This window comes from Rana temporaria, chromosome 5 (assembly GCF_905171775.1).
Source record: "Rana temporaria chromosome 5, aRanTem1.1, whole genome shotgun sequence".
NCBI lineage: Eukaryota > Metazoa > Chordata > Amphibia > Anura > Ranidae > Rana > Rana temporaria.
The window spans coordinates 34,740,355-34,812,443 of NC_053493.1; the positions used below are offsets into that span (position 1 = coordinate 34,740,355).

At 44.1% G+C, this 72,089-nt stretch overlaps 2 protein-coding genes across 7 annotated transcripts; both read left to right on the plus strand.

Moving 5' to 3' along the window:
- Positions 1-18,313: 18,313 nt before the first annotated feature.
- Positions 18,314-28,621, plus strand: LOC120939929 (transcription termination factor 1, mitochondrial-like). 2 transcript variants are annotated; one of them, XM_040352378.1, is made up of 2 exons: positions 18,314-18,413; positions 27,352-28,621. In XM_040352378.1, the coding sequence occupies exon 2, from the start codon at positions 27,372-27,374 to the stop codon at positions 28,482-28,484; it is 1,113 nt and encodes a 370-aa protein (XP_040208312.1). In that variant the 5' UTR covers positions 18,314-18,413; positions 27,352-27,371; the 3' UTR covers positions 28,485-28,621. The 2 variants fall into 2 exon arrangements, with proteins under 2 accessions (XP_040208312.1, XP_040208313.1); XM_040352379.1 differs by having other exon boundaries at positions 18,354-18,431.
- Positions 28,622-42,971: 14,350 nt separating this feature from the next.
- On the plus strand, positions 42,972-60,159 carry LOC120939930 (transcription termination factor 1a, mitochondrial-like). 5 transcript variants are annotated; one of them, XM_040352381.1, is made up of 3 exons: positions 42,972-43,072; positions 49,527-50,719; positions 60,072-60,159. In XM_040352381.1, exon 2 carries the CDS (start codon positions 49,549-49,551, stop codon positions 50,701-50,703), a length of 1,155 nt encoding a protein of 384 aa, XP_040208315.1. In that variant the 5' UTR covers positions 42,972-43,072; positions 49,527-49,548; the 3' UTR covers positions 50,704-50,719; positions 60,072-60,159. The 5 variants fall into 5 exon arrangements, with proteins under 5 accessions (XP_040208315.1, XP_040208318.1, XP_040208319.1 ...); XM_040352384.1 differs by having other exon boundaries at positions 60,098-60,137; XM_040352385.1 differs by having other exon boundaries at positions 60,101-60,124.
- The last annotated feature ends 11,930 nt before the right edge of the window (positions 60,160-72,089 follow it).

Below are 72,089 nucleotides of genomic sequence, written 5' to 3' on the forward strand. Positions count from 1 at the left end.
TCTTTACTGACAACCAATGTAAAATGACTCTTCTTCAATCACTTCCAAAGTAGAGTGGTCCTTGTCCACTAACCACCAATGTAGGGTGACCCTTCTTCACTGAACACCAGTGTAGGGTGACCCTTCCTTATTGACCATCAATGTGTGGTAGACATTCTCCACAGACCAATAATATTAAGGGAAGCCTTTTTTGCTTTTTTTTTTTCTATTGTTTCAAATTTAGGTGTCACATTCTCTAAGTATGTCACATTCTTTATTTATTTATTATTAGTATTATTATTATTATTATTATTATTATTATTATTATTATATCTCCAATTTATCAAACCAATAAAAAATTTTTTAACAGGGGTTCCCTGAGACTTGGAAATAATGTAAGGGTTCCTCCGTGATAAAAAGTTTGAGAATGGCTGGTTTAATGTATTTATATTTAATAACAAGTACAATTGATGAACTTATTAACATAATTGAAAAACAGAAAAAAATGTGTGGCCTCTTTTGCCTTACAGTTCTCTAGTAATTTCTTCCATGATTTATGAATGGAGGTAAACCAAGTCTAGCCACAGATGTGCTATATAATTAGGTAATGTAATTTGTAAGAGATGACCTCGCTCAATTGTTCCTAATTGGACTTCTCATTTCCTGTACAAGTTAGGGTTATACTAATTAGAAATGTTTCAAGAAAGCAAAAGGAATGTGATATACAGTATATGATAATACCAGGGGCGGCATTGTCTGGTTATCATTTGCAGCACAGGGGTTCTGGTTTGATTAGTACCAAGGACACATTTGCATGGGGTATGCATGTTCTCCCGGAGTTTATTTGGCTTCCCCTGGGTGCACCAATTCGCAAATTTGCAGATAGCATAAGGGGTCATGCCTTCCAAAATTAGTATTTTACATTTTGGTAGAATCTGGAGAGAAAAGCCACCTGACAGTTTTTTTTAGATCTCTTTTGAAATCTATTGTTAAGATATCTGTGCCGAGTCCCTGGGTCTGCACCCCTGCTGTGACCATGATCAAAGGATCCCACCATAACAATTGGATTTTTTTTAAATGTATTTTATATTATAGAAAATGTAACAAGAGGAGCTGGGATATGGATAATGTAACAGGAGGAGCTGGGAACACCCAAAACTCTAAGGTACACAGGAAAGGAGTCAAGAATGATGTCACAGAGATCTCAATGCTACAGCATTCAAGTTATAAGAAGCCAACGGCTGACCTAACCCACCAAGTTCAACCTATAACTAAACTAACCCTTTGAGTGAATGGGCCACTTAATTTGTTCTCTCAAAGGTTGGCCATTACAGCTGTCAGTTGGGAGTGTGGTAAGGAAATTGGGTTGTAAATTAATTTGGGGACAAGGTGAATAGTTCAATGATCTCTGGAAATTGCTTAAGAAAACTTGTCAGCGCTATATAATGCGTTACACATTAATAGAAAAATGAACGGGCAAAGGGAAACTAAATTGATAGATGGCGCCTTCATTCTGTACACCTGCACAGGCAGCAAGGAATGTAAATGTTCCCTGGTACTAACACAATGCCCAAAGTCAGGGCCTTTTCTGCCCCTGTATATAAACCCCCCTCAGGTTTGTGCTTGCAGAAAAGTTACCTCTGGTAGACCCCAAAGTCCAGCAAACCCCTTATTCCATCCTGATCTATCCCCCCTCCTAAAATCCAAAATTCCCCATATTACTGACCTCTTCCTCCTCCTAGAGCCCACCATACCCTCTGTCCTCTTCCTCTTTCTAGAGTCCAGCATACCCCCTGTTCATGATCTCCCCCTACTATAGTCCAGCATACTCCTTGTCCCTGACTCCTCCCCCTCCATGAGTCCAGCTAGCCCACATGTTCCTCCCCCTACTATAGTCCAGCATACTACTTGTTCCTAACCTCTCCCCCTACCAGAGTCCAGCATACCACCTGTTCCTGACCTCTTCTGCCTCCTAGAGTCCAGCATACCCCCAGTTCCTGACCTCTTGCCCCTCCTAGAACTTAACATACCCCCTGCTCCTGAGTTCATCCCCTTCCTAGAGTCAAGGATACCCCCTGTTCCGGACCTCACCCCCTCCTAGAGTTCAGTATACCTCCTGTTCTGGACCTCACCCCCTCCTAGAGTCCAGCATACCTCCTGTTCTGGACCTCATCCCCTTCCAGAGTCCAACATATATTCTGTTCCTGACTTCCTCTCCCAACTAGAGTTCAGCATACCCCCTGGTCCTGATTTCTCCCCCCTCATAGAGTCCAGAATACCCCTGTTCCTGAACTCTCCCCCTCCCAGAGTGCAGCATACCCCTGTTGCTAAACTCTCCCCCATCTAGAGTCCAGCATACTCCCTGTTTCTAACCTCTCCCCCTCCTAAAGTCTAGCATTCCCCTTGCTCCTGTCATCTCCCCTTTCTCTAGTGTAAAAAAACATCAAAAAGGGAGATCTATATGCGTTACCAACACCCCTATATAGAATAGGAAAGAAAGAAATCCCAAGGGTGGGGCTTTAACGGTAACAGCTTATTGAATCGAAAGCGTAGTGATAGTAATAAAAGTTTATTATACAATGAATACAAAAAATATAAATATTAAAAATCAAGGTTCATGGATAGGTGTCTGACCTGTCCACAGGGGTTCATTCAGGCCCCATGAACCTTGATTTTTAATATTTATATTTTTTGTATTCATTGTATAATAAACTTTTATTACTATCACTACGCTTTCGATTCAATGAGCTGTTACTGTTAAAGCCCCACCCTGGGGGATTTCTTTCTTCCCCTTTCTCTAGTGTAGTATAGCCCATGCTGAGCTCCATCTCACCCGCTATTCCTGACCTCTCCTCCTACTATACTTTACCTCGCTCTCTGTACCTCTGCTAGACTTCATTTAACCCTTGTTCTTGCCTCCCTCCCCACTAGACTTCACCCCCCCATCTTTGATGGTTTCCTCTTCCCTTGCTCGATTCCATAACTTTGCCTGTTCCTGATCTATCCCCGTACTAGTTTTCTCAACCTTCCCTGTTCCCAGCCTCTACCCCTGCTAGATTCCTCAACTTTCCCTGTTCCCGACCTCTCCCCCTGCTAGATTCCATCTTTTCCCCTGTTCCTAACCTCTTCCCTGCAACACTCCATTACATCTCTGTTCCTTTCTTCTTTTCCTGAAGAGTCCATTACACCACTGTTGTTTATTTCCCCCTCTGCTGGTCCCCGTCATCCCTACTGTTTTGTTCTCTCCTTCTAATAAACTTTGTTATTCTTACCTTCTTGCCTCTACACAATGCTAAACTCTAGCTCCCCCATTGTTTCTGCATGCTAAGAAATTTTTATCCGCTTGAAATCCGTCGGCTGGATTTTTTCCCGACGATAAATGTCCGCTCGGACGTACACACGACCGGATCTATCCGCTGGAACTGATCTGTGGATAAATCCCAGCGGATCGATCCGGTCGTGTGTACAAGGCCTAATGTTCCTAAAGTATCCCACTGTTAGGGCTCTTTCACACAGAGCGGACTGTTTCTGGGTCCGCTCCGTGTGTCCGCAGGGATCCCCGCTCAGCTGTCGGCGGATAGGGCGGTCCCCGCACACAGTGCCGTCTGTCCGTCTGCATCCGGTCCGTTCTGCTGAACGGAAGAAAAATAGGGTTTCTTCGTTCGGAAAAGCGGATCCCGACTGACGCGGACGCTAGCGGATGCTCCATCCGCTAACGGACGCGTTCCCATGGGGATTCATTACAAGTCCGTTAACGGACTTGTAATGAGCGGACGAACGGTCCGCTCGTGTGAAAGGACCCTTAGACTCAATCTCTCTTCCTGTTCCGAAAATCTCTCCTACTGATCCCTATAGCTGGTTCCATAATCTCCTACCGTCTAACTTATTCCTGGTCTTATGCTGCGTACACACGATCGTAAATTCCGACAAGAAAAGTTTGATGTGAGCTTTTGGTCGGAAATTCCGACTGTGTGTAGGCCCCATCTGACTTTTTCTGTCGGAATTTCCGACAGCAAAAATTTGAGAGCTGGTTCTCAATTTTTCCGATCATTGAACATTTTTCTTGGCTCGTTGTAGTGTTGTACGTCACCGCGTTATTTTTTTAACAGTAAAGTTTTTTTTTTTAACAGTAAAGTACGTCACTGCGTTATTGACGGTCAGAATTTTGTGTGACCGTGTGTATGCACCACAAGTCTGAGCCAAAATTTCGTCTGAAAAAAATCCACGGATTTCTTGTCGGAATTTCCAATCGTGTGTACGCAGCATAAGGTACTGTTTGCTTCACTCTCCCTCCCATTCCTGATCTCTCCCTTACTGGTACTCCTCTACCGTGCAGGTCCCAATAAATCCTCAGGTTTTTGATCATGTCCACTGTTTGTTCCCATATCTCCCCTATTCCCGACCCCTCCTCTGTTGGTCTCCTATGTTTCTGACTTCTCTGTCTGCTAGACTTTATTATTCCCCTTTTTCATAACCTTGACCTTGTCATCCCCATCTCCTCTTTTGCTCCTAACCTTTGCTTTGCAGTTCCCCATAAATTCTCAGTTGTTTTATAACTCTTTCAGTGTATGTTCTCACCTCTCTCTTTTTCCTGACTCCTCTTCTTTTTGTCCCCTGTACCCCCTGTTTTTAAACTTTGCCCCTGCTAAACTCCATTTCCTTCCCCTGTTCTCAATCTAGCTTCCCCAGTGGTCTCCATCTCTGATCTGTTACCTTTTTACTTGCTGGTCCACATGTCTCTCCTCTTTCCGAAGACTCTGTTCTCATTGTGCGACTCCAAAATTCACGCGATTTCAAGTGTGACTTTGGAGTGTGACTTTCATGCAACTTTTACACTTTATGGGACTCAAGTTGCAAGAAAGTCGTGTTAAAGCGGAGGTTCACCCTAAAACAATTATATAACATTACATCCAGCATACTAACGTACATACCGTTTTATTCTTATTTTCCCCCCGGCTTCCGGGTTCTGATTCCCGCAGGACTGGGCGTTCCTATTGAGAGGTTAGATGATTGACGTCAGGTGAAAAACTTCACCTGGCGCATAAGGTGCGTCACCAGTTTTCTGTAAATAGCTGACCTGCGAGTCGGCTCTATACGGCGCCTGCGCCCGCCGTGTAGAGCCGACTCGCAGGTCGGCTATTTACGGAAAAATGGTGACGCGCCTTATGCGCCAGGTGAAGTTTTTCACCAAACGTCAATCATCTAACCTCTCGATAGAAACGCCCAGTCACGCGGGAATCAGAACCCGGGAAGCCGGGGGGGAAATAAGAATAAAACGGTATGTACGGAGAAAAAAAAAATACCAGCATACTGTACATGTCGTTAGTATGCTGGATGTAGTGTTATATAATTGTTTTAGGGTGACCACTTGATTACCGAGCCTGTTTTTCAGATTCGGTGTTTACGAGACTAAAACAGTTTTTTTTGCTAGAAAATTACTTAAAACCCCCAAACATTATATATATTTTTTTTTCTAACACCCTAGAGAATAAAATGTCAGTCATTGCAATACTTTTTGTCACACCGTATTTGCGCAACGGTCTTACAAGCGCACTTTTAAAAAAAAAAAAACACTTTTTTGAATTAAAAAATAAGACAACAATAAATTTTGCCCAATTGTTTTATATATTGTGAAAGATAATGTTACGCCGAGTAAAATGATACCCAACATGTCATGCTTAAAAATTGCGCCCGCTCGTGGCATGGCGTCAAACTTTTACCCTTAAAAATCTTGATAGGCGACGTTTAAAAAATTCTACAGGTTGCATTTTTTGAGTGACAGAGTAGGTCTAGGGCTAGAATTATTGCTCTCGCTCTAACGATCGCGGCGATACCTCACTTGTGTGGTTTAAACACCGTTTTCATATGCGGGCGCTACTCGCGTATGCGTTCGCTTCTGTGCGCGAGCTCGTCGGGACGGGGCGTTTTAAAAAATTTTTTTTTTTCTTATTTATTTTTATTTAGTTTATAATTTTTTTTACACTGAAATAATAAAAAAAAAAAAAAATATCACTTTTATTCCTATTACAAGGAATGTAAACATCCCTTGTAATAGAAAAAAGCATGACAGGTCCTCTTAAATATGAGATCTGGGGTCAAAAAGACAAGGTGCACTGGTGAGAACGAACCCTAAACCCTACCCATGCTGATGCCCATCTCCTACTCGACCCCAATCTCAAACTACCCAATTTTATAAAGGTCCTCTTACCTTTGCTGGAATGACGTTTCTTTCTTCGGTAGAGAGGGGTTGAGCACCGTATTGTCTGGCAAATCTTAAACTCTACGCATCTCTTTTTAGACATAGTATGTATGATAATAATGTAGTAGATGATATAATAGGATTAAGAGGCCGCGCTGTAAATTCAGCTCCCTGCTGCATTCGCCAGGCGCTGGGATGCCTGGATCTAATGCTCTTTAGAAAGTTGGAGGAGATTAATAATTTATTTGTAGGGAGTTAAATATCAGAGTTTGTAATTCAAGAGCCTTTCTTCTAATAAACAATTATTCCAAGACCTTCCAATACTGGCTTTACAAATGACTTACCCGTGGTTCTCAGCATATGCCTTGCTATACTCTGTAATGGTCTTGAGAAAATCAATTTTAGAGCATCGTTGAAAATTCACAAGTGCAACAAAAATCCATACAGTTTAACAAAAAGTCCTCATTTAGAAATGTCTTTTAAATTCAGAATAAAAACACATTTTTCAGTTGATTATACAGTAAAACACACTATAAGCCACACAAACCAACTGCAATTGTGATCCTACTTAAAGCGGTATTAAATCCAAAACCTAAAATGTCATATATTCAGGGCTTTTTTCCAGCGGGAACGCGGGGTAACGCAGTGCAGACACCTCCTACACTGAATGTATGTAATGGCAAGGGGTGCTGGGGTGCGCTGGAGGATCTATTATTGCTGGCTGCTGAGGGATTGATTGTTGCTGGGGGATCTATTGTTGTTGGTGGGTCTCTTGTTGCTTGGGAGGTCTATTTTTGCTGTTGGGGCATGTAATGTCCCTGGGGGGCCTCATGTTGCTGAGAGGTCAATTGTTGCTGGGAAGGGTCAATTGTTGCTGGCTGCTTGAGGGTCTATTGATGCTGGCTGCTGGGGGATCTAATGTTGTTGGTGGGTCTCTTGTTGCTGGGGAGGTCTATTATTGCTGGTGGGGCATATATTGTTCCTGGGGGGGGGGGTCTCATATTGCTGAGAGGCATAGGTGTGCGCAGCCCATTGCATTAGGGTGTGCACCCCGAAGCTCAAACACACAATAACGCCACATGCTGTCACAGGGAGGAGGCTCTGATGGTGGGAGACAGTTGATTGGGAGCATATTATGTAACATCCTAAGTATAGGTGTAATGTGTTCCTGCAGTTGAACCTAGTCTTTAACCACTTGCTTACTGGGCACATAAACCCCCTTCGTGCCCAGGCGAAATTTCAGCTTCCGGCACTGCGTCACTTTAACTGACAATTGTGCGGTCGTGCGACGTGGCTCCCAAACAAAATTGACGTCCTTTTTTCCCCACAAATAGAGCTTTATTTTGGTGGTATTTGATCACCTCTGCGGTTTTTATTTTTTGCGCTATAAACAAAAAAAGAGCGACAATTTAAAAAAAATATATATATATATTTTTTACTTGTTGCTATAATAAATATCCCATTTTTTTTTAAACTATTTTTTTTCTCAGTTAAGGCCGATATGTTTTTTTCGACGTATTTTTGTAAAAAAAAAAAATCGCAATAAGCGACTGGTTTGCGCAAAAGTTATAGCGCCTACAAAATGGGGGATAGATTTATGATTTTTTTTTTTTTTTTTTTACTTGTAATGGCGGCGATTTGCGTTTTTTTTTGGTCAGGGCTGCGATATTGCGGCGGACGTATCGGACACTTTTGACACAATTTTGGGACCATTCACATTTATACAGCGATCAGTGCTATAAAAATGCACTAATTACTGTATACATGTGACTGGCAGTGAAGGGGTTAACACTAGGGGGTGAGGAAGGGGTTAAATGTATTCCCTCATTGTGTTCTTACTGTGTGGGGGGAGGGGACTGACTGGGGGAGGTGATCGATGCTGTGTCCCTATGTAAAGGGACACAGATCGGTCTCCTCTCCTCTGACAGCACGTGGAGCTCTGTGTTTACACACAGAGCTCCACGTTTACACACAGAGCTCCACGTCCTGCTGTGTTACCGACGATCGCGAGTGATTGGCGGACATCGCGGCCGCTAGGCACTTGCATCGGCTCCCGAGCAATGCGCCGGGCACATTGTTTCCCCACTGTGCGCCCCCAGCGGCGCGCACAGGGAACAAAAACAGCAGGACGTACAGGGACGTCCACCCGGCACTTGAGAGCCGCGCTGTGGACGTCTTTCGACCATACCGCGGATCTCAAGTGGTTAATATAATGGGGGCATTTACACTGGCCACTGGCACAACAACCACCCACCTGGTGCCACCCCTGGATATTGCTAATGCACATGGGGTGATTAGGGTGTGCCCAAGCACACCCGGCACACCCTGTGCGCACAACTATGCAGAGCATGTTCCTGTTCAGTTAAATAATAAATACATTAAATAAATAAATAAATAATAAATAAAATAAATGCTTAAATAAAAATAAATAAATAAAATGCTTGTTTTTTATCCTTTTTTAGTGCTATATAACTCTTGCTATATAATCTCTATGCAGCCACTTCCTGTCTACATGCACTCATGTGATGGCTGCATGGCATTTCTCAGGTTTCTTAAAGCGGAGGTCCCACAATTTGTTTTAATTAAAAGCCAGCAGCTACAAATACTGCAACTGCTAACTTTTAACCACTAGGGGTCCGCGCTATAGTCGAATGACAGCTACAGCGCGGACCTGAAAAGCCAAGTGGACGTCAATTGACGTCCGCCCCTTTGCGCGTTCCCCGCGCGCGCTCCAGAGCGTGCAGCGGGGAACTTCTGTGCTGGCCGTGTCCCTTGGACACAGCCAATTACAGATCGCCGCGAACGGCCAATCAGAGTGGCCGTTTGCTAGGCGATCTGTGCGGCCAATGAGAGATGATCTCATATGTAAACATATGAGATCATCTCTCATTGCCGTTTTACACAGAGACAGCGTCCTGTCTCTGGAGAGGAGACGGATCTGTGTCCCTTGTACATAGGGACATAGATCGGTCACCCCCTCCAGTCACCCCCCTCCACCTACAGTTAGAACACTATATAGGACACACATTTAACCCCTTCCTCACCCCCTAGTGTTAACCCCTTCAATGCCAGTCACATTTATACTGTAATTAGTGCATATTTATAGCACTGATCGCAGTATAAATGTGAATGGCGCCAAAAATGTGTCAAAAGTGTCCGATGTGTCCGCTATAACGTCGCAGTCCCAATAAAAATCGCAGATCGCCGCCATTTCTATTAAAAAAAAATAATAATAAAAAATAATAATTCTGTCCCCTATTTTGTAGGCGCTATAACTTTTGCGCAAACCAGTCGCTTATTGCGATTTTTTTTTTTTTTACCAAAAATATGTAGAAGAATACGTATCGACCTAAACTGAGAAAAAAATGTTTTTTATTTTTTTTTTAATTGGGATATTTATTATAGCAACAAGTAAAAAATATTGTATTTTTTTCAAAATTGTCGCTCTTTTTTGTTTATAGCGCAAAAAATTAAAACCGCACAGGCGATCAAATACCACCAAAAGAAAGCTCTACTTGTGGGGAAAAAAGGACGTCAATTTTGTTTGGGAGCCACATCGCACGACCGCGCAATTGTTAGTTAAAGCGACGCAGTGCCGAAAGCTGAAATTTCACCTGGGCAGGAGGGGGGTATATGTGCCCAGTAAGCAAGTGGTTAATAAATGGACACTTACCTGTCCAGCACGCCCGCGATGTCGGCAGCCGAAGCCGAGCAATCACTCGTCTCTCTGCTGCCCCGCCACCATCCTCGGTGAGGGAATCAGGAAGTGAAGCGTTGCGGCATCACTGCCCGGTTCCCTTCTGTGTAAGGTAGAAACCATCCAGTATTTAGGGCTTTAGTACCATTTACAGGATTCTAAGGACAGTTAGTGACAATTAAAAGGTTTTCATTTTTCTTGTCTCTCAAACTATAGCACCCAAACCCTCTGCGGCAGGATCTTGGTGCTAACGACACTTCTATCATGTTGGGTAGGAGAACCACTTCTCTACTGCGCTGTAGTCAAAAGACAGCTACAGCGCGGCTCTGTTGTTGAGGAAAGGCGTCCATAGATGTCCTCCCAGAACCACGCCCCTCGCGTGCGCCCTCTGCGGCTTCCTTCGGACATTACTGATCACAGATCATGGTAAAGGGCCATTAACAGCAGTCCTTTACCACGTGATCAGCTGTGTCCAATTACAGCGTGAGGAGAGGAAAGGCGGTAACTGGCAATCCTGACAGGGGACATGCACAAAGATAGTCAGTACACTAATCATCAGTGCAGCCCCATCAGTGCCGCTTATCAGTGTTGCCTATCAGTGCCTCCTCATCAGTTCCACCTATCAGCAGGGCCGCCATCAGGGGGGTACAGGCATTACACCTGTAAGGGGCCCAGAGGTCCCTAGGGGCCTGGATGGCAACCCCCCTTTTTTTTTTTAGTGGTCCGGAGGTCCCCAGGGGCCCGGAGGCCACCCGGACCCAAGATGGCCCCCTTTTTTTATTTATTTTTTATAACAAAATATATTTTTTTTAATATATTTGTATTTTATTTTTTATAAGGGACAATTTTTTTTTTTTTTTTAGAGGTCCGGAGGTCCCCAGGGGCCCGGAAACCCCCAGGGCCCCGGATGGCCCCTTTTTTTATTTATTTTTTATAAAAAAAAAAAAAACTATATATTTTTATTTAATTTTTTAATAAAGGGACATTTTTTTTTTTTTTTTTAGAGGTCCGGAGGTCCCCATATATATATAATGTTATTATTAAAGGGCCCAGTGGTCCCCAGGGCCCCGGATGGCAACCTCCCTTTTTTTTTATAAAAAAATATATTTTTTTCATATATATTTTTTTGTCTTTATATATTTTTATATATATATATATGTATATATATATATATATATATATATATATATATAATTAAAGGGCTCAGAGGTCCCCAGGGCCCCATGTGTGGCAAACCCCCCTTTTTTATTTTTTTATAAATGTTTATTTTTTTTATTTTTTTTATTAAAGGGCCCAGAGGTCCCCAGGGCCCTGGATGGCAACCCCCCCCTTTTTTTTCATAAATGTTCATTTTTATTTTTGTATATATCAATTTCAGGAGGCAGCACCCCCCCCCCCGATTCTCTGCTCCAGGGGGTCCATGCCTGAAGCTGTGTAAGGGGCCCCATAATTCCTGATGGCGGCCCTGCCTATCAGTGCCCATCAGTGCCTCCTCATCAGTGCCCATCAATGCTGCCTATCAGTGCCACTTTTTAGTTTTGTCTATCAGTGCCTCCTCATCAGTGCCGCCTATCAGTGCTGCCTATCAGTGCCGCATATCAGTGCAGCCTCATCAGTGCCCATCAATGCTGCCTATCAGTGCCTCCTCATCAGTGCCCTTCAATTCTGCTATCAGTGCCGTTTATTAGTGTTTCCTATCAGTGTCCATCAGTGCCTCCTCATCAGTGCCCATCAATGCTGCCTATCAGTGCCACTTATCAGTGCAGCCTCATCAGTGCTGCCTATTAGTGACCATCACTGCCACCTCAGTGCCTCCTCATGAGTGTCCATCAGTGAAGCCTATAAGTGCCCATCAGTGCAGCCTCATCAGCGCCCATCAGTAAAAGCTAAAAATTACTTATTTGCAAAATTTTATAACAGAAACGAAGAAAAAAAAAATTCTGACAAGTTTCCATTCTTTTTGTTTGTTTAGCAACAAATAAAAAACCCCAGTGGTGATTAACTACCACCAAAAGAAAACGTTCTATCTGTCACAATTTTTTTTTTTATAAAACTTTCATATGGGTACAGTGTTGCATGACCGCGCAGATGTCATTCAAAGTGTGAGAGGGCTGAAAGCTGAAAATTGGCCTGGACTTCATATGTAGTCTGTTCTCAAATGATTTTGGGCTTTCATGCTTACAGGCACCTTTTAGCACTAATCATATATAGGTAGATTCAGTAAGAGTTAGGCCGGCTTATCAGTAGATAAGTCGACCTAACTCAGAATCTACGCCGACTTATGTTTAAGCGCATGCTCAAACAGAGATACGCTTAAACATATCTAAGATACGACGGCTTGCGCCGTCCTATCTTAGATTGCAATATTTTGGATGGCCGCTAGGTGTCGCTTCCATTGCGGTCGGCGTAGAATATATAAATGAGTTGATACACCGATTCACGAACGTACGCCCGGCCGCCGCAGTCGATTTACGCCGTTTCCGTGAGGCATTAGCAGGCCTAAAGTTATTCCATCTATTAGGTGGAATAACAATGTTAAAGTATGGCCGCCGTTCCCGCCGCGAGATTCAAATTTTTTTCGTCGTTTGCGTAAGTCGTCCGCAAATCGGGATTTACGTCGTTTACGTCCACGTCTAAATCAATAGGCCCCGTGCGGCGTACTTATCCGCAATGCACACTGGGAAATGTAGTCGCCCGGCGCATGCGCAGTAAAAAAAACACGTCAAAAACGTGAGGTCAAGCCTCATTACCATAAAACACGCCCCCTCCAAGACATTTGAATTCGGCGCCCTTACGCCCGCCCGCTTTAGGCTACGCCGCCGTATATTAGCAGGCAAGTACATTAAGAATCATGTACTTGCCTAGCTAACTTACTGCGGCGTAGCCTAAACACGCTAAGCTACGCCGCCGCAAGTTTGCACCCATGTACTTGAATCTACCTAATACTGTTTATACCTAAAAATCACAGAAAAAGATAAAAAAAAATATGTATTGTTGTATTTCAAAGCAAAAACAAAAGAATCATATAAACTAAATGAAACTAAAAATATATATTTATACAGTAAAACCTTGGTTTGCGAGCATTATTCGTTCCAGAAACATGCTTGTAATCCAAAGCACTTGTATATCAAAGCGATTTTTTTTTTACAGAGTATAAAAGAGAAGAGAGGCGCCTCTAAGTGTAGCAATAATTTGCTAAATGTTGTACCTTCATTAAATGTAATCATAGTGCTGCACTTAGAGGCTCCTCCCTTTTTTTTATACTCAGTTGTGACGTGACACTACTCTTATATCAAGACATCGCTTGTATATCAAGACAACATTTATTAAAACATTTTTCTTGTCTTGAAAAACGCTCTCAAACCAAGTTACTCTCAAACCAAGGTTTTACTGTATATATATATATATATTGAAATACTTGACTGCGACATTAGAAATGTGCAATTGTGACGCCTGTACTGAATTATTTTCTGTTATCTGGCTCCATCTTCTGGTAACTTCTTGTAATAGCAATAAAGCTTCTTGAAACCGTCATTCCCAAGACATAAAGGAAACGATGGGCCAGATTCACAGAAAAAGTACGCCAGAGTATCTACTGATACTCCGGCGTACTTTCAAATTTGCCGCGTCGTATCTTTATTTGTAATTCACAAAAAACATATGACGGCTTTTGGCATAGATCCAACAGGCGTACGGCTTCGTACGCCTTCAGGTCCTAGGTGTAATTTTCTGGTGGCCGCTGGGTGGAGTTTGCGTAGTTTTCCCAGCGTTGGGTATGCAAATTAGCTGATTACGGCGATCCACGAAGATACGCGCGTTTGTCGCAATCTCTTACGTCGTCGCTAGTCGTTTTTTCCCGTCGCAAACATAAGCCTGCTTTTTCATGGCTTACATTTAGAACAGCCATGTTAAAGTATGGCCGTCGTTCCCGCGTCGAATTTCAAATTTGTTTTTTTTTTGCGTAAGACGTCCGGAAATACGAAAGTACGTTAGGCACGTCGCCGTTCAAAAAACACGTTGGGGCGCCGTAATTTCGCGCAAAGCACGTCAGGGAATTTTCACACGGAGCATGCGCAGAACGTTCGGCGCGGGAACGCGCGTAATTTAAATGGTACATGCCTCATTTGAATTAGGCGGGCTTGCGCCGGACCGCTTTACGTTACACCGCCGTAAGTTTACACGCAAGTGCTTGGTGAATCAGGCACTTGCGCTGAAAACTTGCGGCGGTGTAACATAAAGACGATACGTTAGGCTGCCGCAGATATCTGTGAATCTGGCCCTATTAAAGTAAAGTAAAGTTTATAGCACTGATCGCTGTATAAATGCCAATGATCCCAAAAATTTGTCAAAAGTGTCTGATGTGTCCGCCATAATGTCGCAGTCCCTAATAAAAATAGCAGATCGCCGCCATTATTAGTAAAAAAAAAAATAATAATAATAAAAAATGCCATAAATCTATCCCCTATTTTGTAGACGCTATAACTTTTGCGTAAACCAATCAATATACGCTTATTGCGATTTTTATTACCAAAAATATGTAGAAGAATACATATCGGCCTAAACTGAGGAAAAATTATATTTTTTAACCACTTGCCGCCCGCCATATAGCAAAATGACGGCGGTAAAGTGGTTTCAATATCCTGACTTGACGTCATATGATGTCTTCAGGATATTGAGCCGATCGTTGTTGCGGGGTGTCAGTCTGACACCCCGCAACACCGATCTAGGTAAAGAGTCTGGGCCAGATTCAGAAAGAGATATACGACGGCGTATCTCCTGATACGCCGTCGTATCTCTGAGTTTGGCCGGTCGTATCTATGCGCCTGATTCAGAGAATCAGTTACGCATAGATATCCCTAAGATCCGCCAGATGTAAGTGTCTTACACCGTCGGATCTTAGGCTGCAATTTCAGGCCGTCCGCTTCTGTATTTTTTACGCGAGGAATATGCAAATTAGGATTTACGCCGATTCAGAAACGAACGACCGCCCGGCGCTTTTTTTTTTACGCCGTTTGCGTTCGGCTTTTTCCGCCGTATAGTTACCCCTGCTATATGAGGGGTAGCTAATGTTAAGTATGGCCGTCGTTCCCGCGCCGAGTTTTGAAATTTTACGTCGTTTGCGTAAGTCGTTCGCGAATACGGATGGACGTAATTTACATTCACGTCGAAAGCAATGATGTCCTTGCGACGTCATTTAGAGCAATGCACACTGGGATATTTTACGGACGGCGCATGCGCCGTTCAAATAAAACGTAAAAAACGCGGGGTCAACACAAATTTAAATAAAACACGCCCCCTACATCCCCATTTGAATTACGCAGCCTTACGCCGCAACACATACGTTACACCGCCGTAACTAAGGGCGCAAGTTCTTTCTGCGAGCTGTGATGGCTGCACGGCGCCCCTGTTGCCCATGGCGCCCTGTGCGGCCGCACAGCTCACACACCCCAAAGGCCGGCCCTGAGTGCCCACAATGGATGCCAATCAGTGCCACAATGGGCATCACTGATTGGCAGGCATTATTGTTTGGCACTGATTGGCATCTATTAGTACAACACATTACAGTACATCAGTGCCACCTATCAGTGCCCATCTATGCCCATCCATGCCACCTATCAGTGCCCATCCGTGTCGCCTATCAGTGCCCATCCGTGTCGCCTATCAGTGCCCCATATTAGTGCCCATCAATGCCACCTCATTGGTGCCACCTCATCAGTGCCCATCAGTGCCGCCTTATCAGTGCCCGTCAGTGCAGTACCATTGGTGCCCATCAGTGAAGGAGAAAATTTACTTATTTTACAATGTTTTGTAACTGAAAAAACATTTTTTTTTTCGGTCATTTTTTTATTTTTATAGCAGAAAATAAAAATCCCAGAGGTGATCAAACACCACCAAAAGAAAGCTCTATTTGTGGGAACAAAATGATAAAAAATGTAGTTTGGGTACAGTGTAGCATAACCGCGCAATTGTCATTCAAATTGCAACAGCGCTGAAAGCTGAAAATTGGTCTGGGCAGGAAGTGTATAAGCGCCCGGTATGGAAGTGGTTAAAAATGGTGATCAAATACCACCAAAAGAAAGCTTTATTTGTGGGAAAAAAAGGACGCCAATAATTTTAATTAGAGGAAGAGGATAATGTATAATAGTAAATTAGGCACAGGATGGGCAACACGTAATGGAATCACATAAAGAAGGGTAGATTGAAATGAAAGGTATAAAAATAAAATAGTAGAGTGAGATAATATTGAATTAAAACATAAAGATATTAGGACACGAAAATCGTAATTTGAAATTATGCACTTTTTTTTTTTTTCTATTTATTTATTTACTTTTTTAGTATTGTTGGTTGTTTGACACACATATTAGGACGCTGCAAAACCCCCTTCTTAATTATACTTTGAATAATGTTTTTGTACAAATTGAGTTTTGGTTATGTGTAGGTAAGTGGGCGGTAAGTGGGCGTTTTCCTTTTTTTTCTTCTTTCTCTCTTCTAAAGAGGACATGATCAAGGACGCGGTGTATTTTCTCGGGGTGGGGGTTAGTGTGGTGTATGTTAAAGTGGAGGTTCACCCAAAAACCTAATTTTTAACATTAGATTGAGGCTCATTTTGTCAAGGGGAATCGGGTGTTTTTTTTTAAATTGAAGCCGTACTTACCGTTTTAGAGATAGATCTTCTCCGCCGCTTCTGGGTATGGGCTGCGGGACTGGGCTTTCCTATTTGATTGCCAGGCTTCCGACGGTCGCATACATCGCGTCACGATTTTCCGAAAGTAGCCGAACATCGGTGCACAGGCGTCGTATAGAGCCGCACCAACGTTCGGCTTCTTTCGGCTACTCGTTACGCGATGTATGCGACCGTCGGAAGCCTGTCAATCAAATAGGAACGCCCAGTCCCGAAGACCATACCTGGAATCGACGGAGAAGATCGCTCTCTAAAACGGTAAGTACAGCTTCGATTTTTAAAAAAAACACCCGATTCCCCTAGACAAAATGAGCATCAATCTAATGTTAAAAATTGTTTTTCGGGTGAACTCCCGCTTTAACTTCTTGAGACCCGTGCTATAGCCGAATGACGGCTACAGAGCGGATCTGAATATCCAACTGGACGTCAATTGACGTCCGCCCCTTTGGGCGTTCCCCGCGCGCGCTCCAGAGCGCGCAGCGGGGAACTTCTGTGTTGGCCGTGTCCCTTGGACACAGCCAATTACAGATCGCCGCGAACAGCCAATCAGAGTGGCCGTTTGCGATGCGATCTGTGCGGCCAATGAGAGATGATCTCATATGTAAACATATGAGATCATCTCTCATTGCCGGCTCACACAGAGACAGCGTCCTGTCTCTGGAGAGGAGACCGATCTGTGTCTCTTGTACATAGGGACACAGATCGGTCACCTCCCCCAGTCACCCCCCTTCACCTACAGTTAGAACACAATGCAGGGAATAGATTTAACCCCTTCCTCACCCCCTAGTGTTAACCCCTTCAATGCCAGTCACATTTATACTGTAATTAGTGCATATTTATAGCACTGATCGCAGTATAAATGTGAATGGCGCCAAAAATGTGTCAAAAGTGTCCGATGTGTCCGCCATAACGTCGCAGTCCCAATAAAAAACGCAGATCGCCGCCATTTCTAGTAAAAAAAAAATAATATAAAATAATAGTTCTGTCCCCTATTTTGTAGGCGCTATAACTTTTGCGCTTATTGCGATTTATTTTTTTATTTTTTACCAAAAATATGTAGAAGAATACGTATCGGCCTAAACTGAGAAAAAAAATGTATTTTTTTTTTAAATTGGCATATTTATTATAGCAACAAGTAAAAAAAGATTTTTTTTAGAAATTGTCGCACTTTTTGGTTTATAGCGCAAAAAATAAAAACCGCACAGGCGATCAAATACCACCAAAAGAAAGCTCTACTTGTGGGGAAAAAAGGACGTCAATTTTGTTTGGGAGCCACGTCGCACAACCGCGCAATTGTCAGTTAAAGCGACGCAGTGCCGGAAGCTGAAATTTCACCTGGGCAGGAGGGGGGTATATGTGCCCAGTAAGCAAGTGGTTAATGAAAGGATTTATATAGATATTTTTGCAATATGTATTTCTATGTTGGAATTTGTCTTAATAAAGAAAAAGTGATTATATAAAAAAAAAAGAATCATCATCAGAACGGCTAATTGAGATCACTAGGACAACGATGTAATAAAACAATCAAATGCCACGACTTTTATATATTTTTTTGTTATATCTTGTCTAGGAAAAGCACTTGGCAACCCAAATCTCCATTGTGACTGCTGATGAGCAGCACAACCACAAATGATAATGATATGATTGGGAAGCGTACAATATACGAAGCTTGCTTTGTGTGTGAGCCATTAACATGCTGCACATGCTCAGTTCATGCAGGCAGCGTGGTCATTTACATGGTGAGGTTTAGTAGCCAATCACAATGCACATCTTAGCAGCCAATCCTGTTACCCTTGTTACAATGTAACCAGGAAGAGCTGAGCACATGGGAGAGACGCAGGAGAGCGATGATCAGGGTGAGATCTCAGTGATTGGTGGGTGCTGGAGAGCGAAACCGCCTGGCAGTGATTTCTATCACTTGGGGATTATGTTGGTGATATTACGGAATTTTGCCATAGAGTAAAATCTCTCATTGCCAGAAAAGTTCCCACCTCATCCCTTTAAACCCAATCACATATGAATTACACAGGTTCTGTGGCTGACTAAGGTGGTAATTAAACTCAGTTGGTGCCTTATCTGCATTAACCCTTTCATGCCTAAGCTTATTTCTGACATTTGTTGCAAGTTAAAGTCCGCATTTTTTGCCAGAAAATTACTTATGCCGCGTACACACGGTCATTTTTCAGCATTTCCAAAAAACAGAGTTTTTCCAACTTCATCATTAAAAACGATGTTGCCCACACACCATCGTTTTTGAAAAATGATAAACAAAGCGCGGTGACGTACAACACGTACGACGGCACTTTAAAGGGGAAGTTCCATTCGCCTTTGGGCTGCTTTTTTCCTTGTTAGTAAAGACGATTTGCGCTTTCGCGCTTTTTTTGTCTGTTACAGTGTGATGAATGTGCTTACTCCATTATGAATGGTAGTTTTACCAGAACGAGCGCTCCCATCTCATAACTTGCTTCTGGGCATGCGCGGGTTTAAAACGTTGTTTTTGCCCACACACGATAATTTTTTACAACACGAAAAACGACATTTTTCAGAAGCCGAAAAACGATGTGAAGCCCACACACGATCATTTCAAATGACATTTAAAAAAAAAAAAAAAATTTCATGCCGAAAAACGACCGTGTATACGCAGCATCAGAACCCCCCCATCATTATATGTATATATAATTTTTTAGCAGAGACTCCGCAGGGATATGCAATTAGTGGACCTCCAGCTGTTGCAAAACTACAAGTCCCATCATGCTTCTGACTCTGGGTGTCATGCTTGTGGCTGTCGGAGTCTTGCTATGCCTCATGGGAATTGTAGTTCTGCAACAGCTGGAGGTCCACTAATTGCATATCCCCACTCTAGAGAATAAAATGGCGATCGTTGCAATATTTTATGTCACACAATATTTACGCAGCGGTCTTTCAAAAAGATTTTGGGGGAAAAAACACTCTTTATGAAAAAAATTAAAAATAAACAGTAAAGTTAGCCCAATTTTTTTATGTTATGTGAAAGATGATGTTACGCTGAGCAAATGGATACCTACCTAAGATGTCATGCTTTGAAATTGCGCTCACTCATGGAATGGTGACAAACTACGGCACCTAAAAATGAATACTGTAATTTCTTTAACCACTTAAAGGGATTGTAAAGATTCGTCTTTTATTTTCTAAATAGGTTCCTTTAAGCTAGTGCATTGTTGGTTCACTTACCTTTTCCTTCGATTTCCCTTCTAAATGGTTTTTTTTTCTTTGTTTGAATTTCTCACTTCCTGTTTCTCCTCAGTAAGCTTTCCACCATCATCCGAGTGGTGGAAAGTCATTTAGAACAGAAACAGGAAGTGAGAAATTCAGACAAAGAAAAAAAACATTTAGAAGGGAAATTGAAGGAAAAGGTAAGTGAACCAACAATGCACTAGCTTAAAGGAACCTATTTAGAAAATAAAAAACGAACCTTTACAACTCCTTTAACCATTTCCCGCCCGGCCTATAGCCGATTTATGTCCGGGAAGTGGTTATGAAATCCTGACAGGACGTTCGAGAACGTCCTGCAGGATTTCTTGCCGCGCGCGCCCGTGGGGGCGCGCATCGCGGCGATCGGTGATGCGGGGTGTCAGTCTGACACCCTGCATCTCCGATCTCGGTAAAGAGCCTCCGGCGGAGACTCTTTACCACGTGATCAGCCGTGTCCAATCACGTCTGATCACGATGTAAACAGGAAGAGCCGTTGATGGCTCTTCCTCACTCGCGTCTGACAGATGCGAGTAGAGGAGAGCCGATCGGCGGCTCTCCTGACAGGGGGGGTTCGCGCTGATTGTTTATCAGCGCAGCCCCCCCTCGGATCGCCACACTGGACCACCAGGGAAGCCCACCCTGGACCACCAGGGTGAGCAAAAAAAAAAAAAAAGCATTAAAAAAAAGATGCCAATCAGTGCCCACAAATGGGCACTGACTGGCAACCTGGCAAAATCAGTGCTGCCCCACAGTGTCCATCAGTGCCACCCCAGTGTCCATCAGTGCCACCCCACAGTGCCCATCCATGCCCAGTGCCCACCTATCAGTGCCCATCTGTGCCACCCATAAGTATCCATAAGTGCCGCCCATTAGTGCCCATCTGTGCCGCCTATGAGTGCCCAGTGCCGCCTATGTGTGCCCATCAGTGCCGCCTATGTGTGCCCATCAGTGCCGCTTATGTGTGCCCATCAGTGCCGCCTATGTGTGCCCATCAGTGCCGCCTATGTGTGCCCATCAGTGCCACCTATGTGTGCCCATCAGTGCCGCCTATGAGTGCCCATCAGTGTCGCATACCAGCGCCGCCAATCAGTGCCACCTCATCTGTGCCCGTCAGTACTACCTCAATGATGTCCATCAGTGCCATCTCATCGGTGCCCATTAGTGCCGCCATATCAGTGCCCGTAATTGAAAGAGAAAGTTTATTTACAAAAAAATTAACAGAAAAAAATAAAAATGTAATTTTTTTTCCAAATTTTAAGTCTTTTTTTAGTTGTTGCGCAACAAAAAAAAATCGCAGAGGTGATCAAATACCACCAAAAGAAAGCTCTATTTGTGGGGAAAAAAGGACGCCAATTTTGTTTGGGTACAGTGTAGCACGACCGCGCAATTGCCATTCAAAGTGCGACAGTGCTGAAAGCTGAAAATTGGCTTGGGCGGGAAGCTGCGTAAGTGCCTGGTATGGAAGTGGTTAAGGACCTTGCCTGTTTTTCAGACTCTGTGTTTACAAGTTTAAAACATTTTTTTTTTTTGCTAGAAAATTACTTCAAAACCTCCAAACATTATATATTGTATTTTTTTCCTAACACCCTTGAAAATAAAATGGCGGTCATTGCAATACATTTTGTCACACCGTATTTGCGCAGCGGTCTTACAAGCGCACTTTTTTTGGAAAAAAAACACTTTTTTGAATAAAAAAATAAATAACAGTAAAGTTAGCCCAATTTTTTTTTATATTGTGAAAGATAATGTTACGCCGAGTAAATTGATACCCAACATGTCACGCTTTAAAATTGTGCCCGCTCGCGGAATGGCGTCAAACTTTTACATTTTAAAATCTCCATAGGCAACGTTTAAAAAATTCTACAGGTTGCATCTTTTGAGTTACAGAGGAGATCTAAGGCTACAATTATTGCTCTCACTCTAACAATTGCGGGGATGCCTCACTTGTGTGGTTTGAACACCGGTTTCATATGCGGGTGCTGCTTACGTATGCGTTCGCGGGTGCTGCTTACGTATGCGTGTGCGAGCTTGTCGGGACAGGGCGCTTTAAAAAAAAAAAAGTTTTTTTATTTATTTTACTTGATTTTATTTATTTTTATACAGTGAAAAAAAAAATGGGTCACTTTTATTCCTATTACAAGGAATGTAAAAATCTCTTGTAATAGAAAAAAGCATGACAGGTCCTCTTAAATATGAGATCTGGGGTCAAAAAGACCTCAGATCTCATATTTAGGCTAAAATGCAATAAAAAATAAAATAAATTGTCATTTGAAAAAATGACAACAAAAAAATGTGCCTTTAAGACTTAAGGGCGGAAGTGACATTTTGACACCGCTTCCGCCCTGCTATGGTATGGAGATGAGTGGGGGCCATCTTTCCCTCACTCGTCTCCATACCCAGCATGGAGCAGGACCTGATCGCCTCCGCCGCTCCCGACGGCTCCGGTAAGTGGCGGAGGGCACGGTAGAGCGGCGGGGGAGGGCCCTCTTCCGCCGCGGATAATGGTGATCTTGCGGCGAATCCGCTGCAGAGACCACCATTATCGGTTACAGGACTGCTCACGGAAAAGATGGATATCTTGGTTGTGGCAGCAGCTGCTGCTGTTACCGAGATATCCATCTTTAACCACTTGCCGACCTCCTCATGTAGGTATACGTCAGCAGAATGGCACGGACAAGCACATGCACGTACCTGTACGTCCTCTGCTTGACGTGGGTGGGGGGTCTGATCGGGACCCCCCCGCTACATGCGGCGGTCGGTAAGCCTCGGGGAGCGATCCGGGACGACGGCGCGGCTATTCGTTTATAGCCACCCCGTCGCAATCGCTCCCCGGAGCTGAAGAACGGGGAGAGCCGTATGTAAACACGGCTTCCCCGTGCTTCACTATGGCGGCGCATCGATCGAGTGATCCCTTTTATTAGGGAGACTCGATCGATGATGTCAGTCCTACAGCCACACCCCCCTACAGTAGTAAACACACACTAAGTGAACACTAAATGTTACAGCGCCCCCTGTGTTTAACTCCCAAACTGCAACTGTCATTTTCACAATAAAGAATGCAATTTAAATGCATTTTTTGCTGTGAAAATGACAATGGTCCCAAAAATGTGTCAAAATTGTCCGAAGTGTCCGCCATAATGTCGCAGTCAGGAAAAAATCGCTGATCGCCGCCATTAGTAGTAAAACAAAAAAAAATGCAATAAAACTATCCCCTATTTTCTAAACGCTATAAATTTTGCGCAAACCAACCGATAAACGATTATTGCGATTTTTTTTAACCAAAAATAGGTAGGAGAATACGTATCGGCCTAAACTGAGGGAAATTTTTTTTTTATATATATGTTTTTGGGGGATATTTATTATAGCAAAAAGTAAAAAATATTGCATTTTTTTCAAAATTGTCGCTCTATTTTTGTTTATAGCGCAAAAAATAAAAACCGCAGAGGTGATCAAATACCACCAAAAGAAAGCTCTATTTGTGGGGAAAAAAGGACGCCAATTTTGTTTGGGAGCCATGTCGCACGACCGCGCAATTGTCTGTTAAAGCGACGCAGTCCCGAACTGTAAAAACCCCTTGGGTCTTTAGGCAGCATATTGGTCCGGGGCTTAAGTGGTTAAAGGACCAAGGTATATGTAGGTGAGCAGGTCCTTAAAGCGGAGCTCCACCCTAAAGTGGAACTCCCGCTGATCGGAAGCCTCCCCCCTCCGGTGTCACATTTGACACCTTTGCAGGGGGGAGGGGGGTGCAGATACCTGTCTAAAGACAGGTATTTGCACCCACTTCCGGCCACACAGTCTCGGGCAGACTGCGGGCATGACGTCACCTCCCCCCCGTTGTGTTCTGGGAACACTTGGCTCCCAGTACACAGCAGGAGCCAATCGGCAGGCGTAGCGCGACTCGCGCATGCAACGTAGGGAATCGGACAGTGAAGCGGGAGCGCTTTACTTCCTGGTTCCCTCACCGAGGATGGCGGCGGGACAGCTCGTCCTCTGATGCGGACAGCGCTGAACTCCAGGTCAGGTAAGTGTCCTAATATTAAAAGTCAGCAGCTGCAGTATTTGTAGCTGCTGGCTTTTAATTTTTTTTTTTTTCAGCGCACATCCGCTTTAAGTGGGTTAGTCGTGACATTGCTTCTGGGATTTTTTCATTAGAGACCCGATCAAAGCCGGAATCGGCTTTGTTCGTGTCTCAGCCTAGGCGGCGGACGCGCCGGCTGGTGGCTTGGATCTCCCAGTACCTGCAGCATCACCCCGGTATAACCCCTTAAAGCCATGAATGCAAATTTGTTCGGTTTTAGAGGGATGAGGTGGCAAACCGTGGCATGGTTTATTTTATATCCATCCTCTCTGTGCCACCGATGCGTGTCAGCACCCAGAGCAGCTGCATGCATCTGTAAGTCCGGGGGGCAAGGGGAATATTTTTTATACTATTACAGCCATTTTTATCAAAATATACTTTATTATATTATTACAGTGTTTTTACTTTTGAATAACCTATTGTAGTATTGAGGCTCTTTCACATAGGCAAACGATTGGGTCTACCTGTCCGTTTTTTAGGCAGACCCAATCGGACCATCCTTTGCCCTCTATAATGCGGGGGGTGCAAACAGACATCCGATCCTACCTGCTAAAAACAGAGGGATGGGGGATTCGTCCACGATCCATCTAGTGGATTGGATCAGATGACAGTGGGATGTAAACCTATGTGCCAATGTCATTCTACCTGAAAAAAACTGCCAGCACTGGGCCAATGAGAAAGCCAGAGACATTGCTGGAATATGTAGAGGGTAAGTAGAAATAAAAAATAATTTAAAAAAAAAAACTTTTAACCACTTGCTCACCAGCCACCACAGGTATACTGCGGCAGGTTGGCTCGGCTGCGCAAATCACCATTGTTGTACGTCGGGTGCGTACACGGCGTGGTAGCCAATCAGCGCGTCCGGTGGACTTGATGTCTGCCAGCCACCCTCATTCGTTCCACAGAGAGGCAGAACAGGGATCTGCTAATGTAAACAAACAGATCTTCCTTCTGACAGGGCAGTAGAGTTTGTTTGTTCCTAGTGATCAGGAACAGCGATCATTCTGTACTCCCAGTCAGTCCCCTCCCTCCACAGTTAGAAACACTAACTAGGGAACACATTTAACCCCTTGATCACCCCCTAGTGTTAACCCCTTCCCTGCCAGTGTAATTTATACAGTAATCAGTGCATTTTTATAGCGCTTATCACTGTATAAATGTCACTGGTCCCAAAAAAGTGCTCGATCTGTCTACCACAATGTCGCAGCCTTGTTAAAAAATCTCTAATCACCGCTATTACTAGTAATAAAAAAAAAAAAGATGCCATACATCTATTCCCTATTTTTCAGATGCTATAATTTTTGCGCAAACCAATCAATACGCGCTTATTTTTTTTTTTCAAAAATATGTAGTAGAATACATATTGGCCTAAACTGATTAAGAAATTCCTTTTTTTTTTTACTTTTTTTTTTAATATATATATATATTATAGCAAAAATTAAGAAATATTATTTTGTTTTTCAAAATAGTTTTTTTTTGTTTATAGCGCAAAAAATAAAAACTGCAAAGGTGATCAAATACCACCAAAGGAAAGTGCTATTTGTGGGAAAAAAAGGACATAAATTTTATTTGGGTACAATGTTGCACAACTGCGCAATTGTCAGTTAAAGCGACGCTGTGCCGAATCAAAAAAGATTGGCCTGGTAAATAAGGGGGCAAATATAAAAATTGACCCGGTAAATAAGCGGGCAAATATAAAAAAAACATAGCAAGAAGTCTAGCATTATGCATTTTATATTTCCAAGTGCACTAAAATGTTGCTATAGCTAGACAAAATAATATTATAAATTAACTTTCCCATGGGGGCACCAGAAATTCTTGCTTTGCGGGGGATCTCTCCGCTGAGTAGGTGGATGGCTGGTCTGTGTCTGCTCCGCTTATGCACAGCCTGCTCTCCTCCATGGACGGTTGAATGTAAAAGGACAGCCTGTCCCAGTGGCGTCGGGAGGGGGGGCTGAGGGGGGCTGAAGCCCAGAGTGGGTCCCGATAAGCCCCGGGTCTCAGGCATGCAGGATTGTATTAGCTGCGAGCGGGGACCGATCTAACCCCGAGCGGCGAACGTGGCCGAGTCACATAGCAGGTCCCGCCTTCTGGAGCCTTCAGCACCTATGATGGATTTCCCACTGGGCTAATGCAGGGACGTGTGACGTCCATCATAGGCGCGGCAGGCTCCAGAAGGCGGGAATTACAATGCGGCCACTGCGCCATATCACTATGAGATCCACGCTCGGCACTTGGGCTGGCGGCTCTCCTCTCCTGTCATGGCTCTGGCTGCCTGGAGTCACCAGTGGAGAGCCTTCTGTCTACTCTACTCTGATGGGTGCCGCACACTACGGCTGAGCTGCAGGAGGAGGTCACGTGACCTGAAGTCTGGTAAGGTAGGTCAGTGTGTGTCAGGTAGGTAAGTGTGCATCAAGTCAGTGTTTGTCAGGTAGGTCACTGTATGTCAGGTCAGTGTATGTCAGTGTATGTCAGGTTGGTCAGTGTGCGTGAGGTAGGTCAGTAGCGTACGCCAGGTAGGTAACACCCACCACCCCCGGTGCTCCTTGGACTTTCGGGCTGAAGCTTCTGGTCTTTTTGCCACTTAGCAACGCCCCTGGCCTGTCCATTTACAACTGACTGCTATCTGATCCGCTAGACAGGAGAGGTACGTCTGATCAGATTGGATGTAGGTGGGTATAAACAAACAGATGTCCATTTACATGGAAAAAATAAATGTTCCTGGACTGCTGCACTCTGATAGGCGATTTATTGAAACAAAATAAACAAAGGATAAAATCCAAAGCTGTATAACATCCAAAAAATCATGCAACACTGCAATCAATGGTAGAACGTGGACATAGGGGACAAAAAGCTAACATGTTTCACATCATGGATAGATGCTGTTCTGACCATGGGTTGTGTCAGTTTCAATCGGGTATCTAATTTTCTAATGCTGTGCAGACCAGCTTTAATTGGTTTGGATGCATTCAAAGTTTTCTATTTAAATCCTTTCAGATCCTCACACAACCCAGCTATGACTAAGCATCTATCCATGATGTGAAACATGTTAGCTTTTGTGTCCCCTATGTCCACTTTTTACCATTGATTGCAGTGTTGCATGATTTTTTGGATGTTCTACAGCTTTGTATTTTATCCTTTGTTCATTTTGTTTCAATAAATCGCCTATCAGAGTGCGGCAGTACAGGAACATTTCTTTTTTCCACGGATCAGGGCTGCACCTGTCAGTACTACAGGGCTGGAGCGCAGCATAGGTCGCAGGGCTTGGAGCGGTACTCTTTTCCACATGTCCATTTACACTCTTAGCTCCATAGAGGAGAATAGAGAGTCAAATCTGGTCCACCTGAAAAACTGACAGGTGGACCCGATCAGACCACTAGTGTGAAAGGAGCCTAATAATAAAATGACACCATTTAAATAGAACCATCAAACACAGCGGTTTCCATGCCGTACAGTCACTTCTGTATTATTATTTTTATCTGCAGATCCAGGTGTATTCTAAATTATGGCTCTGAAAGTGCTAATTAGCACAAGCAGCAACTGTGTGAGTCACCTTAGAGGTGCCAGAAAGTTACGAATCCCCACATTTGAACCCGGGATCATTATATGGCGACCCTTCCTTACACAACGGATCCCCGACTGCAAAGAAAAAACAGAAGGTGAAAATGTGGACGCATCAAAGGCGAGTAAATACCAAGCCTCCATCAGAACGAAGGAAACCCATGAGGACTGGCTTAGAGATTTTCTTCTGCAAAAAGGTGCCGACACAGAAACCATCGACAGTGTCATCTCCAGATACCCCCGAGCGATCATTCGTACATCAGAAAATGTGCAGACCAGGTGGGAAATCTGGAAAAGCGTCTTGCATACAGACCTTCAGGTTCTAAAAACTCTCGAGCGCTCCCCTGAATCTTTTTTCCGCTCGGGCGACCTTGAAAATCTGCAGGACAACATCTCCTTTGTCTGTTCGCTGGGCCTTTCTTCAAAGATTGTAACTCAGTTGATGGCCAGGGCCCCTCGGACCTTCTCCAACCGGGCAGCGCTCAATCGGGACATGGTGGAGTTTTTACAAAATCTATGCTCTTGCTTGGGAGGTGACAATCCCGAAGAGTTTGCAGGAAAGATCATAGCAAAGAATGTGTATCTCTTAACCAGAAGTACCAAACGGATTAAAGCAAATATTGAGATATTCCAAACCATGTTGAAAATACCAAATGCAGAGATGCTGGACTGGATCCAAGGTAACGGATCCGATATTCTGGATCTGGGGAACGCCTATATCAAGAAGAACTTTAACAATGTTCAGAAGAAGTTTCAGTCTTTGGGTTGTTCAGAAGATGAGATTACGAAGTGTCTAGTCACTTTTCCTCAAATACTTTACCTGTCTCCTGTAACTTTTAACACCAAAATTGATCTGCTTATGAAGTATGGTATTAAGGTGCACCAAATCTTGGAGATGCCAAGGGTGCTTGATGTGAGCTCTGCCAATATACAAAGTAAGATTAAAGAACTGATGCAGCATGGGTATGACTTTCAGGCTTCTGGAATTGGAGTGTTGGCTTTGAGCAGAAACAGGTTCAAGCTGAAAGTCGAAAAACTTGTAAATGAACAAAAATAACAGGACTTTTTGGCGTATATCACCAGCCACACATCAGTGGCAGAACTTTTCATAAAAGTGGATATTTTTTTTGGTGTCACAATGTACAGTATAAGATTTCCTATCATCTGTGCCCAGTCTTGCCACACAGAGTTAATCCAGCTCTGAGCAATCCTCTTTTATTGTTCAGTGAAATAAAACGGACTTGCAGAGAAAAACCTTAGTCCGTTCCGCCCCCTTGCTGTGAGTGACAGGTTATTTACATATCTCATGCACGAGCCTGGAGACCGGCATTATTTTTTAATTCCCACCCTCACTCCTTTTCTGAAGTCATGTGGTTACCTTCCTGGATTTTGACTAGATGTTAGTGATCATAGCAGAATTTAGTGTGGTGTTTAGTGCGTGTTGAAAAAGAGGAGTGTAGAGGAGGGCGGAGAGTCTACTGATATCACGACTCCACCCACTGAGCTCCAGACAACAGATCCACCCACAGAATCTGCAATTTTTCAGTTCTTATAACTAGGGTTGTCCCGATACCGATACTAGTATCGGTATCGGGACCGATACCAAGCATTTGCCCGAGTACTTGTACTCGGGCAAATGCTCCCGATGCTTCACCGATGCTTCACCCGATACTTGTACTGTCAGGGGTGATCAGTGCATGGGGAAGTTACAGGCACCAATCACCGCTATATAGTGTATTCTGGCGTGTATTCCTCTGTGTATTCCCACCGTGTATTCGCGCCGTGTATTCCTCCATGTATTCCTCCTTGTATCCCGCCGCGTTTCTCTCCCCTTCCGTGCTCCTCCTCCACCCCCTGGAACTGTCAGGTTGGAAAGCGGGGTAGGAGCCTGTAAATCCAGCTCCTTACTGCTCCGAATGGACAGAGTCAGTGATCACTGACTTGGTCCATTCACATAACTGAAACATCGTAAACTGTGATTACAATGTTTCAGTTTATAAATGAAGAGAAGACGCTTGTCTTCACTCCATTCATTTTCAGCGCAGCTGATGCTGCTGAGAAAGGGACAGGGAAACATGTGTCCCTAGTCTCTTTCTCTGTCTCAAAGGGGAGATGTCAGAGGTCTGTCAAGACCCCTGATATCTCACCAAAGCCCCCCAACAGGGCTGAAAAAAAAAAAAAAAAAAAAAAAGAATAATAAAAAAAAAAGAATTAAAATGATTGTAGAAAATAAAAGAAAAAAACCCCTTACACGGCCCACCCCCCCCCCCTTAAAAAAAAAAAAAGGAAAGCATTATAAATAAATTAAAATAAAATAAAAAAAATTGTAAATTTAAAACAAATTGTTAAAGATAAAAAAATAAAAACTACTGACACATGTGCTGCTGTCACATGAGATTAAAAAAAAGTATAGGTATTCGGTATCGGCGAGTACTTGAAAAAAAGTATTGGTACTTGTACTCGGTCTTAAAAAAGTGGTATCGGGACAACCCTACTTGTAACAGACAGAGGGGAAACATTTGACAGGTAAGGATACATGCAGGAGGCATCTATATCCTTATAGATCAGCACTATGGCAGTAGTTTAGAAAGGATGAGAGTACATCCACTTAAAGGGGCCTACATGTAAAAATGTTTGAGTGGCAGTTATTACTATCATAATGGCATTTAACATATGCATCAAATCTCATCGAAGTGTGAAATAAAATAATAATCATTAAGAAATATGGTAATGATCTTTGAGAAAGAACTAATTTCATGCAAAAATTCCAACCCAAAATAAAATTTGTGTTTGTGAATCGAGCATTTTGAGGTAATATTATTGTGATGTTTACCACATCAACACTGGGCACATTCACCCCCTTCCTTCCCAGACCAATTTTCAGCTTTCAGCGCTCTCGCATTTTCAATGACAATTGCGCGGTCATACAACGCTGTACCTCTTCAGGTATGCGTTCCCTCCCGTAAGGCCCCGTACACACGGTCGGTTTGGTCCGATGAGAATGAACCGAAGTTCATTTTCATCGGTCCAAACCAACCGTGTGTATAGCCCATCGGTCTGTTTTCCTTCGGTCCAAAATTTCTAAACATGCTTCAAAACCGAACCGATGGACCGCTGCCCCATAGGACCAAACCGATGGTTAGTACAGAAAAGCATCGGTTCAAAACTCGCGCATGCCCAGAATCAAGTCGACGCATGCTTGGAAGCATTGAACTTCGTTTTATTCAGCACGTCGTATGTTTTACATCACCGCGTTCTGACCCGATCGGATTTTGAACTGATGGTGTGTACACACATCAGGCCGTCAGGCCACTTCAGAGGTGAACCGCTGAAAACGGTCCGACGGGCCAGTCTTATTGGTTTGGTCCGACCGTGTGTACAAGGCCTAAGAGGTAACTGTGGGAATGGAAGCACCTATAACAAAGAAAAAATTGGTCACGGCGATAGATTTTACTAAATTGGGGAAGGCCCCAGGCCCAGATGGGCTAAATCTTGATTATTATAAAACCTTTCAGGATTTTCTCTCTCCCTATTTTTTACGTGCTTACAATTCCATTTCAGCTAACTGTAAGTTAACAGATGATGCCTTGAGGGGTCTTATTATGGTTATCCCTAAGCAGGACAAAGACCACAATCAATGTGGGAATTATCGGCCCATAGCACTCTTAAATGCCGGTTTAAAATTATTTTCTAAAATTTTAGCAAATAGGCTATTGCCATATATTCCCCATCTTGTCCACCTATATCAGGCAGGTTTTATCCCTCAGAGAGAGGCCAGGGACAACACTATAAGGTAGGGTTGTCCCGATACCGATACTAGTATCGGTATCGGGACCGATACCGAGTATTTGCGGGAGTACTTGTACTCCTGCAAATACCCCCGATGCCTGGCCGAATACTCAGCCCCCCCCCCACCGTCGCCGCTGCTACGCCGCAACCCTGACGCCGCTTGGTTAATGCGGGCGGGGAACATTTCAGCTTTCATTTGAATAGCTGTAGTGTTTACCGCCGCGCCACGTATACACACTCCCCCTTGCTCGGGTGATCTGTCCAATCCCAAGCAAGGGGGAGTGTCTATATGCAGCGCAGCGGGAAATACTACAGCTATTCAAATGAAAGCTGTAATGTTCCCCGCCCGTATTAACTAAGTGGCGCGGCAGCATCTAGGTATGGGGGGGCTGCATATGTGGGGGGACATGGCTGCATATGTGGGGGGACATGGCTGCATATGTGGGGGGACATGGCTGCATATATGGGGGGGATATGGCTGCATCTGTGGGGGGACATGGCTGCATCTGTGGGGGGACATGGCTGCATCTGTGGGGGGACATGGCTGCATCTGTGGGGGGACATGGCTGCATATGGGGGGGGGGACATGGCTGCATTTGGGGACACATTTAAAAAAAAGTATCGGTATTCCGTATCGGCGAGTACTTGAAAAAAAGTATCGGTACTTGTACTCGGTCCTAAAAAAGTGGTATCGGGACAACCCTACTATAAGGGAAAAAGATCTCATCCACTCTGCCCAATCGGAGGCCTGCCCCTTTTTGCTGTTATCAACAGATGCTGAAAAGGCCTTCAATCGGGTAGACTGGCAGTTCTTACGATCTACCCTTAGATATATAGGCCTAGGGCTAAAAATGCAGACCTGCTGAATGGGGCCCCTTCAGAGAACTTTACTTTATCTAATGGAACGAGACAATTTTTGTGTTAACCCTAGAACCATTTTTGTGTAAAATCAGATCAGACCCTTTGATCAGTGGATTACAGGTATCAAGCAGGGAGCATAAAATCGCAGCGTTTGCAGATGATCTTTTATTTTTTCTCACTGATCCGGAGGTCTCGCTTCCACGTCTATTTCAATGTTTTGCCCAGTATAAGGATCTTTCTAATTTTTCAATAAATGATCTCAAAAGTCAAATAATGAGTATCCTCCTCCCTTAACAGTGTACTAAAAAGCTACAAGGTCTCTACCTGTTTAAATGGGTTCAATCTTTTTTGAAATATCGGGGTGGTTAAATTAACACCTGATACAGGTTCATTATACAAGATACATTTTTGTCCACTACTAGCTAAAATCCGATCACATCTCCAACTTTGGCAAACTGTTAGGCCCCGTACACACGACCAAACATGTATGCTGAAACTGGTCCGCGGGCCAGTTTCAGCATACATGTTCGGTCGTGTGTAGGCGCGAGCGGGCCGAATTCCAGCAAACATTTGCCCGCCGGGCCTTTTCCCAGCGGGCAAATATTCCTGGACGTGTTTTAAAACCGTCCGCTGGAATCCTGCCCGCTCGGACATGTACGGTCGTCAGTACAGACCTACCGTACATGTCCGAGCGCCCGCCGTCCCTCGCATGCGTCGAATGACTTTGACGCATGCGTGGAAGCCTTTAAATGGCAGGCCCGCCATCGTCGCGGCGACGACGCGGACACGCCCCGCGTAGTGTTTACGCGCGGACTACCATCGTACAGAAGCCCTCTGGCAGGCATGTACGGTGAAAACGGTCCGACGGACCGGTTTCACCGTACATGTTTGCTCGTGAGTACCCGGCCTTACTCTTACGTGGTTCGGGAGATGTAATGCATTTAAAGCAGTGTTCCACCCAAAAGTGGAACTTCCGCTTAATCCACTCCTCGCCCCCTTACATGCCACATTTGGCATGTAATTTTTTTGGGGGGGGGGAGTGGGGGCTTCAGGAGGAGTGGGAATTCCTGTCCCACTTCCTCCTTCCGCCGAGGGGCTGCTAAGGCGAATAGTCTAATCGCCTTTAGGCAGCCCCGTCCTGTAGGCGATCGCCTGGGACACGTGACAGGTCCCAGGCGATCGCCTGTCCAATCAGATGGCGCAGCGCCCCTCGCGCAGTGGGTGCCCGGCCGTGAAGCCGAAAGCTGTCACGGCCGGGTACCCACACTTAGAATGAAGACGCCGGCCGGAGAGGGGGGGGAGGAGCGAACCCCCGGCCGGCGCGTCGCTGGAACGTGGAGCAGGTGAGTGTATGTTTATTAAAAAACAGCAGCTACACTTATTGTAGCTGCTGACTTTTAATAAACATTAAAAACGACTGGAACACCCCTTTAAGATGACATTGCTCCCACAGATTTTATATCAAATGCAAGCGATACCTATTAAATTATCTCAAGCTTTCTTTCGTTCGTGTCGGACAATGATACTTAAATTTCTTTGGAATAATAAAATTGCCAGACTCCGCTATTCATTGTTAGTTCTGCCTAAATCCCAGGGAGGCATCAGTCTACCAGACTTGATTTCATATTACAGGGCTCTACACTTGTCTAGAGTAGTTTCATGGTGTACTTCCTCGCAGACCAAACCCTGGGTACAAGTAGAACAACAAGCTTCACCAATCGCTTTGTCTGTGCTTCCTTGGGTCGCCCATAAATACCATCGGGGTTTAAAGAAGCATCCTACAATAGGGGCTACTATTGCAGTTCTCTCTTAAACATTCTTAACAAAGGACCTGTCTCCCAATCCATCCCCTTTAACACCTGTGATTCAGAATCCAGATTTTTCGCCAGGGCGCGATAACAAACAGCTCCGGGGTCTGGTAGGAGAGGGCATAACTAGATGTATGCACTTTGCTACCCTACAGGGATGGAAGTCTACGCAAGAACTATCAATGCTCTCACTGCCCCCTTTGAGCCTCTGGTCCGCATTTCAATTGGCACATTATTTAACCACTTAAGGACCGGACCAATATGCTGCTTAATGACCCAAGGGGTTTATACAATTCGGCACTGCGTCGCTTTAACAGACAATTGCGCGGTCGTGCGATGTGGCTCCCAAACAAAATTGGCGTCCTTTTTTTCCCACAAATAGAGCTTTCTTTTGGTGGTATTTGATCACCTCCTGCGGTTTTTATTTTTTGCGCTATAACCAAAAATAGAGCGACAATTTTGAATTTTTTTTATATTTTTTACTTTTTGCTATAATAAATATCCCCCAAAAACATATAAAAAACATTTTTTTTTCCTCAGTTTAGGCCGATACGTATTCTTCTACCTATTTTTGGTAAAAAAAAATCGCAATAAGCGTTTATCGGTTGGTTTGCGCAAAATTTATAGCGTTTTACAAAATAGGGGATAGTTTTATTGCATTTTTATAATTTTTTTTTTTTTTACTACTTATTGTGGCGATCAGCGCTTTTTTTCGTGACTGCGACATTATGGCGGACAATTTTGACACATTTTTGGGACCATTGTCATTTTCACAGCAAAAAATGCATTTAAATTGCATTGTTTATTGTGAAAATGACAGTTGCAGTTTGGGAGTTAACCACAGGGGGCGCTGAAGGAGTTTCGTTTCACCTAGTGTGTGTTTACAACTGTAGGGGGGTGTGGCTGTAGGTCTGACGTCATCGATCGTGTCTCCCTATAAAAGGGATCACACGGCTCTCCCCGTTCTTCAGCTCCGGGGACCGATCGCCGCACTCCAGTGGATGCAGAAACGTATGCTAGGCCATTGACAACCTTCGAGCGCCTATGTGCGGAGGGAAAATATGTACCACATTTGTTGTCATTCTTGTATAAATTGATTTTTCAGCCCCCAGAAGGGCACCTCCCTTCGTACATACGACGCTGGGAGGAGGACCTCCAAATTTCTCGCACAAGCACGCAAATCAAAAGGATTATATTATTGACAGTTAGCTATGAAAAGACACATATACAAAGTGACAAGGAAGCTGCGAACCCCAAGATTGAATAATGTAGAAAAAGGAAGATTTTCCCATGGGCCTTTGGACAGCAAGAATATTGAAATGTAGAGATGTAATTAAGTAAAACATGGTTTATTAAATAGTTGTCAAAGACAAAGTTGAATACAATAACAATTAAAAGAAAACCCTTTCCGAATCTGGTGATACAATACAAATTCCACAATATTTGAAACAATTATGTACAACATTACATTATGCTGCGTGGTGTGCGTACCCTGACGCGTTTCGACCTGTAAGTGGTCTCTTCAGGGGGATAATTGATTCTACAAAAATACACATTACATAAGTTTGAGATCAAAAAAACATATTAATATATATATCACATAAAATGACCCGAAAAGAATTTTACCATTAACAAATGGAATGGGTGTTCTCATAGCCAAAAATGAGCAAAGCCGTTAGGAAATCCGAGGAGAGCCTTGCAAACCACCTCTGAGACTATCACAGTGCAGGTGCATTTATACGGAGACTTGATTACACACATGGATTCTATTTATCATCATTGGTCATTTAGGTCAACATTGGATCATTCAGAGATCCTCACTGAACTTCTGGAGAGAGTTTGCTGCACTGAAAGTAAAGGGGCTGAATAATTTTGCACGCCCAATTTTTCAGTTTTTTATTTGTTAAAAAAGTTTGAAATATCCAATAAATTTCTTTCCACTTCATGATTGTGTCCCACTTGTTGATTCTTCAAAAAAAAAAAATACAGTTTTATATCTTTATGTTTGAAGCCTGAAATGTGGCAAAAGGTCGCAAAGTTCAAGGGGGCCGAATACTTTCGCAAGGCACTGTAGATCGAATCCCCATGGGGCTGCCACAACAGCATGCACAACCAGTGACAAGTGGTTATGGCATAACTTAATTTTTCTACTTGGGGAGAAATATTGCACAACTCCCTTTTTAAGCACATCAATACTGGGCACTTTTGCCCCCTTCCTTCCCAGACCAGTTTTCAGCTTTCAGCGCTCTCACACTTTCAATGACAATTGCGCGGTCATGCTACACTGTACCCAAATGGCATTTTTATTATTTTGTTTGCACAAATAGAGCTTTCTTTTGGTGGTATTTATTCATGAGTCCGTTTTTTTTTTTTGCGATATAAGCGAAAAAGAGCAGAAATATGGAAAAAAAAACAATATTTTGTTCTTTTCTATTTTAAAAGAAATCCAATAAAATCTAATTTTGCCATAAATTGAACTACTTGCTGACCGCCCACCGTCCTTTTACGGCAGCAAGTCCGCTCCCCTGCGTGAGAGCCCGTAGTATAACGTCGGCTCTCGCGCAGGCCCCCGCTCGCCCCGACTCCCGTGCGCATGCCCGGCGGGCGCGATCGCCGCCGGGCACACACGATCGCTCGTTACAGAGCGGGGACCCGGGAGCTGTGTGTGTAAACACACAGCTCCCGGTCCTGTCAGGGGGAGAAATGCTGATCTTCTGTTCATACAATGTATGAACAGAAGATCAGTGATTTCCCCTAGTGAGGCCACCCCCCCTACAGTTAGAACACACCCAGGGAACATACTTAACCCCTTCCCCGCCCCTAGTGTTAACCCCTTCACTGCCAGTGGCATTTTTATAGTAATCTAATGCATTTTTATAGCACTGATCGCTATAAAAATGCCAATGGTCCCAAAAATGTGTCAAAAGTGTCCGAAGTGTCAGCCATAATGTCGCAGTACCGAAAAAAAACGCTGATCGCCGCCGTTACTAGTAAAAAAAAAAATATTAATAAAAATGCCATAAAAATACCCCCTAGTTTGTAAACGCTATAACTTTTGCACAAACCAATCAATAAACGCTTATTGCGATTTTTTTTTATTTTTACGAAAAATATGTAGAAGAATACGCATCGGCCTAAACTGAGGAAAAAAAATGTTTTTTTTATATATTTTTGGGGGATATTTATTATAGCAAAAAGTAAAAAATATAATTTTTTTTCAAAATTGTCGCTCTATTTTTGTTTATAGCGCAAAAACTAAAAACCGCAGAGGTGATCAAATACCACCAAAAGAAAGCTCTATTTGTGGAGAAAATAGGACGCCAATTTTGTTTGGGAGCCACGTTGCACGACCGCGCAATTGTCAGTTAAAGCGACGCAGTGCCGAATCGCAAAAAGTGCTCTGGTCTTTGGGCAGCAATATGGTCCGGGGGTTAAGTGGTTAAGTCAAAATGTATTCTGATCCATGTTTTTGGTAAAAAAAAATCCTGTTAAGTGTATAATAATTGGTTTGTTTGATCACGGATATATGTACGCAAATGATCATGTACAGATGTGCGCAGGAGATCAGAAATGTGTGCAAATGATCATTGGGACATGGGATTTTACTGTTACATATGTGGGGACCAGGTGTTTTTACTATGTGGGGGCATGTGTGTATGGAGACATGTGTTTTGGGGGACATGTGTGTTTACTGTGTGTATTTTACATTGTGTGTGACACTAGGCTGGTGATCAGTGAGTAAAAAGCTGTAAAAAACAGCTCATACTCACTGATCAGCAGCTGGGCTGCAGCGATCCCTCTCCTCTCCTCACTGACAACTTCTGTGTGAGGAGAGGAGAGCCTATCGCCTAGCAACCGGCTCTGTGTTTACATCACATGATGGCTGTGATTGGACACGTCCGTCATGTGATCAGGAGGGCCTATCACAGAGCCCTCCTGCTGATCTGAGATGCTCCGTGTCCGGGTGACACGAGTGACACGTCCACTCGGAAGGAGAGAACGCCCGCCCAGCCGTATATGTACAGTGGCCCGGTGGGAAGTGGTTAAAGAATACTCTATTTAAAAATAAGGGGTATTTTTAAACATTCTAAAATAGTGTACCTTCAACTTTTTTTTACAACAAAAATATATAAATAAATAAATAAATGCTACTCAGGTAGCAGCCCCATGGTGAGTCGAACCTATGACTAGGGATGAGCCGAACACCCTCCTGTTCGGTTCGCACCAGAACCTGCGAACACACCAAATGTTCATGTGAACTTTAGAACCCCGTTAAAGTCTATGGGACTCGAACATTTGAAATCTAAAGTGCTAATTTTAAAGGCTAATATGCAAGTTATTGTCCTAAAAAAGTTTTAAAAACTGACATTTTTTCGGGAGCAGTGAATTTAATAATGCTAAAAGTGAAACAATAAAAGTGAAATATTCCTTTAAATTTCGTACCTGGGGGGTGTAAAGTAAGCATGTGAAATAGCGCATTTTTCCTGTACTTAGAACTGTCACTGCACAAAGTGTCATTTCTGAAAGAAAAAAAGTCATTTAAAACCGGACTCGCGGCTATAATGAATTGTCGAATATATATGAGGTACCCGCGCTTAGGATGAAGATGTTGAGATTATGAAATATAAGACTGCAGCCCCCCCTATTAAGTATCCCCAATGGGAATACAGATATTATGGGAATTGGGGTGTGGGGGTAGTGGCGTTGTCTCTGCAATTCCCTACAAATGTAAGGAGGGGAGGGGAATGAATAAATCAGATCCCTACTAAGTGAAAAACATGTAATTCCACCAATAAATTTAAAGGTGTATATAACCACCAACCTAGGACCTAGGTACAATCCTAGAGAGAGTGCTAATAGCCTTTTAAAGGAGAAATGAGACACAACTAAAATACGTTTAAGGAAAACTAATGAGCAGCATACAAGTATACAAGTGAACCACTATGTTATGACATTAATGTGAAAGAAGTGCTACTCATACCCGTACATAGCTGAATATATATAAATATGCGCACATATATGTGCAATAAATGATTCAAAATAAATCACCAAAGTGAAAAAGATAATGAAATAAGATAAAAGTAAAAGTAAAAATCCACTAGAAAATCCAGTAAGGCCTCGTACAGACGAGAGGATTTCCGCTGGAAACGGTCCGCCGGACCGTTTCCAGCGGACATTCCTCCTCCGGATTTTGATCTGATGGCTTGTACACACCATCAGATCAAAATCCGCGCGGAAAACATCCGCGGTCACGTGTCGTGCTGTCGCCGCGACGATGACACGGCGACGTGCGCGACGCTGGAAGGTAAATACTTCCACGCATGCGTCGAATCATTCCGACGCATGCGAGGGATGGGGAGCGGACGGACTTATCCGGTGAGTCTGTACAGACGACCGGATAAGTCCAAAGGACAGGATTCCAGCGGATAGATTTTGTAGCATGCTACAAAATTTTTATCTGCTGGGAATCCATCGGCTGGACAAATGTCCGCCAAAAATTGTCCGGTCGGGCCTACACACGACCGGATCTATCCGCTGGAACTGATCCGCAGATAAATCCCAGCGGATAGATTCGGTCGTGTGTACAGGGCCTAAGAGATCCAATAGAAGATCCGACTCTGTGAAGTCCAGTGTTCAACTGAAGTGATTAATATAAAGTGCAAAAAAAATCAAAGCATCAAAAATATAAAATAAGATGACAATATTGTCAAAGATTAGGTGATGGATCCTCAGCCAGTTATTTAAACTCCAACTTAAGTGCAATAGTTATCACACTATGCAGTATGTGTAAGCGCAGTGGTTCCGGTGCTCCCCCACTTGGGTCCCCACTCACCAGAAGCCCTCACCCCTGCAGGGGTAGAGTGCATAGACGTGTACGCTGTGGTGTCTCTCCACTACGATTCTCCCTTCCTTGAGCTTTCTGGGATCGATCTCCAGCGAAAAACAGGAATCCTCCTAGGTATCCAGGCTCCTCCAGGAAAAAAGACAGGCTCCCATAGCGTAATACGTAAAAATAAGGGGGTTCTTTATTTGCACTGCCACTAGAAGACCGTGGCGTGCAGGATATAAAAAATATATACAGACAGTATAAGTATTAAACAGTGCCCATAGGCTAATAACAGGACATAAAAAAAGGGACATAAAAAAAGGGGGTTAAAAAGGTCTCTCTGCAGTAAGTCGCAAATATACAAACACGGCACTGTAAGTCCGGTTTGAATGTGGCAGAAGCTAAAGAACGCCGTGCGTTCCACTGACATGTCAGCTGTTCCACCCGAAAGTGGCGCGTGCGTGTGCGTGTAGCCGCTTTACGCACGTTTCGTAATGTAACTTCTTCTGAAGCGGCTTTGTAGCGCGCCACCGGCTGGGCTTAAAGAGACACATACAGGTACGTGATTGTGCCCAGCCGTGCCATTCTGCCGACGTATATCGGTGTGAAGGGGTCCTTAAGTGGTTAAGGTGAAAAAACACCTCGCTGTCACGGGCCCCCCCAGCACCCCCATTTTACTTACCTGAGCCAGTTCACCTGCTGTGCGCGTCCCCCGGCGTCCTCTTCTCCACGGAGTCCCTCTGTTCCTCTTTCCTCCTCATTTGTCCCTCATTTTGGTCTGATCCATATAGATGTATATAAAATGCTCTTTTTTTCTTTCATAAAGTGTTTTTTTCCAGTACTAAACCTTTCATTTAATGTCTAAATTGCTGCATTTGTAAATTTTAAAAGCCAATATAAAAGAATAATAGTGGTAAAAAAAGTCCTTGTGGATTTAATAAACCTTTTTTTTGGTTAATTCTCCTTTTAAGGTGTGTGTCAGGGGGGCCTGTCCTATGTCTACATATGTTTGCAAGTAGGTGTCACTCATTTCCATCTTAAAATGTTGGGAGGTATGGACCCGTCAAGCACATGATCATCAGAAAGGGGCACAGATAATGTAAAAAATACCCCCCCTCCCCCAAGCTAGTAGGAGCGGCAGAGCGGGTGGTGTAATTCAGATTTTTTTTTCTATTCTGCACTGTCTTTGAAATTGCCCCAGCCCCTGTTCAAATCCAATCCGGGGACAGACTTGATCCGGGGAAATTGTGTCCTCAATCCGGGGACCTAGGGTGACCACATGTCCCGGATTGCCCGGAACAGTCCAGCATTTTGCAGGTCTGTCCCATTTTCCGGGCACCTTCATTCCAGGACTATAGAGTGTCCCAGAATACAGTGGGGATCCGAGCTGTCACTGGAGATGAGGCTGAGGGGCCGCCCGCTGTGTGTTATCCCCCCCAAAAGTGAAGGAATACAGGTCCCAGCATGAACCCCTCAGAGCTGAAGATGTGATACCCTCCTTCCGCCCCAACTAGTGAAGAACTATGGTCCCAGCATGAATCCGTGAAATCTATGGGGGTCACACCCTTAAATCTCAGGGTATCATGCTGGGAATTGTCATCCTTCAATTTTTTTGGGGGAGGGGGAGTCACATCCTTAGATATCAGAGGTTCATGCTGGAACTTGCAGTCCTTCACTTTGGAGGTATATAACCCCCAAAGTGAAGGACTACAGGTCCCAGCATGAACCCCTCAGAGCTGAAGATATGACACCCCCCCACTGCTCCAACTAGTGAAGAACTACAGGTCCCAGCATGCACCCGTGAAATCTGTGGGGTCACACTCTTAAATCTCAGGGGTTCATGTTGGGACTTGTAGTCCTTAAATTTTGGGGCATGTGACCCCCCCCCCCCCCAAAGTGAAGGACTACAGGTCCCAGCATGCACCCCTCATAGCTAAAGATATGACACCCCGCCCCCTCCAACTAGAGAAGAACTACAGGTCCCAGCATGAACCTGTGAAATCTATGGGGTCACTTTCTTAGATATCAGGGGTTCATGCTGGGACTTGTAGTCCTTCACTTTAGGGGGATGTGACAACCAACCCCCAGCCCCCCCAAATAACTGATGGGCTACAGGTCCGAGCATGAACTCCTTTGGATCTGAAGATGTGAACCCCCCCCAAACAAAATGGCATTAAAGGTATCAAAAATATTTTTTTTGGGGGGGGGGGGGGGTCCCTGAATGGCAGTTTGGAAATGTGGTCACCCTACGGGGACCGTCCCCAGAAACCGCGGATGTCTGGTCACCAGTGCCGATCCTGACCTCCCTGGGGCCCTAAGCAAAGTGACATGTCATATTAAAGTTGAGAGGCGGGGGGTGGGGGGCGCCGACAGTAACATGTCACATTAAAGTTGAGAAGTGGGGGGAGTGTTCTGCTGTCACTTTAATTTATGTCAGTTGAAAGAGCGCCTTTCACACGGGCGGATAGAATGGTGCTTTTAGTTGCGGATTTTTTAGTTTTCTACCGCAGCTAAAAGCACACAATGCTTTCCTATGGCCCCATTCACACACAACGTTTAGCTGCGATTTCGTTGCATGCGGTTTGGTGCAAATAGAAAAAATAGAACTGAATGCGTCCAGGTGCGATTTAGCGCAGCTATATTCACATAACCGCAGGTAATCGCAGTCTTTTGTGTCAACTGTGGATAGCAGTGTGAGAAAAAAAAAAGAACAGGAAGCACATCATAATCAAAAAAATTAAAATGGTTGCTATGGAAATGACTACTGCAGCTAAACGCGGCCGCTTGTAATCGCAATGTACAAATGCAGCTAATCGCAGAGCCTTGAATTTTACAGAAAATGTACATGCTTTTAACTGCGGCAAAACTGCCGTCCATGTGAAAGGGACCTTATCAAATTTCGGTCATTACATGATGTGAAAATCGCTTGCTCTTATGACCGCGTGTTTGTTTTTGTCGAAAATCTCATTCCAACGACTTTTCGACAGGCGTATGGCTTGCATAAATCTGCGTGTACTGAATATATCACAGGACTGACGTTCATGATACTAACTTAGCTTGTAGGAAATGAGTTGTGATTCTAATTATTTTTGACTGAACTGATCCAAATCACTAAAAAGAGTCACTCTGCCCAAGTCTGCACTCTAGCTCAGGCTTCTGTGGAACTACAGGCCCCAGCATGGGCTGAGCCTGTCACACACTTCCCAGCCATGGGAAGACAAGATCAACTAAGAGCCAACCAGGGTGGCTGGCTGTGTGTGTGTGTGCAACCAATGAAGAGGGTTGTGACATGAAGCAGGAAGTGCTGTGCACATGAGCAGTAGAGGAGGGGGAGGCAGAAATGGTTCTACTGTGTACATGGTAGGTGCAGCACGTCTCAAGCTTGTTGTGTTTGTGACTTTCTCCTGAAGACATGCAGATACATTCCTGAAGCTTTAACACAAGGATAGGGATCTTTATTATCAGCTAGGTGACTGTCATTTCACATTGTGTGTTTTCTTTGTAAATTAGGACTAAGGACTTCCTGCTTTGCACTTTTCTCCAAGACTCTATACACAGGGATGTAAACACAGGTGTATAGCTGTGCAGTATAAATACGTCTTCATTTACAGCGCCTGTGAGCCCCAGCTGTGGTGGGTTTCTTTCCATGTAGTGTACCGGTGATTGTGAATGGAAAATCTGTCCCTGCACCTGCAATCAGGAACACTGGCGTTACCATAGGATTACAGGTGAGCGGCGTATTTTCTAGTACAGTTCTATGGACAGAAACGCGCCGTAGCTGGTGTTCCTGTGTGTTGTAAATATAGAAGTGACTTATACTGTATGCAGGGCCGTTTGAAGACATTTGGGGGCCCCAGGCAAAAAAAATAAAAAAAATTACATTTCAGTTTTTCAGTTGAGAAGCGGGGGGGGGGGGGGGGGGTTGGCGGATTTACCTCTATCCGCACACGCCGGCAGATGATGGTGTTCGCACAGGGGCCCCCGCAGAGAGAGCCCTTGCCGCATCGCTGTGTCCTCCGGAAGTCCGGTCGGCCATGTACCTTAACCGCGCGGTACAGGAGATTTAGTTTGCTGTTCCTGGGGATCGGACTAAATGAAAGTGAACACTCAGTGTGTGCACTTCCTATCAGTCCGGCCGGGAACAGGAACCACCTGATTCTCCTGTACCGCGCGGTTATGGTACACGGCCAACCGGACTGCAGGAGGACGCAGCGGTGCGACAAGGGCCCTCCCTGCTGGGGCCCCTGACCAGCTCGGGGCCCCAGGCAAATGCTTGCTTTGCCTGTCGGGTTCCGATGGGCCTGACTGTATGGCCGTATGCTTGTATTTATGTTTGTGTGCATGTAGACTTGGGCCGTGTAGCTGTTTTACAAGCCGTTTAGGCTGGATTCACACTGATGCGGGAACCACAGCGATTCCTGTGTGGGTTCCAGAACAGCATCAGAATCGCAGGCATGTTCGCACGCTCTGCGAACCGCTGCGAGTGTCAATGTAAAGTGAATGACGCAACCAAAGCGGTTTGCAGAACGCAATGTGAACTATGAAATCAGAACGCATGTGTCTGAACACCCATGCGATCCGATTCCAGAGAGGACATTAAAAAAAGGGGTCCTGCACCTTTTTGGTGCGGATCCAGTGCAAATTGAGCCATAAGTAATGTATGGCTCAATTCGCTCCACACTGAATTTGCGTGTCCTTTGTACAGGAATCCAGTGCGAATCCTGTACAAATGACATGCAATGCGATACACTGCATCAGTGTGAACCCAGCCTTTTAAAGTGGTTCTAGACTGAGGCCCAGATTCACAGAAAGCAAGGCGCACATTACGCCGCCGTAGAGTAACCACCGTACGCTACGCCAACGCAAGCGCAGAGAGGCAAGCATTGCATTCAGCAAGCCAGTGCTCCCAACGCAAGCGGGTTTCGAAGGCGTACGCCGGTGGAAGTGGGCGTGACCCATGCAAATGAGGCGTGACCCCATGCAAATGATGGGCCGAGCGCCAGACAGGTACATATCACGAACTGCGCATGCGCACACCCCCCTGCGCCTGTTCACAACCACGCTGGCACAACTGCCTAGGCTACGCCGGATCACTGCGTACGCCGTGAACATAACGTACGCCCAGCCAGTCCAACGCATAATACGCCGGCTTGTGTTCCCTGGTGCAGACCTGAGCATGTCTGCTGCTGAGTTGCACCTCCTTTATGGGGAATAACTTGACACCGGACGTACAACTTACGCGCATCTAGCGTAGCATGCGTTGGGCACACGCACGTTCGTGAATCGCCGTATTTCCCTCATTTGCATGTTTGAATGGCTAATCGATGGGAGCGGCACAATGCTCCCAGCCTAAATGTGCGCCCACTCTACGCCGGCGTAAGCAAGATACGTTGGCGGGGTGTAGCCTGTTTTTAGGCGCATATTAGTTTGTGGGTCTGGGGCACAGATACGACGGCGCACATTTGCACTTACGTTGGCGTAACTTGTTATACGGCATAAGTGCTTTGTGAATCTGGGCCAGAAAGTCTAAGTCCACCCTAAGGCTGGATACACACTATACAATTTTCTGTAGATTTTTTTTTTCCTTTTAGATTTACCAAAACCATATAATATGAGGTCAAACCTTAAAGGGGTTGTAAGGGTTAAAATATATATATTTTTTAAATAACAAACATGTCATACTTCCCTCCACTGTGCAGTTCACAGAGTGGCCCCGATCCTTGTCTTCTGGGGTCCCTCGGCGACTGTCTTGGCTTCTTCACGCAAGAGCTAACCCCCTTTTGGAAAGCGCTCTCCCAAGGGGGTTAGCTTGCGGGCGTGCTCCCGTGTGATACAGTGGCGACCATAGCCGCCAAGTGTATCACTCGGGCCCCCTCCCCCTGGCGCGCCGCGTCATTGATTTGATTGACAGCAATTCGGCCACTAGCGGGACAGTTTTACCCCCCGCTAGCGGCCGAGAAAGGGTTAAAAACCACTGCAAAGCACCTCTGCAGAGGCGCTTTGCCGGTGGTATAGCCACAGTGTCCCATTGATTTAAATGGGGAGGAGCGGTATACACACCGCTCCAAAGATGCTGCTAGCAGGACTTTTTTTTTTTACTGTCCTCCTAGCGCACCGCTCCAGTGTGAAATCCCTCAGGGCTTTCACACTGGAGAGACAGCAGCGGCTGTTTCAGATCGCTTTGCAGGTGCTATTTTTTTTTGCGTTATAGCGCCTGCAAAGCGAGCCAGTGTGAAAGGGGTCTTGGATCAAAGGGATAAACTTCTGTGTGTAAATGCAGGAAGTTTACCACTTAGTCTAAATCTTTTTCTGACACTTGTTTCCTAAAGGGTTTGTAAAGGACATTTCTTTTTATATCTTAATAGCTTCCTTTGCCTTAATGCAGTGCTGTTTTCATGTCCTCATTGTTCGTTTTTGCTCTCAAGTTGCTGAAATTTTTCTCTGATCTCCACACTTCCTGGTTGTCTGTTTCCTGATGACCACAGTGCTGGGAGATTTCTCTCTGTGGTCACTAATCAAGGAGGTGTGATTACTGTGTGTCTAAAACCCCTCAGCACCAATCAGTTTCGTTTTCCAAACCATCACTGCCCTGTATTGGCTCTGTGGCTCTGTACAGCAGAGAGGCAGGAAACAACATGCAAAAACGAAACTAAAAACTGCAGGTACATTATATGATCGATTTTTTATCTATTTTTAAAAGGAATCGGTTAAAGGGTTTGTAAAGGTAAAAGTTTTTTTACCTTAATGCATCCTATGCATTAAGGTAAAAAAACATCTGACAGCACCGCCCCCCCCTCCCCCCCCCGAACCCCTGTTTTACTTACCTCACCGTTCGAAAGTCCCGGGCGCGTGCTTGTCATCTTGCTCGGTTCCCAGCCTGGCCGTTGATTGGCTAGGCTGGGCGGATTGATAGCAGCGCAGCCATTGGCTGGCGCTGCTGTCAATCACAGCGGATGATGCGGCGCGCCGGGGGGCGGGGCCGAGTGATACAGTCGGCGGCTATGGCCGCTGCTGTATCACGGGAGCGCGCTCGCAAAAGCTTTCCACCCTGCGAGGGAGCTCGCATGAACGTGGAAAGCTTTTGCGAGGAGGAGCCGAGACAGCCGCCGAGGGACCCCAGAAGACACAGATCCGGGTCACTCTGTGCAAAACGATCTGCACAGTGGAGGTAAGTATAACATGTTGTTTTTTTTGTTTTTTTTAAATTGTACCTTTAGTGTTCCTTTAACTATTATGTCTCTATAACCTGAAAACAGTCATTTCAGCAAAACATTTTTTTTTCCTTTACAACTCCTTTAACCACTTCCTTACTGGGCACTTAAATCCCCTTCCTGCCCAGAGGACTTTTTGCGATTCGGCACTGCATCGCTTTAACTGACAATTGCGCGGTCGTGCGACGTGGCTCCCAAACAAAATTGACGTCCTTTTTTCCCCACAAGTAGAGCTTTCTTTTGGTGGTATTTGATCACCTCTGCGGTTTTTATTTTTTGCGCTATAAACAAAAATAGAGCGACAATTTTGAAAAAAAAAGAAGTAGAACCACCCTGCGGCCGTATATAGTCGTACGGCCGTCGGGAAGTGGTTAAGTTAAAATCAATAGCTTTTGCTAGAAAATTACTTGGAACCCCCAAACATTATATATATTTTAGCAGAGACCCTAGGGAATAAAATGGCAATTGCTGCAGTATTTTATGTCGCACTGTATTTATCCAGCGGTCTTTCAAATGCAATTTTTGGGGCAAAAATACACTTCAATGAATAAAAAAAAAAATAAACGGTAAAGTTAGCCCAATTTTTTTTTATTTCATTCGAAAGATGTTACGCCGCGAGAATCGTGATCTATCTTCTAAGCAAAAAAAATCGTGGTTCTCATTTCAGCCAGAATGGTGCAGCTCTACCCGTAAGCATTAATTTTGGTTTATTTGATAAAAAAAAAAAAAAGTAAAGTATTAAAAAAAAAAAAAAAAAAATCTTGGTGTAAATGCTTTTAAGTGCAGAGAAATTTGGGGTCTTATAGATCCCTCCATAAAGGGTACCTGTCACATGCCTATATCTGTCGCATAAAAAAAAAATTTGGATTAGAATTCAAAAAGTGTATTTTTTTTTGCCCAAAAATTGCATTTGAAAAACCGCTGTGCAAATACTGTGTGACATAAAAAAAATCGCAAAACCCACCAATTTATTCTCCAGTGCTTTAGCTTTAAAAAGTAAATAATGTTTCGGGCTTCTAAGTGATTTTCTAGCAAAAAAATGAGAACTAAAAACATGAGATATACTGTATACGATGCAGGCTGTCACTACTAATAACCATAAATGTAAAACCCGTACGCACACACATACTCAAACGATGTTGTGAATAGTTCATGAAATACATAGTGTTCTGGAATTGACCAAGCTGAATTCAACAGCTGACATATTTGTCGATTTTTGCGGCCGATATTTTAGGCCGATTTTTTTTTTTTTTTTTTTTTTTTTTTTTTACATTGCAGAAGAGATGTAAAGCTCTTGGCCTGGGGTCCTTTTTTAATCACCTCAAGCCCACAGAAAACATACTGGATGGATTGCAGTGGCTGTACAGTAAAAGTGATTTGGGTGGCTATACAGCCATGCGATCACTTTTACAGTAGTGAACATAGCTGACTTGTTAAATGGGGGGGGAATAGAATTTGTATTAAATACATTTTAACCACTTCAGCCCCGGAAGATTTTACCCTCTCTTCCTTAGGGCTGGGGAAAAAATCGATTTGAATCGAGTTGTGGGGGCAAATCGATTCAGATTTTGACCAAATCGATTTTTTTTTCTCCCATAGGACCCATGCTCCGTGGACTAGGCTGAAGCCGTGGCCTCGCCTAAAAAATCCTGCTCGCCGCGATCCTGGGAAAAGGCCGCGAGCTAGGCTTTCGACCTAGTCCGCGGCCTTTTCCCAGGATCGAGGTGGACTAGGCCAAAGCCGCGGCCTCACCTAAAAACTTAGGACCGATGCGGTGTCCATCAGGAAAAAAAAACTCGATTCACATCGTGAATTAATTAATTAATTTTTTTGGTGCCAAAATCGCCCAGCTCTACTTTTCCTGACTAGAGTACAGTGGAAGCTTGGATTACGAGCATAATCCGTTCCAGGAGAATCAAATCGAGTTTCCCCATTTACATCAATGGAATCGAAAATTTCACATTGACTTCAATGGCAAGCAATACTGCATGTGGCCAGAGGCGGGGGGGGGGGGTGCCAGAGAGCCTCAGAAATGGCCGGAAAGGCCAGAGGACAGTTTGGCTGACCTCGGCAAACCTTGGAAAGACTCCGTTCCAGAGCCTTTCCGAGGTAAGCCGAGCTGTCCTCTGGCCTTTCCGTGCATCGGCTTACCTGTCCAATGATCCATCGCTGTCCTCACTTGCGCCAGTTCTTCACTAGCCTCTGGGTTCCTGACACCAGCATCCTAACTGTGGGCAGCTGGTGTGTTACTTTCGGCTCCACAGCGCTGCAGTTTGTGCATGGGCCCATAGTCTTCTGGGACCTGTGATGTATCTCACAAGACTGCCGGGAAGAGGGGGGGGGGGGACTAGATGCCCTCTCCCACCTCCAAAATGACATGCCAAGTTAGGTAGAGGAAGGGAGAGGATGTCTGAATACGGTACTTACCCTTTTGGGTGGCGCTCCGCTTTAACCTCCAGCAGTTAACAATAAGCTCCCGATGTCTACTTGCGATTGGGAGCTTTCCGATCATGTGACAACCACAAGCGCAAACATCTGTTATAAATGTTGCCAAATTGTACATATCAGTTGCTCATTAAACTAAAAATGTACATTTTGTTTAGTTGTAGGAACACAGACTGAACTATGGCTCTTAAAATTCTAAATAACATAACTGGACATTTCGTGAAAAGTTCGCATGGAACAGGTCCTTTAAATCTTGGACTTTTCATCAAACTGTTGGGACGATCATGCACTCAATTTTCAGGCCATGGTGGACAGAAGGAAAATGTGGCACAGTTGCCAAATCCAATCCAATCCAATGCCAAAGTCACGTATATGGACGCTGGAAAAATCAGCAGACGATCCCCAACCATAACCGAACATGCCATATACAAAGAAAGACTCGAGGAGTTTCTGCTTCAGAAAGGAGCCTGCCATTTGAGTGTTGCAAGTATCATTTCAAGGTATCCAAGGGCAATTACTTGCCGTGCCAAAGACCTGCCCGAAGTTTGGGGACTTTGGCAAAGTATCTTGAGAACGGACGAGGCCGTCTTGTTGGTCGTTACGCGTTCTCCGGAGTCTTTCTTCCGATCAGGAGGTATTGAGAAGTTGTCAGAAAACATTGCCTTCTTCCAGTCTCTTGGGTTGTCGCCCAAAATTTTAAATAGGCTCATGCTCAAGTCTCCTCGGACCTTCGCCAACAGTGTTCAACTCAACAAGCAGATGGTGGCTTTTTTCCAAGAGCTCTGTGTGTGTTTGGGAGGGGAAACCCCGGAGGAATTCACCAGACAGGTCATCACCAACAATGTTTTTATTTTCGTAAGAAGTATTAACAGAGTGAAGTCCAACATAGAGTCCATACAGTCCCTCATGAAGTTGGAGAACAAGGACCTGCTCTATTGGATCGGTGGTGAAGCAGCGTTTACTCTCAACTTATCCAAAAATTACTTTGAAGAAAACTTTTTACTTTTTCATCAAAAAATGCAGTCTTTGGGTGTTCCGGAGGCTGACATTACCCGGCACGTATATGAGAACCCCAGCATCCTTCTTCTGTCAGCTAAAGTCTTTGTTGACAAGATCGATGTGCTCCTAGAGTGTGGAATTGAGGCTAAGAAATTACTTGATAGTAATTTACTGTCAGACGTGAGTTTAAGCCGCCTGAGGAATAGGGTTATGGTGTTGAAACAACTTGACTATGACTTCAGAAGCAATGGAACCAACATTTTATTAGTGCGTCAGACAGATTTCGTGAGCAGGCTGAAGAGGTGGTCCAAGATTGCCAAAACAAAGCAAATTTGAGTTGGATCTCCTACAGGTAAAGGAAGCAATGTTTACACACATTTTTGGTTATAAAATTGCAGTGAACCTTTTTGGTAAAAAATACACTTTAACCACTTAAGGACCGGACCAATATGCAGCTAAATGACCCAAGGGGTTTTTACAATTCGGCACTGCGTCGCTTTAACAGACAATTGCGCGGTCGTGCGACGTGGCTCCCAAACAAAATTGGCGTCCTTTTTTCCCCACAAATAGAGCTTTCTTTTGGTGGTATTTGATCACCTCTGCGGTTTTTATTTTTTGCGCTATAAACAAAAATAGAGCGACAATTTTGAAAAAAATGCTATATTTTTTTACTTTTTGCTATAATAAATATCTCCCAAAAACATATAGCGCAAAAAATAAAAATCGCAGAGATGATCAAATACCACCAAAAGAAAGATCTATTTGTGGGGAAAAAAAATGATAAAAATATAATTTGGGTACAGTGTTGTATGACCACGCAATTGTCATTCAAAATGCGTCAGCGCTGAAAGCTGAAAATTTGGTCTGGGCACGAAGGGGGTTTAAGTGCCCAGTAATGAAGTGGTTAAAAAAAAAACCTGCCAAGTTTCACAACATTCCTCAGCGCTGAGATATAACTATAAACAATGTATTTCTCGGTTCTTGTGGATCAAAGGGATGAACTTCAGTCTGTAATTGAGATTAGTTTAGATTCACCCCCCCCCTCCAGTGTCACATTTGGCACCTTTCAGGGGGGAGCAGATCCCTGTATTTGCACCCACTTCCGGGCATACATAAAAGAGGGTTCTGCGCGAACCAACACAGTGGTAAAAAAGTAGATACTTTAAATATAAATATATAAATATGGTGAATGTGAATAAAAAATACAAATAAAAAGTAAAAGGTGGAATAGTGAGTAATCACACTATGCAAAAAGAGATATGTGTAAGTGTAACCGCAAAAAAATAATAATAAAATATATTAATTAAGTGGTAAAGTGGTTGAGCAAAAAGTCCAAAAAATTGAGGTGATAAAAAATATATAAATACAATAAAATATGGAAAATGGGGTGAAAAGTGAGTAAAAAGTGTCCCAATGATGGTGTGCCAAGCTGTCAAATGGTGGTCGCAGTGTAGCTGAGTATCCACTAGGCAGGTTGTTGACAGATGTATAGTTCACTCCCTCACTAGGCTCCCAGAACTCTTACCTCAAACCATAAATAAATATGCATCCAATAGATACTGAATCACCATAAAGATCTTCTCTCCTATTAATAGGCCAAGGAGACGTCCCAGCTGATATTAATAGGAGAGAAGATCTTTATGGTGATTCAGTATCTATTGGATGCATATTTATTTATGGTTTGAGGTAAGAGTTCTGGGAGCCTAGTGAGGGAGTGAACTATACATCTGTCAACAACCTGCCTAGTGGATACTCAGCTACACTGCGACCACCATTTGACAGCTTGGCACACCATCATTGGGACACTTTTTACTCACTTTTCACCCCATTTTCCATATTTTATTGTATTTATATATTTTTTATCACCTCAATTTTTTGGACTTTTTGCTCAACCACTTTACCACTTAATTAATATATTTTATTATTATTTTTTTGCGGTTACACTTACACATATCTCTTTTTGCATAGTGTGATTACTCACTATTCCACCTTTTACTTTTTATTTGTATTTTTTATTCACATTCACCATATTTATATATTTATATTTAAAGTATCTACTTTTTTACCACTGTGTTGGTTCGCGCAGAACCCTCTTTTATGTATGATTTCTGATTTGTGTATTGTAAACACTATTAGGTTTTGCAGCACCGTATCTGTTTTGGGTTATTACCGTTTAGGAGTCTATAGTAGCGCGGAGGCTCTTTCTTGATTATTGTCACTTCCGGGCATAGACCCCCGCATTATCTGTGGGAGTCTGCGTCACGTCCGCCCCCCGCTGTCTTCTGGGAGACACACGGGTCCCAGAAGACAGGGACCAGTGGCATTCTGCAGCGTGACTCGCGCATGTGCAGAAGGGAACCAGGAAGTGAAGCCGCTAGCTTTTGGTATCTGTTGCCATAATGGTAATTTAACGTCAAAAACATGACATATTTACAGTTAGGTTGGCAAGTGGGTAAACTTTCCTAGAAGCCTTTCATCCTGGCATCAGCGTTTTGGCAGAAAAAAAGCCTGAAGCTTGTAAAAGTGTCTAAAGTCTTTACAAGCTTTTAGGAGAGTTTACAGGCGTCAAGAGCTTGGGCGTTCATTCCTTTCATTGGTCATATTAACCACTTCCCGCCCACTGGATGTCATATGACGTCCTGGACTTTGAGTGGTTAAATCTGAATGATGCCCCGCCTTCCGCTGCTTGTGCGATCTGCGAGCCAGAGAATGAATCGATTGTTCTCAGCCCCAGCGATCTCTCTGACTTTTGGATGCTGGCAGTTGTAAGCACTGACTTTTTTTTTTTTTACATGGGAAGATTTAGATTGCTTTTTTAATTTATTTTTAATTTTTTTTAATTTATTTTTTTGATCTGAGGCTTTTCACGCTTTTTTTGTAGACCCCACATTTCTCTGTAAAGAGGACCTGTCATGCCTTATTTCTATTACGAGGCATGTTTATTTCTTTTAATAGGAATAAAAGTGATTAAAAAAAGGAAAGTGTAAAAATGGAAGAAAAAAAATGGAAACATTTTTTTTTAAGGAAAGTGTCAAAAAATAAAAAAAATTGAAAGCGTCCCTGTTCCTGCACACAGAAACAAACGCATGCGTACGCTGCGCCCACATATGTAAACGGTATTCAAACCACAACAATTCTAGCCCAAGTTAGTGTAGTTCTAAACTGGTAACCTGTAAAAAAAAAAATTAAAGCGTGGGGATTAAGGGCCAGATTCAGGTAGGAGATACGACGGCGTATCTCCAGATACGCCGTCGTATCTCTGAGTGTGAGGCGTCGTATCTATGCGCCTGATTAAAAGAATCAGATACGCCAGAATTTGTCTAAGATATGACCAGCGTAAGTATCCTACGCCGTCGCATCTTAACTGCATATTTACGCTGGCCGCTAGGGGCGTGTACACTGATTTACGCCTAGAATATGTAAATCAGCTAGATGCGCCTATTCACGAACGTACGCCCGGCTGTCGCAGTACAGATGCGCCGTTTACGTAAGGCTTTTTCCAGCGTAAAGTTACCCCTGCTATATGAGGCGCAGCCAATGTTAAGCATGGACGTCGGGCCAGCGTCAAATTTTCCGTCGTTTGCGTAAGTCATTCACGTCGAAAGCATTGGCTTTTTGCAGGTTAATTTGGATCATGCGCACTGGGATACTTTCACGGACGGCGCATGCGCCGTTCGGAAAAAGCGTAATTTACGTGGGGTCACAATAAATTAACAAAAAACACGCCCACATCTTCCACATTTGAATTAGGCTGGCTTACGCCGGCCTATTTACGCTACGCCACCGCAACTTTGCTTTGTGAATACTGCACTTGCCTGTCAAAGTTGCGGAGGCGTAACATAATTAGGATACGTTACGCCCGCACACAAATACGCGCTCCCTACCTGAATCTACCCCTAAGTACCCAAGTTGGGTGTCATCCAGCGTGTGCAATTTTAAAGCGTGACATGTTAGGTATCTGTTTACTCCAACGCAACATCATCTTTCACATTATACAAAAAATTGAGCTAACTTACGGTAAGTGTTTTTTTTTTTTTATTTATTTTTTAATTCATGAAACGGCAATTTTTTTTTTAGCAAAAAAAATGATTTTGGAACGGCCTTAAGCTGGAAGTGGTTATTTATTCTGGCCATTGAAATGAATTGACGCTCAAACGCTAAATGCGCTTAGCAGCGTCAATTGTTTTTTCTGCAAAAAAACCTGGATGCACAGGCGGTTTTTCTGCATCTAAAAGCCCCTGCCACTAAATGCTGCTAAAAGCCTAACATACAGGGGAGTTTAGAGGCAGGAAAAAAAAAAACGCCAGACGCCTCTAGGAGCAGCTGCAAAAAAACATCCAGTGTGCATGAGGCCTTGGATGTGATCTGGTAACTCTGGAGCTTGAACATGCCACACACAATGGGGGTTATTTACGAAAGTCAAATCCACTGTGCACTACAAGTGCACTTGAAATTGCACTGAAAGTGCACTTGGAAGTGCAGTCTCTGTAGATCTGAGGGGGACATGCAAGGAAAATAAAAAATAGCATTTTAGCTTGCACATGATTGGATGATAAAATCAGCAGAGCTTCCCCCTCATTTCAGATCTACCCCTCAGATTTCCAGCAACTGCACTTCCAATTGCACTTGTAGTGCAAAGTGGATTTGCATTTTGTATATAGCCCCCTATGTCTGTACAGGATGGCTCGTCTATGCTCTGACCTTCTGAAATGTGTCTCCAGCCTTTGTTATCGAATGTGACTTTTCCTATCAGTCGGTCAAGACTAAGCAGAACATTAAAAGCTTAAAGGGGTTGTAAAGGTAAAATCATTTTCCCTAAATAGCTTCCTTTACCTTAGTGCAGTCCTCCTTCACTTACCTCATCCTTCCATTTTGCTTTTAAATGTCCTTATTTCTTCTGAGAAATCCTCACTTCCTGTTCTTCTGTCTGTAACTCCATACAGTAATGCAAGGCTTTCTCCCTGGTGTGAAGAAAGCCTCTTGAGGGGGCGAGCAGGAGTGTCAGGACGCCCACTAACACACAGCTCCTTTCTCTATCTGCAAAGTAAAGAGTGTCCTGACCCTCCTGCTCGCATCTACAAACTATGGGATATATTTATGGAATTTCTATTTATTTTTACTAGTAATGGTGGTGATCTGCGACTTATAGCGGGATTGTGGCAGAGAAATCAGACACTAAGTGACACTTTTTTGGGGTCCATGGATACCAATACAGTGATCAGTGCTAAAAAATATGCACTGTCGCTGTACTAATGACACTGGCAGAAAAGGGGGTTAACTGGGGCGATCAAATGGTTAAATGTGTCCCTAGGGAGTGCTTACTGTGTTGGGGGGTGGTTACACTGTGGGAAGACGGAGATCTCTGTTCCTGCTTAGCAGAATAACAAGAGCTCTGTCTTCCCTTGTCACAGAACGGCGATCTGCCTCTGGGTAATAAACCTGTGACCTGCCAGCTGTTGTGGAACTACAAGTCCCATGAGGCTTTGCAAGGCTGACAGTTAAAAGCATGGTTCCCAAAGGCAGAGGCATGATGGGTCTTGTAGTTCAGCAATAGCTGGAGGGCCACAGGTTGAGCACCAATGATTCATAGGCAGATTGACGTTCTGCCTCTGTCAGGAATGATTGCGGGTCCCCAGTGGCACACATGTCTGCCGCAGACCCGGAAGAGCGTAATCACATTCCTGTATGTGGTTTTGCGCACAGGAGCCTCCGTCCCGCAGTACAAATTTGTGGGGTGATCGGCAAATGGTTAGGTAGGAAACTCAAAATTGTCTGAAATGTCTTTGTATAGTGTAACATTGACAGTACACCTTACTGGAAATGCCAGAATAATTTTGGTTTTGCAGCCAAATTTATTTCTAAAAGATCAGTCAAAGTAAAAGTAATTCTACAATTAACCACCAGGGGGCAGCATGAGCTTGACCGAAAACATAATTTCAAATAATTTGCTCTATTTTGCTTCCGCTGTAATTTGCTGGTGTGTATAGATTACATTTAAAAATATATAATTAAAATATATATAATATATATTGTGTGTGATTACATACAATTTATATATAAAAATGTGTAATGCCTGTTCTGTTAGGTGAACAGGGGTGGTTTAATTGACTATACGTGGAGAGCAATGATGTACAATACGTAAAAAAATACAGCATTACCCACTTGGAGACCAAGCCTTTTCTGGCACTTTTTGTTTACGTGGTAATCAGTAATTTTTGCTCGAAATTTTTTAGCTGCGGTTTTTCACGCATTAAAAAAAAATACACTTTAACCACTTGCCGTCTGCCGCACGCACTTACACGTCGATAGAATGGCACTCCTGGGCAAAAGGACGTACCTGTACGTCCCCTTTAAGGAAGCGGCATTGTAGACGTGCGAGCCCGACCGCGGGTCCCGCCGACTCGACCGCCACAAGGATACCCGCGAACGTTTCACGGTGAGGAAGAACGGGGAGATGCTGATGTAAACAAGCATCTCTCCGCTCTGTCTAGTGACAATGACAGTGATCACCGCTTCCTGTAATCGGAAACGGTGATCACTGTCTTGTCGCACACAGCCCATCCCCCCTACAGTAAGAAGCACTCACTAGGTCACACTTAACCCCCACAGCGCCACCTAGTGGTTAACCCCTTCACTGCCAGTGTTTTCACAGTAATCGGGGCATTTTTATATAACTGATCGCTGTAAAAATGACAATGGTCCTAAAAATGTGTCAAGTGTCCGATGTGTCCGCCATAATGTCGCAGTCACGATAAAAATCGCTGATCGTTGCCATTACTACTTAAAAAAAAAAAAAAATGCCATAAAACTATTCCCTATTTTGTAGACGCTATAACTTTTGCGCAAACCGATCAATAAGCGCTTATTGTGATTTTTACCAAAAATATGTAGAAGAATACGCATCGGCCTAAACTGAGAATTTTTTTTTTTTATATGTATATTATTGGGGGATATTTATTACAGCAAAAAGTAAAAAATATTGAATTTTTTTCAAAATTGTCGCTCTATTTTTGTTTATAGCGCAAAAAAATAAAAACCGCAGAGGTGATCAAATACCACCAAAAGAAAGCTCTATTTGTGGGGGAAAATAGGACATCAATTTTGTTTGGGAGCAACGTTGCATGACCGCGCAATTGTCAGTTAAACCGACGCAGTGCAGAATCGCAAAAAGTGGCCCGGTCTTTGACCAGCAAAATTGTCCGGGGCTCAAGTGGTTAATGAATTTTAATGCAAAAAAGCACAATAACTAATTATTTGGTAAAGTATAAAAATTACAGTGGGTAAATAGATACCTAACATGTCATGTTTTGAAATTGTGCGCGTTCGTGGATTGGTGACAAATTACGATACTTAAAAATTTTCATCAGGGACGCTTTAAACATTTTCACAGGTTACCTGTTTAAAATTTCAGAGGTCTAACATTTGCGAAAATACCTTACATGTGGTGCGAACACTGTTTACGTATGCGTGCGAGATTTGCATATGTGGTCGCCTTCTGCACGCGAGCATGGAGGGATGGGGGGGGGTTTTATTTTCTTGTAAACATCCCTTATAATAGAAATAAGGAATGACAGGTCCTCTTTACGGAGTGATCTGGGGCATATAGAACCCCAAATATCTCCTCTACCTTTTGAACCTTTAAAAACAAACAAAAAAAAATGCTTACTTCTGCCCTAGGCCAGAAGCGACGTCATGATGTCACTCCGGTCCTCCTAGATCATAGAGGCGATCAGAGACAATCTGGTCTATGTTCACCTTTATGGGCAGCTGTGTGAACTGTCCGATTAGTTCCCGGGCTCGCCAGTAAAAACGGTAAGCCTGAGAAACACCGGGGAGGGGGGTGGGCCCTCCCGCCTCCCGCCTCCCGCTGCTTCTGAAAGCAATCCACCAGCTAATGAGCCACTCGGACTGCTTTTATGGGAAAGAAAATTGCTGGTTGAAATAACAATGCCACTCGCAAGCCACAACATATACATACAGTCCTTATTGTGGTTGGCAAGTGGTTACTTATGATCTCATCACTTATATGGCGAAAACATAGGAGATCACTGGTTAGCACTGATGAGCAGGCACAGAAAGGCAATACTGACTGGTGTCATTGATGGGCACTGATTTGTGCCACTGATGGGCACAGACTGGCATGACTTGCTGGGCACTGTTGGAGCTCCACTGTAATCAGAACATGATGATCAGTGCCCCGATTACCTGTATGGTTTCCCCTGCGAGGAGATATTGTAAAGTACTTTTGAAATGACAGGAACCTGTTCAGGTTCATGTGAGAATTTAAATATTGGGTTTACGTCTTTAACTGCTTGAGTCTCTGGGTCTTTTTCTCCCTAAATCCTCTTTAATCCTAGAACTTTTTTTTTGCAATAACTTTGCCGCATACACACGACCGTTTTTTTCCGTCGGAATAAACTCCGATGGGTTTTTCCGACGGAATTCCATTCAAGCTGTCCTGCATACACACGGACACATCAAATTCCGACCGTCAAAAACGTGGTGATGTTCAACACTACAATGAGCCTAGAAACATTAAGTTCAATGCTTCCGAGCATGCGTCAAACTGTTTCCGAGCATGCGTGTTTTTTTCTCTCTGTCGGAATTCCATACAGACAAACGGAATTTCCGATAGAAACATGTTCTCTTTCTAAATTCCGTCCGGTATTTCCGATGGGGAATATCCGCTGGAAAAATTCCGTCTGACTTTTTTCATCGGAAATTCCGACCGTGTGTACGCGGCATAAGTCTACCCTAATGCAGGGCTCGACAAATCCCGGGCGCCAGGTCGCCATGGCGACTAGAAATAGTGTCCTGGCGACTTGGCTTGGAAGGTGGGCAAAAAAAAAATATATTTTTTTGTGAGCTGGCGCCATCTGGTGGTGAGCCGTTGGTATTACAAGTTATTACCACCATATGTGAGCTGGCGCCATCTGGTGGTGGCCGTTGGTATTACAAGTTAAGCATTACAAGTTAAACAGCAATTCTAATGTCATTTTTCACTATTTTCACTGCCATCTTCTTCCCTCTAATTAGAACCCCCAAACATTATATATATTTTTTATCCTAACACCCTAGAGAATAAAATGGCGATAGTTGCACTTGCAATACTTTGTCACGCCGTATTTGTGCAGCGGTCTTACAAGCGCACTTTTTTGGGGAAAAAATTACACTTTTTTTAAATTAAAAAATAAGACAACAGTAAAGTGTTATCCCCCATTTTTTTTAATATTATGAAAGATAATGTTACGCCGAGTAAATTCATACCCAACATGTCACGCTTCAAAATTGCGTCCGCTCGTGGAATGCCGACAAACTTTTACCCTTTAAAATCTTCATAGGCGACGTTTAAAAAAAATCTACAGGTTGCATGTTTTGAGTTACAGAGGAGGTTTAGGGCTAGAATTATTGCTCTCGCTCTACCAATCACGGCGATATCTCACATGTGTGGTTTGAACACCGTTTACATATGCGGGCGCTGCTCACGTATGTGTTCGCTTCTGCGCGCAAGCTCGTCGGGACAGGGTGCATTTTCTGGCTCCTAACTTTTTTTAGCTGGCTCCTAGATTCCAAGCAAATTTGTCATACCCTGCCCTAATGTATTATACCGCCTTTATTTCAGGACAGATAGACATTCAATTCGGCAGTGTGTGTGTGTGTGTGTGTAATATATAATTATTATTTTTTTATTTCCTTTCCTACAGGAAATGTATGTGATTTTATTCTTCAGCAGGACAACGACTCCCAACATACAGCCAATGTCATTAAGAACTATCCTCAATATAAAGAAGAACAAGGAGTCCTGTAAGTGATGGTTTGGCCCCCACAGAGCCCCGATCTCATCATCATGGAGTCTGTCTGGGATTACCTGAAAAGACAGAAGGATTTGAGGCAGCCTACATCCACAGAAGATCTGTGCTTAATTCTCCAAGATGTACCGTACATAGAACAACCTACCTGTCCAGTTCCTTCAAAAACTGTATGCAAGTCTACCCAGAAGATGTGATGCCGATTTGAAGCCAAAGTGTGGTCACATCAAATATTGATTTGATTTCGATTTGTAATTCTGTTCGCACACATTGCATTTTGTAAATTGATAAAAATGAACTGCTAAAGTGGTTGTAACCTTTAAAAATATGTCACTGCCAGACCCTCTCTTTTATGCAGCCATACCACACAGTGTACATATTTGTGAAAAAGAATCCTCCAAATAACTTTTTTTTCAGATCTCTCCTGTGCGGTCACATGACTCCCGGCCGTTCTACTGCAATGTACGGGCAACAGCGGGAGGGGCCCGAGATCTCCCTCTGACATCAGCTAAGGGGTTCACGTGACCGATGTGCTGGCCGCTCAGCTTCTATAGGCCTTAGATGGGGGAGGAGAGCCAGGATTCATGGGACCGGCCTAAAGAGTTCTGAAAAATGGTATTTAGAGACTTTGTTTTCCACAGAAATGTACACTGTGAGAGAGAGAACATCGCTGCGGATAAGGATGACAGAGGCGGGTAAACTGACCACGGTAATCTGGGCCCTGATTACTGTGGGCAGCACCTAGAGAGAGACACGGGATCAACCAGGTTTTTTACAATGTACACATTTTTGTGAAATTATATATTTTATAGTGATACAGTATTGAGTCCCATTGAAGGGGTGAATAAGCACTGCAGACTTCAGTCAGTATAGGCTAGACCTGGGGTCTCCAAACTTTCTAAACAAACGGCTAGTTTACTGTCATTCAAACTGCAAGAGGTCTGGACTGTGAACATATCTTGGTATCAGTGGGAGTTAAGAGTGTCCCCTCTTGGTATTAGAGGGAGGAATAGTATCCTGTCTTTGGTGTCAGTGGGAGGAAAAGTCCCCCATTATTGGTGTCAGTGGGAGGAAAATTCCCCCATCATTGATGTCAGTGGGAGGAATAGTATCCCATCATTGGTGTCAGTGGGAGGACAAAGTCCCCCATCATTGGTGTCAGTGGGAGGACAAAGTCCCCCATCATTGGTGTCAGTGGGAGGACAAAGTCCCCCATCATTGGTGTCAGTGGGGGGGGGGGGGGGAGTCCCCCATCATTGGTGTCAGTGGGGGGGGGAAGTCTCCCATCATTGGTGTCAGTGGGGGGGGGGAGTCTCCCATCATTGGTGTCAGTGGGGGGGGGGGGGAGTCTCCCATCATTGGTGTCAGTGGGGGGGGGGGGGGAGTCTCCCATCATTGGTGTCAGTGGGAGGAATAGTATCCCATCATTGGTGGGGGGGAACGTCTCCCATCATTGGTGTCAGTGGGGGGGGGGGGGAGTCTACCATCATTGGTGTCAGTGGGAGGGAATAGTATCCCATCATTGGTGTCAGTGGGAGGGAATAGTATCCCATCATTGGTGTCAGTGGGGGTGGGGGGGGGGGGAAGTCTCCCATCATTGGTGTCAGTGGGGGGGGGGAAGTCTCCCATCATTGGTGTCAGTGGGAGGAATAGTATCCCATCATTGGTGTCAGTGGGAGGGAATAGTATCCCATCATTGGTGTCAGTGGGAGGGAATAGTATCCCATCATTGGTGTCAGTGGGGAGGAATAGTATCCCATCATTGGTGTCAGTGGGGAGGAATAGTATCCCATCATTGGTGTCAGTGGGGAGGAATAGTATCCCATCATTGGTGTCAGTGGGGAGGAAAAAGTCCCCCATCATTGGTGTCAGTGGGGAGGAAAAAGTCCCCCATCATTGGTGTCAGTAGGAGGAATAGTATCCCATCATTGGTGTCAGTGGGAGGAAACGTCCCCCATCATTGGTGTCAGTGGGAGGAAACGTCCCCCATCATTGGTGTCAGTGGGAGGGAATAGTATCCCATCACTGGTGTCAGTGGGAGGAATAGTATCCCATCATTGGTGTCAGTGGGAGGAATAGTCTCCCATCATTGGTGTCAGTGGGAGGACAAGTCCCCCATCATTGGTGTCAGTGGGAGGACAAGTCCCCCATCATTGGTGTCCAGTGGGAGGAATAGTATCCCATCATTGGTGTCAGTGGGGAGGAAAAGTCCCCCATCATTGGTGTCAGTGGGAGGAAACGTCCCCCATCATTGGTGTCAGTGGGGAGGAATAGTACCCCATCATTGGTGTCAGTGGGAGGAAACGTCCCCCATCATTGGTGTCAGTGGGGAGGAATAGTATCCCATCATTGGTGTCAGTGGGAGGAAAAGTCTCCCATCATTGGTGTCAGTGGGAGGAAAAAGTCTCCCATCATTGGTGTCAGTGGGGGGGGGGAGTCTCCCATCATTGGTGTCAGTGGGAGGAATAGTATCCCATCATTGGTGTCAGTGGGAGGAAAAGTCCCCCATCATTGGTGTCAGTGGGAGGAATAGTATCCCATCATTGGTGTCAGTGGGAGGAAAAGTCCCCCATCATTGGTGTCAGTGGGAGGAAACGTCCCCCAGCATTGGTGTCAGTGGGGGGAAAAGTGCTCAACCATTGGTGTCAGTGGGGGGAAAAGTGCTCAACCATTGGTGTCAGTGGGAGAAATAGTATCCTCTTTTTTTAGGTCAGTGGGAGGAAAAGTCCCCCATCATTGGTGCCAGTGGGAGGAAAAGTCGCCCATCATTGGTGTCAGTGGGAGGACAAGTCCCCCATCATTGGTGTCAGTGGGAGGACAAGTCCCCCATCATTGGTATTTGTATGGGCTCCTACATATGAATAGAGCAACGGGGGAGCATGGAACAGGAAAACATTCATTGGTCAAGGGGTCAGCTAATAAGAGGTTTGTTCTACTAGCTCTGTATAGACAAAGTAACAGTCTCTTTAATAAAATAAAACGGATTCATTTGTATTATTGCCGATGTCGGGATTTTTTTTTCTCCTTCAAACCCATGAATCCAACTATTTCAAGAATCGGTTTTATAGCGCACGCTCGCTGCCAATCATAAGAACACTTCCTCCAATGTATCTACCCAATTTCCACTGGCAGTTTATAAAACGGTCTTTGTTAATAATATAGATTTATGGAGTCAAGAAATTTTTATTCCATCAGAATAAACTCGAAGGAACTATGCACATAAATTTCCAGGAGATGGAATTATATTTTTATATGCAACTGGAGCCCAAAAACAGCAGAGCCTGGCGGGAGACTTAGCGAGAGAAAGAAAGACGGCTTCACTGGGATTATCTCACACATAATACATTTTTACGGGATGTTTTTGTCATTTTTGTCTTTTCTCTTACCCGTGTTATTGATGTGGAGAGACTGGGAAGAATTGAGTTGTTGTGGTTTTGGCAAGTTTGGAGATTTCTCAGACTTTTATGGAGCTTTATTTCATTTATTTTTTTTTAAATAAAAAGTTAAGGCTATTAATTTCCCCTGTCTTTTTATGGCTTAACTCATTATCACTGGAAAACCCATTTTTTTTCCTCGATGGAGAGCAATCTTACTAACCCAAAATACGCTATATTACCAAAAGTATTGGGACGCACATGAACTTTAATGGCATCCCAGTCTTTGGCCCAGATTCACAAAGACTTACGACGGCGTATCTCCAGATACGCCGTCGTAAGTCCGAATGGCCGCCGTCGTATTTATGCGCCTGATTCATAGAATCAGTTACGCATAGATTTGGCCAAGATACGAGCGGCGTAAGTCTCCTACGCCGTCGTATCTTGGGGTGCATATTTACGCTGGCCGCTAGGTGGTGCTTCCGTTGATTTCCGCGTCGAATATGTAAATGAGCAAGATACGCCGATTCACGAACGTACGTATGCCCGTCGCAATTAGTTACGCCGTTTACTTAAGACATACGCCGACGTAAAGATAAAGCAGGTCTCTAGGTGGCGCAGTCCGTGCAAGGTATGGACGTCGGAACAAGCGTATCTTTTTACGTCGTTTACGTAAGTCATACGTGAATGGGGCTGTGCGTAGGTTACTTTCACGTCACAGGCATTGAGCCGGCGTATCTTTGGGCGTAAATACGACGTGATACTGAGCACATGCGTCGTTCGTTCGGCCATGCATCCACATGGGGTCATGCTTAATTTAAATACAACACGCCCACGACCTACCTACTTTGAATTACGCGCGCTTACGCCGGCCGATTTACGCTATGCCGCCGTAACTTAGGACGCAAGTGCTTTGTGAATACAGCACTTGCCTCTCTAAGTAGCGGCGGTGTAGCGTAAATAAGATACGCTAGGCCCGCACAACGTAAAGCCGCCCTACGTGAATCTAGGCCTTAGTCTGTAGGGTTCGATATTGAGTTGGCCCTCCCTTTGCAGCTATAACAGCTTCAACTCTTCTGGGAAGGCTGTCCACAAGGTTTAGGAGTGTCTATGGGAATGTTTGACCGTTCTTCCAGAAGCACATTTGTAAGGTTAGGGAATGATGTGGACAAGAAGGCCCAAAGGTGTTCTATCGGGTTAAGGTGAGGACTGTGTGCAGGCCAGTCAAGTTCCTCCACCCCAAACTCGCTCATCCACGTCTTTATGGACCTTGCTTTGTGCACTGGTGTGCAGTCATGTTGAAACAGGAAGGGGCCATCCCCAAACTGTTCCCACAAAGTTGGGAGCATGAAATTGTCCAAAATGTCTTGGAATGCTGACGCCTTAAGAGTTCTCTTCACTTGAACTAAGGGGCCATGCCCAACCCCACACCATAATACCCTTTCCACCAAATGATTTGGACCAGTGCACAAAGCAAGGTCTATAAAGACATGGATGAGTGAGTTTGGAGTTGGAGGAACTTGACAGTCCTGACCTCAACCCTATAGAACACCTTTGGAATGAATTAGAGAGGTAACTGCGAGCCAGGCCTTCTCGTCCAACATCAGTGCCTGACCTCACAAATGCGCTTCTGGAAGAATGATCAAACATTCCCATAGACACTCCTAAACCTTGTGGACAGCCTTCCCAGAAGAGTTGAAGCTGTTATACAGTGCCTTGAAAAAAAGTATTTATACCCCTTGAACTCTTTCCATTTTCCGATGATGGATTGAATAATGCTCCATGAGATGTTCAAAGCTTAGGATATTTTTTTATAACCTAACTCTGCTTTAAACTTCTCCACAACTTTATGCCTGTCCTGTCTGGTGTATTCCTTAGCCTATGCTATTTTTCACTAGGGCTGGGTTCACACTTGTGCAGTGCGAATTTTAGCTCTGTTATCTCTGCAAAGAGATAACAGAGCTGTTCAGTGTTTCATCTGCATGGTAGCTGCGGACTTTGCACCTGAGCCGCACCGCAATGCCTAGAAAATGCACAAGTTTTTTGGGCAATGCGCAGTGCGAATGCATCGCACATATGTGAACCAGCATCATTAAAATCAATGTATTTTATAATTTTATGCGAATTGGATGCGGTGTAAGCTGCAACCAATTTGCATAGGTGTGAACAGGGCCTAAGAGTTTCAATTTGTATGCAATCTGCCAGGCCCTTGCACTACATGGTTTTGGTAAATCTGAAGACAAAAATCTGCAGAAAATCTAATAGTGTGTATGGGGCCAAGACCCCTTTCACACTGGAGCGTTAAAATACGGTAAAATAAGTCCTGCTAGCCGCGTCTTTGGATCGGAGAAGGAGCGGTGTGTTTAGCGCTCCTCCTCCGCTGCTGCCCATTGAAATCAATGGGACAGCGCAGTTATACCGCCCGCATTGCGCTGCTTCAGCGCTAGTGGTCGAAATGCGCCGCAAATCCGCCCATAGCGTCGGCGGTAAAAATAGCTGCGTTTTACCGCCGACGCTATGGGCAGCACAGTGTGAAAGGGCTCTTAAGGTTATCTAACAAACCTATGAGGGCTTCACAGAACAGCTGTATTTATACTGAGATTAAATTACACACAGGTGGACACTATTTACTAATTAGGAGACTTCTGAAGGCATTTGGTTATACTAGATTTTAGTTAGGGCTCTTTCACACGTCCGCTCAGTTTTTTAGATCATTTTTTTTTCATCAGTTGATCCGTTTTTTCATCCGTTTTTCGTCCGGTTTACATCCGTTTCCGATCCGTTTTTCGTCCGTTAACGTCCGTTTTTCGTCCGTTTTTCCATCCGTTTTTTCCATCCGTTTTTTCATCCGTTTTTTTTTTTTTTTTTTTTTCAGGCTTTTTACATATTTTGATGAAAAACGGATGTTAGCGGATCGGATGGTAAACGGATCGTCCGCTAACGTCCGTTTTTCGTCCGTTCCGTTTTTTTGACGGAAGAAAAATAGGGTTTTCTTCCGTTCAAAAAAACGGAGCTTAACGGAGACGGATGTTAACGGACATTAGCGGATGCTCATCCGCTAACGGACGCTAACCCATAGGAAAGCATTGCAGTCCGTTAACGGACGTCCAAAAAACGGACGAACGGAACGGACGTGTGAAAGAGCCCTTAGGGGTATCAGAGTAAAGGGGGCTGGATACAAATGCACGCCACACTATTCACATATTTATTTGTTGAAAAAAAATTGAAAACCATTTATCATTTTCCTTCCACTTCACAATTCTGTGCCACTTTGTGTTGGTCTATCACATAAAATCCCAATAAAATGAATTTACATTTTTGGTTGTAACATGACAAAATGTGGAAAATTTCAAAGGGTATAAATATTTTTCAAGGAACTGTAGCTGCAAAGGGTGGGCCAACTCAATATTGAACCCTACTGACTAAATTTTATGGCCATACTTGTCTGATGGACGTGTTGTGCCGGATAATCCAACCGTGTTTATGCTCCATAACACAATTGTTGGCTGAATTAACGACAACAAAAGTCGGCAGTTCATGCTCACTAATTGTTGTGCAATAAATCTGTTACGTCGGTTTATCCGATCGTATGTACGCAAGTTCGTCCTACTAAAATCCAAAGTACAAACACGCATGCTTGGAACCAATGCTAAACATCAGACAACAATAGCAGAAGTTGGCCAAAGGGTGGCGGTAAAGAGCTGAAAAACCACGTGGTTTGGTAAATGTTGTGCCGTCTGTATGCAGAACAAGTTTACGGCCAACGCCCTTCGGATACAAATCCACGGAAAAGTTGGATAGAAGTCCGATCGTGTGTATGAGGCTTAAGACTTGGATGCCATTAAAGTTCATGTGTGTATAAAGGCAGGTGTCCCAATACTTTTGACAATATAGTGTATGTATGAGAATATTCGGTAATCTAACTGTAATATTCATCATTTTAAATTATGATTTTTTACATTGAAAGTTGTAAATGTGTATTTACTTCTATTCAAACAGCATTAAACTTATATTTTTTGTACGTTTTTTTTTTTTTTTCACTTTATATAGTACCAGAAAATATTACCCATCTCACAATACATAACACTTTTGCCACCCACCTAGGAAAACATGTCTAAATAGAGGTGCCAATTGAGCACCAATAATGAAAAACAGTGCAATGCAAATAACCAAAACGCAAACATAAGGATGTACACTGCTCAAAAAAATTAAAGGAACACTTTGAAAACATATCAGATCTCAACGGGGCAAAAATCTCATGCTGGATATCTATACTAATATGGACAGGGTAATGTGTTGGGAATGAAAGGATGGCACATCATTTGATGGAAATGAAAATTATTCACCTACAGAGGGCCGAATTCTAAGACACCCCGAAAATCAAAGTGAAAAAATTATCCAGCAAGCTAGTCCATTTTGCTGAAATTTTATTGCAACAACTCAAAATGGTCCTCAGTAGTTTGTATGGCCCCCCAAGTGCTTGTATGCATGCCTGATAACATCAGGGCATGCTCCTAATGAGACGACGGATGGTGTCCTGGGGTATTTCCTCCCAGATCTGGACCAGAGCATCACTGAGCAGACTGAGGTGCAACCTGGCGGCAACGAAACATAAAGTCCCAGAGGTGTTCTTTTGGATTTAGGTCAGGTGAGCGGTCAGGTGAGCGTGGGGGTTATTCAATGGTATCAATTTCTTCATCCTCCAGGAACTGGCTGCATGCTCTCGCCACATGAGGCCGGGCATTGTCGTGCACCAGGAGGAACCCAGGACCCACTGCACCAGCGTAAGGTCTGAAAATGGGTCCAAGGATTTCATCCCGATACCTAATGGCAGTCAGGGTGTCATTGTGTAGCCTGTAGAGGTCTGTGCGTCCCTCCATGGATATGCCTCCCCAGACCATCACTGACCCACCACCAAACCGGTCATGCTGAACGATGTTACAGGCAGCATAAAGTTCTCTGCGGCTTCTCCAGACCCATTCATGTCTGCCACGTATGCTCAGGGTGAACCTGCTCTCATCTGTGAAAAGCATGGGGCACCAGTGGTGGACCTGCCAATTCTGGTGTTCAATGGAAAATACCAATCGAGCTCCACAGTGTCCGGCAGTGAGCACAGAGCACACTAGAGGACGGCTGGCTCTCAGGCCACCCCCATGAAGTCTGTTTCTGATTGTTTGGTCAGAGACATTCACACCAGTGGCCTGCTGAAGGTTATTTTGTAGGGCTCTGGCATCCTGTTCCTCCTTGCACAAAGGAGCAGAATACCGGTCCTGCTGATGGGTTAGGGACCTTCCACGTCTCTGTCCAGCTCTCCTAGAGTAACTGCCTGTCTCCTGGAATCTCCTCCATGCTCTTGAGACTGTGCTGGGAGACACGGCAAACCTTCTGGCAATGCCACGTATTGATGTGCCATCCTGGAGGAGTTGGACTGCCTGTGCAACCCTTATAGGGTCCAAGTACGGGGAGATGTTGTGTTTACACTGACATCTCCCCGTTCTTCAGCTCTGTAACATGGCGGACATCGAGTCCAAGGGCCCCGCGGGCATGGTCACAAAGCTCGCGCGCGCCCACATGGCCTGCAAATTAAAGGGGACGTATATATACACGCCCATTTGCCCAGCTGTGCTATTATGTCGACGTAAAAGTGCGTGCGGCGGTCGGCAAGCGGTTAATGACAGCAAATATTTTAATACAATGTGCCTTGTATGGAGGATAGTCGTACCCAGTCTGTACGGGTGGTCTGTGCCGCCAGGTGCTCACGCTGAATAACATCCAACCCAACACCTAGACAACCTCCCGTCTTCTAGCCGGAGACTAGAGGCAAGCATGAGTCATTGGCTTGTGCAGCCATGCCAAGCAACCAAAGAACTGGGATCTGTACAGCCTGGACGGTTCTGCTTCTTTCTGCCCACGACATGCAGCCTTATGACCAATAATTTACTATAATGAACAAATTAAGAACCTTGAGTTTGGCCAAAACAACTCTTTTCCTTAAACCTTTATGGTTCCTGATGGTTTATTTATTAGCAAAATCTAAAATCCCCTCCTGACATTGACATTATCAGGTATTAGTAGTCCCGTACCACACACACAGCAACCTCTGTCTGTTCCAATACATACATTAATCTTGTGTGAGCTCGCACTATCCCTCCAAGGTCTGTCCTACAAGAGGATATTATACCCAGGCAGAAAAACATCTCTTGGCCCGCGTTCATGTGCTAATCCCCACGCTTCTCTGGCGGCTCTATTAGCCCCGTTACTTAAGCACAGGTATGTGTTTATTTAAGGAGCTACGATTGGCTGCAGAAAATATTGTCTTTTTTTTTGGGCCAGATAAAAGCATCTGGTTTTGGGGAAAGGAGGGGGGATCGGGCGAGGGGGGGGGGCCAAAACGTCTGTCAACGAGGACGTAAAATATGAAGAGAAAACGGCTTTTAAAAGCGATCGTTTTTGGAATAAAATGTTTATTTTGAGTCTGCTACAGAACGTATCTCCGCTTTGAAACCCGAACAGACGCAACTTTTTTTTTTCGCCTCGCTCGCCGTCGTGTCTTGAGGACGGAAGTTGCCTGTGGATTGTCAAATGGGTTTCTGGAATTTTTTTAATGATATCTGTCTATTTAACATGTTTTAGCGAAAAAAAAATAAATAAAAAAAAAATGTAAAAACAAAACAAACAGGACTTGTAAAAAATAAATAAATAAAGAATAAAACTTTTTGTTAATACAGTACTGCTTTTCAGGAATGGCTTTCATCACTTTGCGAATGCATCCTTACTCACTCGCTCCTAAATAAATAGACACGGTTCTTTAGCTAAATAAATAGCTGGAAGATACACTATTACTTCTGTCGGCCCTCTACCACCTACAAGGCTCCGTCCATATGGCGGGGCCGGGGCCAAGGTTTCCCCTAATACACAGTGGACCGTTGAGGACGGGGCTCTCAATGAACCTACCAGTATTAACAGATATTTTCCCTTTCAGCCCATACTGCAAGTGTCTACGACCCAACAGGCCTGGTGAAGTACTATTTTCATTTTTAAAACATACATATATAACATACATTAACCACTTAAGCCCCGGACCAATATGCTGCTAAATGCCCAAAGGCGTTTTTACAATTCGGCACTGCGTCGCTTTAACAGACAATTGCGCGGTCGTGCGATGTGGCTCCCAAACAAAATTGGCGTCCTTAATTCCCCACAAATAGAGCTTTCTTTTGGTGGTATTTGAGCACCTCTGCGGTTTTTATTTTTTGCGCTATAAACAAAAATAGAGCGACAATTTTGAAAAAAATTCAATATTTTTTACTTTTTGCTATAATAAATATCCCCCAAAAACATATATAACATTATTTTTCCCTCAGTTTAGACTTAAACGTATTCTTCTACCTATTTTTGGTAAAAAAAAATCGCAATAAGTGTTTATCGATTGGTTTGCGCAAAATTTATAGCGTTTACAAAATAGGGGATAGTTTTATTATTTTTTATTTTTTTACTACTAGTGGCGGCGATCAGCGTTTTTTTTCGTGACTGCGGCATTATGGCGGACACTTCGGACAATTTTGACACATTTTTGGGACCATTGTCATTTTCACAGCAAAAAATGCATTTAAATTGCATTGTTTATTGTGAAAATGACAGTTGCAGTTTGGGAGTTAACCACAGGGGGCGCTGTAGGAGTTAGGGTTCACCTAGTGTGTGTTTACAACTGTAGGGGGGTGTGGCTGTAGGTCTGACTTAATCGATCGAGTCTCCCTATAAAAGGTATCACTCGATCGATGCAGCCGCCACAGTGAAGAACGGGGAAGCCGTGTTTACATACGGCTCTCCCTGTTCTTCAGCTCTGGGGAGCGATCGCGACGGAGCGGCTATAAACGAATAGCCGCGCCGTCGTCCCGGATCGCTCCCCGAGGGAACCCGACCGCCGAATGTAGAGGGGGGTCCCGATCGGACCCCTGACCCACGGAAAGGCAAGGACGTACATGTACGCCCATTTGCCTGTACGTGCCATTCTGTGGACGTACATATACATGCGGCGGTCGGGAAGTGGTTAAAGGAGTTGTAAATATATATATATTTTTTTTACAGGGTATAGAGACATAATAGTTAACTGATTCCTTTTAAAAACGATTAAAAACAGATATAAATCAATCATATAACGTACCTGTAGTTTCTAGTTTCGTTTTTGCATGTTGTTTCCTGCCTCTGCTGTACAGAGCCACAGAGCCAATACAGGGTAGTGATGGTTTGGAAAACAAAACTGATTGGTGCTGTGGGGTTTTAGACACACAGTAATCACACCTCCTTGATTAGTCACCACAAATAGAAAAGCTCCCAGTACTGTGGTTATCAGGAAACAGACAACCAGGAAGTGTGGAGATCAGAGAAGAATTACAGCAACTTGAGATCAAAAACGAACAATGAGGACATGAAAAAAGGACTGCATTAAGGTAAAGAAAGCTATTAAGATAAAAAAATGTTTTCCTTTACAAACCCTTTAATTAAAAGGGGTTGTAAAGGAACAATTATTTTTTTCCTA

Excerpts from the sequence above, each read along its gene's own strand:
- LOC120939929 (XM_040352378.1), top strand. The coding sequence starts at position 27,372 with ATGGCTCTGAAAGTGCTAATTAGCACAAGCAGCAACTGTGTGAGTCAC.
- LOC120939930 (XM_040352381.1), top strand. The coding sequence starts at position 49,549 with ATGGCTCTTAAAATTCTAAATAACATAACTGGACATTTCGTGAAAAGT.